The sequence below is a fragment of the Cavia porcellus genome, unplaced genomic scaffold (genome assembly GCF_034190915.1).
Source record: "Cavia porcellus strain 051 isolate PalLab524CR breed Dunkin Hartley unplaced genomic scaffold, mCavPor4.1 scaffold_42, whole genome shotgun sequence".
NCBI classification, from domain to species: Eukaryota; Metazoa; Chordata; class Mammalia; order Rodentia; family Caviidae; genus Cavia; species Cavia porcellus.
Genome location: NW_026947525.1, coordinates 3,126,568 through 3,198,656, shown reverse-complemented (window position 1 = coordinate 3,198,656; position 72,089 = coordinate 3,126,568). Strand labels below are relative to the sequence as shown.

Here is a 72,089-nt window from a genome sequence, read left to right as displayed (position 1 = left end):
AAATGGGAGATGGCGACCTCCACTCATCCTGGGCCTGGTGTAGAAGTTCCTGTCTTGTCATGGAGGAGAATTGCTAGATATATCCCTGTGAGAGGTTCAGGTAAATTTAGTAAGCAGATTCAAAGAGGCAAATAGTCAGAAGAGAGTGCAGGTGCTCAGAGAGTGAAGCACCTTATCATCTAGGTTTAGGGTGCTTCTGTGTTCTGGGGATGGACATCTGTAGAATTTGTGAATCTATAGAAAGCAGGGGCTCAACTTACAGGTGACAGGTGATGGCCCATTTTCTAGGTAAATGGCAAGAGAAGGCCAAGTTTAAAGGTTTATTTTATCTTTAAGACACTGGATTTTTTTTTTTGAGTGAGTTTCTGAGAAAGTAAAAAAAGACATTGTAACTTTGGATACATTTGTATCCTGAAGCTGAAGTTCTTTCCTATAAATGAAAATTTTAAATTATGATTTTTGGAGGGGTCTCCTTTTAACCTATGTTTCTTTCTTTTTTAAATTTTTTTTTATCAGTACTGGGGATCAAACTCACAACCGCCTGCTTGCAAGGCAGGTGCTTAGGCCACTGAGCTAAATCCCTAGTCCCTCTTTTTTTTAATTTTAAAGAGGAAAAAGCAAAATAAAATTTCAAGACATGATAAATACATGGTAAGAATGGTTAATATGTTACATACTGTCATCTTTAAATGAGTTACTCAAGGTACAATATGTCTGCATTTAATTGTCTGAGCAATGTTAGCACAAACATTTCTCCTCAGTGAACTCAAAGAACTCAGTAACATGACTATTACCTATCATATATATACATACATATACAAATATACATATATATATATTTCTATCTCTATATAAATAATTTCTTTCAGCTTCTCAAACTAGGGAGACATTTGGATGTTTACATATGCAAGTCTGGTTTATTTCCTTTGTGATTATGGTCTCTAGGTGCATCCATTTACTTATAAAGTTCTCAAGTTAATCCTCCTTTGTGGCTGATTACTACTCTATTATATAAAAATACCACATCTTTTTAATTCATTCTTTACTTCATGGGCATTCATGTTGTTTCCAAGACCTGGCTGTTACATATTGTGTTCTATGAACATGGGCACACATATAGTACTGTGGTACAAAGTTTTTAATTCTTCTGGGAAACACTCAGAAGAATAAGAGCTGGAATTGGATTGTATGAGGAGACAAGTCCCCAAACAAGGTGTGGTGATGAAAAGAAAACAAGAGACCAACTTATGGGATGAGGGAGGGGCAGCAGCCTCTAGGACTGAGCCCAAAGTACAGTTTTCTCTGGCTTTTTATCAGTCTTTTCTTTAAGAAGAACAGCTGCAAATGTCAGAAGGATAAAGGTCAGATAAGTGGTAACTAATTGTTTGACTTTCCAGGGACAATCTCTGGCTCTACCTGGCCTTCACATTTACCAGTACTTTGGACACATCTTAGCAAAGCTTGTTGTCCTGTCCCAGCAGGATTCCACTGAGACTCAAGGTTCTGCATTCAGTACCTTAAACACTATGCATCCATAATACTTCCTCTAGTACAAACAGTGATAAGGCTTAGCATAGCATGAGGGCCCTGTGATGACCAGAAGTTAAACTAGTTTAAGTTAATTTGTTATCCACAGCTGGGTCAAATGGGACCTGCAATTCTAGTTTTTGAGAAATCTCCACAGTGATTTTCACAGTGGCTGCACCAATCTACAGCCCCACCAGCAGTGGAGAAGGTTCCTTTTCCACACAGCCCCTCCAGCATTTGTTATTGGTTGATCTCTTGACATGGTCATTGTTTCTGTGGTGAGGTGGAATCTCAGTGTTGTTTTAATTTTTCAACCTATATTTATTTCATCTTCTTCATGCAGAGTTCTTTTTTGGCTTCTGTGTTCATATCTGCATTGTCCAGTTTTATCAAGTGTTCTGCTAAGGCAGTTGGCTGAAGCCTCCATCCCTGATGTCTGATCACCCTTTGTATCCAACTGGCTCATCCTCTACCATCCCACAGCTCACCCCTGTCCAGCCTGGCCTGCCCTCTGCAACCATCCTATTAGGCTGCATTAGGAAGCAGCTGCCTTCCATCTGCTGCTGACTCTTAGTGTTGTCAGCTCCCTGACTTGGCCCTGCTCTGCAGCTGAGCATCCATAAGTTTCCTAGGTGCCTGTGGAGTTCTCTGTCCTCCACTGTTCAACCACTGCAGTGGCACCTGCCTCTCTCAGGATGGTCCCCATATTGTTAGAAACTTCTTGACAACAGAAACAGGATGCAAATGGAGGCAAAGAGGACTGTGGGAACTTCTTGACTGAACTAATGCATGAAAAGCCCTGGGAGCAGCTGGCTACTGCTTTGGTGGGTGAATGTTCTGTCCCCATCCAAGGACAGTTTTTGTTGAGATCAGGATAATCTCAGGTATATTTAAGATTGCATACATTTAGTGCATACAAAAATAACAGGTACTCTCTGTCACACAGTGTACATCAAAAGGTTAAAGAGCGGTAAAATATTTTTACATCTCTTTAAAGTTGGTCCTGGTACTTAAAGCTTGATCTACATGTACTGGAATTTGTTAAATAAGCATTTTGTTATTGCATAAATAAGATACAATTGTATTGGTTAATGAGTCTCTCTCTCTCTCTCACTCTCTCACTGTCTCTCTCTCTCTTTCTCTCTCTCTCTCTATATATATGTATATATACATTAAAACTGTACTCTATACTTATTATATTTCTAGACATGTCTGTTAAAAAATCAAAATTTTTCCTTAACTGTCAAATCTAAGTAAATACATGCAAAGTTTTTAAATGGTGTTGAAATTAATGATTGCTAATCTCAGGTATATTAAATACATTTCTTTTCATAAGGTTGTAAGGTTTTTTTAAAATGTAGGATGTGAGGAAGACATCTTATCACATTGATGGCTCTAAACTAGGGTTTTAGGTGGGATTTAGGGTGCCTCAGAGAGATGGTGACAAGAGGGAGGTGACTAGGTTGTTGACTTTGTCCCACTCTATTTGAGGCCACATGCGGGTTTTGGGTCTGAGAGATGCTGTGTGCCTGAACAAAAGGCCCATAAAGTGGTTTTTGCACACTGAAAAGGCTTGGCTTGTTGGCTGGCTTTGTTTCTTCCAAAAGTATTAACGAGCATCCATCCCTCTCACTCAGCCCAGCTACATCAGGAGCTCTCTAGTCCAGCATTGTAGTTCACAGATGGGCAGGAGGTGTAGAGGGAGGAGTGAGTCAATTTTGGGAAGTTTGTAGAAAGGGCAACAAGGAAAGTGAAGCTTTAGTAACAAGGAATAATAAAGAAAAATGTTGAATTCAATGAATTTTCATAAATGAAATGAACACCCACCTCTTATGCTTTTTGGCTTCTTCCTCTCTCATCCCCTCAGATAAATCTTATCCAGAGTTTAATTTGTTCTGTTTCATCAGTTACACATATGCATGTGCATTAATATCCGTGTATGTGTTCTTACAGTTTGTGTTTTTTGAGGGTCTGACTTTTTCACTTACCTTTGTATTTGTGAGTTTTACACATCGATTCATTCACAAAGCCATTACATTATGACCTGTTTCATGTAGTTGTGGATGTCTTTCTTCTCATGGCTCTGTGTTTCTCACCTTGATTTGTTCCTTCTCTTGACTGGTCTCTTCTACCCACTGGTTGATGGGTTTTAGGGTAATTGCTAGTTTGGGTCAACTATAAGTTCTGTGGGGATGAACTCCTACATGTCTTTTTAGTGGAGATATATATATATATATATATATATATATATATATATATGGTGTTGAAATTAATGATTGCTAATCTCAGGTATATTAAATACATTTCTTTATATATATATATATAAACCTCATTTCTTTATATATATATAAACCTCTTTTATATATATATACCTCAGTGGCATTCAGGTTATACATATTTCTTCTATATTATCTGATATTGCCTGTGTATTTCCCACACCATAGAATATATTCATGACCTCAGAATGATCTCTTGTGCTTATTTGAGATTTATTGTTTTTTGAGAGGCAAGCTTTAATCATAAGCTTGAGTTATATTCCTGCCTCAGCTTTCTGAGCAGCTGGGTCTCCAGGCATGCAGTAGAATGGCAAGTTAGATTTGCCCTTAACCTCTTTTTTCAGTAGTCTTTAGGCACTTGTGTCAGGCACCTTGCTAAGTAATACAAGTGATGTTAAAAATCCCTGACAGTGCTGGGCACATTGCTTAGTGGCAGAGCTCTTGCCTAGCATGTGCAGGGCGCTCAGCTTAGTAAGCCATGACATCTGGTCCTCACAACTTAGAGGGAAAGTAGATGTGTGGGTGTGTACCTGACCACTGTGATCCTAATTCAGCACAGGCACTGAGCACCATGCCCTGTGTGGTGACACAAAAGATCTCAGGTTTTCCAAATTTTTAACTGTAAGTGGGGTAGAGGGATGTCAAAGCACAAAACCTGACAGGGAGATGAGCAGAGGGCTGAGCTATGATGCCTGACCATGCACTCCCTGGGAAAAGAGCTTTGTCTTCACACCAAGGATGGATGGGGACAGGTCTGCCTCCCCCAATGAAGGGTCTTGGCTACTTTCTACTGTTGTGTGCAGTACTTGATACAGTGCCTAACACCCCATGAATTGTTATAGTAGCTTTCCAGAGATAGCTTAAAGAACCACAAACCAAATGGTTTAAAACAGCAGAAATGTGTTCTTTAAAGGTCTGGGAACTCAAAATCAGAATCAAGGTGTTAAGATGGTTATTCTCCCTTTGAAGTCACAAAAGGAGACTTGTTCAGCTCTTTTGGTGACTGCTGGTCTACTGGGCAGCTCTTGACTTGTACCTGTCCAACTTCTTTCTTTGCCTGTTGTCAAGGGGCACTTTAAGTTTGGTCTGTGACTTCACTCACACTGAGTGTGAGTTTCAGTACATCTGTTTTTACTAATGCAAGATTTTAGCTTTGAGTCTTCTTATGAAAAGTTGAAACTTAGTATCTAAAATTTAGTGAAGGGAGGTTCTAATTAAGGGACTGAGACTCCTTTCATGTTGTGCTGTCCCCCTGGCATAATAAATTCAGCATCATAATTAGTACTTTGAGAAGAATTTAAGAAAACAAAGTCAAAGATATACATTTGTGTATATATATTCTTGGGTATAAATATATTTGCTTGTCCTCTCTGTGATGTTAGCCAAAGCTCCATAAGGTAGAAAATGCACTCAGAGCAAGCCAAAAGATGGTGGTCAGAAAAAATTGCTTCCTTGTGCTGATGGCCAGAAAATTTCAGAGAAAGCCCAGCTGAAAATCACTGCCATAGATTATTCATTCAGGCAACACCCAATTATTTAGTGTTAACTAATAGTGTTAGCTATTTTTGGTGTTGGGGTAAGTTTTTATTTGAGTCTTCATTTAAAAAAAAATTTTATGTGTTTGTAGACACCAAGCCTTATAAAGGAAAAAATGTGTACAAGGGGAAAAAAAAACTGATAATGGATAGTGGAAGTTCACCCCAGGATGGCCTAAAGAGAGTCCCTGGAGTGACTGCACACAGTGGGACAGAACTGTGCACTCTGTGTGGTAAAAGTGCTGGGTGCTGTACATCAAGTGTCAGATGGCACTTTGACACCAGCCAGAAAAGTATTGCTAAACTTGGTGAAACTGAAAGGTGAGAATTTCTTGAAGGAAAACTGTGAAAATATTCCTGGTATCTTAGTTCTCATAATTATCATTCTAAAACAAATAATCTGACAGCTGCCTGATTTTAGATTTCACTGTGCACAGCAAAATATGGTCCAGTGTAATGATTTACTTAGGTATAATGGTGCCCCAGGACTGAGCAGAGGATGAGTCTGGGAAGATTTGCAGCTGCGTAGATGAAGAAAGCCTGTTTATGAATGAAAAAGGACAGAAATATCGACAGGTCAGTGATGTGGTCTGGCATAACAATCTCAGGATTGTCATAGATTTTTATGCTACACTTTAGATTTTCCAAAGAGATCTTGAAAGTAGTCAGCTGAATTATTTTCCAAATCTAAACATGCATTTAGAAAATTCTACAACACTTGCTGACAATCCTACAAACCTTCAGGAAACCTATAAAGAATTTGCTATCATTGTAGTAGTCCCAAAGGAGAATTTTAGTAACAGACTTTCACAGTTGTGTGAGATGGAGACAGCAAGTGGGTTTGTTTGTTTATTTTCATTTTTTGACACTGTGTCTTCCTGTGTCACTCAGGCTGGCCTTGAGATCACTTGTAGCCCAGGCTGGCATTGAATTTGCAAGGATCCTTTTGCCTCACCTCCTCAGTGCAGGGAATATAGACATGAGCCACTACACCCAGCTAACACTGTGTTTTTTTCTTCTCCAGATAAATCCAAATTTGAAGAACTTGATTGTTCATGGTAACATGGGTTAGATTTTTGAAATATGGAAATGGAGTTATTGGAATTTCAAGAAAACCTTTCTGGAAAAGTAAACTCTATGACATATGAGAAACACTTGAAAAGACAGAGTCTGAAATGATGATAAAGGACAGCACATTTGGTAGTTCTGAAAATGAAATTCTGAGAGAAAACTCAGTGACTCCATAGAATGGGCCATGCTGTTACAGGGAGGAACCAACCAAGAAGCCAGCCAACCAGGCTTTCTGGTAAGTTGTGCAAGCCATGCAGGGACCAGGAAGAGAAAATTCAGCTCCTCCTGTGAGCCCACAGGCATGTGGGCTGAGAATCATCACCTCCCTCTACCATAAGCAAGCGGCTGGTTGGGAGGACAGGCTGAGTGGATAGCAACTGAGGTCCAAAAAGCACCTGAATGCTTGTATTGTTTGGTTGACTTTGCATTTCTGGGACCACAGTTCTGAGCAACTACTGTGAGGTTAAGAGTATGCAATCTAGCAAATAAGGGTGATTTTCTTCTATCTTGCCTTTGAAATCCAATATTGTTCTCATAGTTTTGCTTTGTTCTGATTAATTGTTTTGCTTTGTTCAATTTCTGATTTGATACTTTTTATTCTGTTTTTTTAATTTTGCTATATCTTATGAAACGGACAACTATTGTGAAGATAATGAGATGTACTATGTTAGCCATTGTTGTTTTCCTAGTTTCCTGCTTTGGAGTTCTGTACTAACTTCACTACTTTGCTTTGATTGAGTTTATTCTGTTAGTTTTGTTTTGTTGGATTTCATTATCTTTAAAATGAAAATGAAATCCTTGAAGTGTGGAATTTTCTGCAAAATAATTGAAATCAGCCATGGTGGTCACACAGACCTGTAATCCCAGCACTTGGGAAGATGAAGCAGGATGATTGGTGCAAATCTGAGACCAGCCTGGGTTGCAAAGTGAGCTCAATGCCAGCTTGAACTGTACCATGAGACCCTGCCTCAAAAAGACAAAAAAATTAATTCAGTGAAAACACTGAGGATTGTTTGTGTTACTTTGGATCATTTTTGCTGTGGGCAGCTGTTTTCAGCTTTGAAATATATTAAATCTGATACATGAAACAGACTAACAGATGATTTGAGTATTGCATGTGTTGCTCTGAAACTAATGCAGTATGAGCCAACCTTTGACAAATTATCAGTATGCATACACCAGCAAAGATAACATTGTGTGAAAGCATACCAAATGCACTTTCACTTTTCAATATAAGGTTGTTTGTATCATTGAAAGCTTTGTGATTATGTTTTTCTCTCAAGACAAAATATGTCAATGGATGAGTTGTTTTTTCTAAACTAAAACCTAAGTTCAGTATTTAGATTTAACTGCAGGGTTATCACTGCAATAATTAAGTTGGTTTTGGGCCCTTGGTCTCTAAAAGGCTTCCCATCACTAATTGAGGAGACTAGAGGGGCAAGAATTCCATTCCCAGCTCTCCCATCAGGCCTCTAGACATCTGGTCTCAGGCATGGACAGGGCATTCAAACAGGGTCTGGTTCCTCCAGCTCACGCAAGGCAGACCCCAGGCTGCAACATCAGTTCCCTGGGAACTGTGAGAGTCAGGAACTAAGTTCAGGACTCAGACATTCAATGCTCTGCTGACTGAGTAGGAGCAACAGCTGATTCATATAACTCTTTCCTAAAAAAAACACAGAAAGTGGAGCATCCATACACTCAACCTGCAAAGGCAAGCTTGAGGGGTATCTGGGCTTCACTGGGGAGTGGGGAGCTGCAAGGTATGGTTCACAAAACTACTGGTTACTGTAGTGTAGAAGGGGACAGTCCCTCAAGAGTTCACATCACTGCAGAACCCACCCTAACTTGGGTGCAGCTTGGGTCCAGTCCCTCTCTGTTCCTACTGACCCATGTGCCACACGAATCAGTCAGTTGAAGTGTAATCTGAGGCTCCCCAGGCCTATGATCAGTGCCAGCAACTTCATTAGATTCTCTCCACACTTTGGTCTAGAGGATTAAAGTGAGAAACCCAAAGATCATGTCCTATTGGTGGAGTTGTAAAATGGTCTGGTTTCTGTAGGGAACAACATAGCTGTCTTCTCCAAATTCTATAGAATTATCCTGTGATTCAACAATTCTACACCTGCTTATAGAGCTTAAAAGAAATCAGGAGCTCAAGCAGACACTTGCATTCCCATGTTCACGACAGGATTATTCCCATGAATCAAAACATGGAAACAGGACTTCTGGGAGAACATTGCGGACAAATAACAGTAACCACGGAGGCTCTCTGAGTTTTCCAGTTTAGAATCCAGGAGCGGTGCCATGTGTGGAGTCCTACGGGAGGGGAGATGTATCCTGCCAAGCCAGGAATGAACTAAGCTGAGAGAAACCAACTGGAAATGCAATCCTGATGCTATAACAGAACAGATAAAATCTCAGTGAGGAAGCTGGATTCCGTGCCATTGGAAGCCGTGATTTGAATTTCCTGCTGCCGCTACTGCACCCCAATCCACACAGCAGGGAGAGAGATGCACGAAAGCTCTGAGAGCTGGAAACCAAATGGCATTGAGAGTGAGACTGGCAGGGAACCCTGCATTGACCTGTGGTGAGTGAGAAAAATGGGGACCCTTTAACAGACTAGGAGGCTCCAACAGAGGATATTCTGGAAACAAGCAGAATAGCCAGAACAGGGCCCTACAGTGACTTTAGCAGCATATTCCCCTCTCAAGTGGGAGTGGTGGAGAGCGCTTGGCCTGGTGACGCTGTGGACTAAGATCAAGTAGGCTAGCCCAAATCAGGTCCCTGTTCCTGGTGGTGCACCCTAGCAGTGAAGCATTCAGTAGGTTGACCTGGAGGGGTGGGTGCAGCAGAGGCTGCCCAGGTCTGTGTCTCCTTTATACATTGCAGGGGGTGGGAACACCTAGCTATCAGATTCAAACAAACTGTAACAGACAAAGAGAAAAAAAACTGGGCCTCCTACATTCGCTTGTATGGAAGCAACAAAAAGTATGCGAAAAGGGAGCAACAAGAAAGGGTCCACAATCTCCAATCCTGAAAACACTGATCCAGGAAAGGTAAATGAAAAAGAGAATGAAGACAGAAAACATGCAATATCCAACATGACACCTATAGACATAAAGTGGTATCTCCGGAGCCTCACAGACGAGTTCAAAAATGAAGTATTTAATGAAATAAAGCAAAAAATAAGTAGTATAGTTAGAGAAATGCTAAGCACCACCCAAGAAAAAACAGATAGTGGAATGGAAGAACAGAAAAAAAGGGGAGAATTGTTTGATGGAGAAAATAGAGAAAACATAGAATATGTGAAGCAGGTTCAAAGACATTACCAGGAAACTAAAAACTCTATTGAAAGCTGGCATAACAGCTTGAAAGAAACTAAGGATAGATTTTCAGAACTGGAGGAAAGATTTGTAAGGTAGGAGCATGAAATGAAAAACTTCTTAAAAATAACAAGGAAGCAAACTTCAATAATACAAAGGCTAGAAGATGATAAGAGGATCTGTAACTTAAGAATTAAGAACATAAAAGAAGAAGTAGGGACTCAAACACATGAACTACAAAAGCTATTCACAGAAATAATCCCAGAGAATTTTCCTAATTTATCAAAAAGTAAAGATACTCAGATGTGTGAGGCATACAGGACCTCAGCCACCTACAACCCAAACAGAGCTACACCCAGGCATATAATAATCAAAATTCCAAAAATCCAATATAAGAACAGAATGTTAAAGGCTGTCAGAGACAAGAAACAGATCACTTACAAGGGAACAACCAACAGAATTACAGCAGACTTTTCAGTACAAACCATCAAATCACGAAGAGCGTGGGGGGAAATAATTGAAGCTTTGAAAGATAATAACCTCCAGCCAAGATTGATATATCCTGCACAACTGTCCCTAGAAATTGATGGAAAAACAAGGTGCTTCCAGCATAAAGAGGAACTAGGGCAATTTGCAACCACCAATTCAACTCTACAGAGATTACTGCAGAATATTCTAAAAATGAAAAATACCAAGATTCCAAAATTAGTGGCAGAGTGGCCACAATGAATGGAGCAGAAAGTGAAATGAAGAGGACAAACTGACAACTAATGAGAGAAAAAGGGCTCAAAAGAAATGAGGCAGAGAAGGTTGGATGGTAGGAACAGCCATTTTGGAGAAAACAAGACATCATAATACGTAGTGCTGATTTAATATCCTCTTGCTTTGAAGTGTCATCAAGCTTTTTTTCTTCTGTCTCCATCGGTTTTAACATGTTGTATCTTATTGGATTTTATTATATGTGATAATATAAACAAAAACTTTTATAGACAAGGAGATTATATAGAAACCATTGTTCATTTTGTTAGTTGATTCTAAATACTCTGTAATACTGTCATTCTATTGAACGGTTTTACATTGTCTTGATATGCTTGATGCTACAGTATAAGAAGTTATACCCAAATATTTTAAGGGAAGAGTCACTATGGTAACTACTATTATGTTGAGATTATCTTGTGGTGAAACACTATTTTGCTTAAACGGCTATGTTTTGACCTGCACTGTTTTGTTGTTATGCCCTCTTTTTTAACTCAATCTCCTTTTTATTATCTACTTTTTCATTTTTATCCTTTTGATTAAGGGAAAACTAAATAAAAAATAGCAGGATATATTATAGTAACCCACTTTGATTTCCTATTAACTTGATTTGAAACTCTGTATTGCTCTCACCATCTTGTTTTGACTGATTTTCCTCTCTTCTGTTATGCTTGATAGTACCAAGTTTGAAAGTATAGGCAGCAACTATGAAGACAATAAGAATCATTGTGACGCCCATTCTGGTTGACTATTATCTTCTTTGAAGTCCTCTAATGTCTCCAATGTTTTGTTTTTATTGGTCTTATACTTTACTGTTTTGTTCAATTTTATTATAACTCATGATATAGGCAATTCTTTTTAAGATAACAAGAAGCATTATGGTAACCATTGTTGATCACTTTGTATTTTGTTTTTACATTATGCATTATGTCCATCCTTTTGACTTGACTGACTCTGTCCTGGTATGTCACATTTGGTTTTACTTTCTTCAAAAAAAGTAGTAAGAACTGTGGGAGGAATAAAACCCAAAATGTGTAATTGTCCCTGTACAAAAGAAAGGAAAAGAAAGTTCTCTAAAAGATATAACTGCATATATATTTAAGTGTATAAGATAGATAACCATATTACTGGGTTTTGTTGGATCCTTGAACAAGGCTGTTTGCAGTCTCACTGTTTGAAAGTCTCCTCTATATGCTTTAATTTTTAACGTCAACAACTATTTTTATGATGACAATATGTAATTAACTAGTGATTTCCCACTGTTTATTTTTTCTGAAAGTCTGTATAACTTGTACCCTTTTTCATTTTTTTCTCCTTAAGTAAAATTTTAAAAAAACCATGGAAACAACTCCCAAAAGGTGGATGAACAAAAAGTGGTAGCTCTATGTCCTACAATATTATGTTAAGTGAAAGGAAACAGAGAGAAAAGGAAAATATTATATCATTCCATGTACAGGATGACCCAGAAAAGTCCAACTCATAGAGACAGACAGTAGAATGGTGTTTCCAGGAGTTGAAGGAAGGGAAACAAACTTATTAATGGGAGAGTTCACAGTTTCAGTTCGGAAACAGAGTTTTGGAGCAGGATGCTGCTGATAATTGTACAAGGTAAATGTTATTAATGACACATAACTGCTCACTGACTAAAGCAGTGGATTTTGTTTTGTGCATATTTTAACGTATTTTAGACAGTAGATAGGAGATGATAAAGTGGACAGAAGAGATGAGTGGATTCAGTGACAATTCTTTGACACTCTGTACACTTTTGATGAGTAATAGTCTCCTGGGTCCTGATCATAACACACATCCCATATATTACTCAAAGGACAGAATTTAAAGTTGAAACTTCCAGTCTACTGACCATGCACATCTGATTCTTCACCTATACTCAGTAACACATCTCTGATTGCTTCATTCTGAGCAGAGGATGGAGTAGGAAAAGCATTTGGGAAAGGTCTCCATGACCAGTGCTGTCCTCAGTGTGGTCCCAATCTACAGGCCTGTGGTGGGGGGTCATGAGACTGCTCATCTGTGGTTCTTTCTTTATTAAGGCAATTTTCTACCTAAAATTCAGCATCTGTCCTGTGCACACAGCCCAGTGGCATTTCACACACTCAGGGATGTGAGACCCTCATCATGCCTGTTAAAGAACACCTTCACCATGCCCACTGGTAATCTAGGTTCATTAAACTGTCATTCTCTATTGCCCATGCTCAGCCATGGACAACTATTGTGCTTTCTAAGGATTTGCCTGTTCTGGATATTAATATAAATGAAAGCATAAAAATAAATATTTACATTTTATAATACTTTAATTTTATTAGTCACAAAAGTTCTAACTCATAAAAGAATACATTTAACAGTATGTTTGTACACATCTTATTTAAAAGGATAAAAGAAAAATGAAAACAATTCCCACATCAGACCTGAAAGTAAGGGTGACATTATGGTAAATTCTATAAAAGCTGTGTAGGTTGAAGCACATATGTAAAAATAAATACAATTGTCTTGGTCAAGCTTGCCCATTAGTAGGACACAGAATCCAAGACCTACAATTGGGAAGAGGAGAAGTTTAATTTGGCTTATGCTTTCAGGGGATTCAGTGCTGCCTGGTTCCAAGCCAGAGACACCACGGCAGGAGGGTGTGATGGAGCAAAGCTGCTCAGTTCATGGTGGCCAGGAAGCAGAGCAGAGGGCAGTGCCAGGGAGGAAGGGGCTACAGACTACATGGAGTACCTAGGGTCACTTCTCCATGACCTGTACAGGTGAGCCCAGAAGTACATTTGTTTATTTATACATTTATTTACTAATCCCTTGGACAGCTCTCAAGCCTGTCAAGTTGACAATGAAGATTAATCATCACATAGCAGAAGTTTTGTGATGCTAAAATTATAAGTGATTTACATATGTGCATATATATAGTATTTTGGGGTTTTTCCATCTTTAAAATTCTATCTAAAGGCAAAAAATGCTGAATTTTATGTAATAGAAACAACCTTTCCTTAGGTAAATTTTATAAAATCAACTCAAAAAAACTGAAAATTATAAGAACAGGGTTCAAAAACACAGGAAAAGCCAGAATTTTTTTTTTTTGTCTTTTTCTTTTTTATCGGTACCGGTGATTGAACTCATGACTGCCTGCTTGCAAGGCAGGTGCTTATGCCGCTGAGCTAAATCCCTAGCCCCCAGAAATCTTAACTCTGCTTTGAACAACTACTTTGAAAGACAGCTAAAAAGTTTCTGAACTAAACATGCAAGACCTGAAATATTCAACTTCACACTAAGTATCTTCCCCTGGGAAATCAGTGCTACAGCTATACAAACACAAGAATGACTGCAGCAACGTTATTTTTAAGGTTAAAACTGGAAACACAACACAGGGCCTCAACTGAAGGACACATGAGGATCTGCGGTTCATCCACACAGTGGGATGTGATGGCTCAGCCACTGACAAGGAGCAGCACACAGGAAATCTAACATGGTTATGGGATTGAATAAACCCTACCAGCTCTGCCAAAAAACCTTTCATCCTGGGTGGTTACAGACCTGTCACCTCTAGAAAATACAAAGTGTTTCCCAGAGACAAAAAGCAAATGCATTGCTTAGGATAGAAGAAAGCAATTGTAAGGAGCCATAAGGAAAATGTGAAGGTGATGTATGTATCACCACTGGGGTGATGATTTTCAAGGGCCTCATGTATGTCAAGATTTCTAGCCAATTTTTTGTTTGTTTTTTAGCTTTCATTTTGTTTTGCTTTTGGACCAAATTTAGGACACTGTGCTTGCCAGGGAGCACTTTGCCACTGAGCTATATCTCTAGCCCATGTCAAGATTCATCCAATTTTGTAGTTTAAACCTGTAGGTTCATTATATGTCAGTTATAATGAAATAAAATTGCTTTTAAAACACTTCTCATCTGAGCTAACCACCATAGCTTTGTTTACTTATAGATTTATTTACAAGCAATTTTGTTTATTTATAGTTTTATTTCTAAGCTGTTTATTTATTTATAGATTTATTTATCAGAAGTTTTGTTTATTTATACATTTATTTATTTCTTGCTGTGCTGGAGATTGAAACTTTTGCCTTGTTCCTTTTAACATAATTTATTTCCATACAGGGCCTTGTTAAGTTGCTAAGTTGTTTACATTGGGCTTATATTTTATCACATTTATTTTTGTATTTTATCACATATATTTTTGTATACTGAAGTATAACAAGGATAACTAAATTGAGTAGTCTCAAGTAAATCAAAAAACGCAACTTAACAAGCAATAGCTGGGTGTGATTACATGCATTAATCCTGGCACTTATGAGGCTGAGGCAGGAGGAATGTTGCAAGTTCTAGGTCAGCCTACTTTACACAGTGAATTGAAGGTCAGCCTGAACTGCACAGTGAGACCTTGTCTCAAAAAATAAATTAATAAAATAAAATAAATAAGATAAAAACCTGGATTAAGGCAAGTTATTATCTTCTAGTCCAGAACAAGGGCATCCTTAGTGCATTTACTTTAGAAAGTGTTATGATTTTTATCTGGGTGTCCCCCCCAAAGCCTCATGAAGTCATAGAGGCAGCTAAACCTAGTATCTGTGATTGGTTCATTGTTTAGTGCTCTGATTGGTGATGAAAGTGCTTCACCTGACATCGATTTGAATTACTGGAGTAAAAGAGGTCTCACCAGTGCATTTGGTGACAGGGGTGAGAAAGTCTTGTAATTCAAAAGGAAATCACCACTTGTGGTCAACAGGTGCAGAAAACAGCCCCCCAAAGCTGATTCATGTAGGCACAAATCACTGAGATGTGCTGTGTCCCTATCCAGTGGCACATTTTAAGGCAGGAGCTGAACAGCAGTGGAGCGAAATTGGGGGACAGAGCAGAGTCCTATAATGCAGGTACCATCGCAGCTATGTACAGGGCCATCCTTAGACCTGACAGGACTAAGAAGAGAGGTTTGTCCAACACAGAATGCTGCAAAAATTTTAAAGAATTCTTTGCAGGAGTTTGATTCACAGTACTGTTTGAATCAGGAAGGAACTGGGACCCTCCCTAGCCTCCATGTAGAGCATGCACAGGAGAGCTGTTTGGAGGATGTCGTGCATGACTGTTGGAGGGAACTCTACCCTGGGCCATAAAGGTACAGATCTAGGGGTGAAAAACTCATGGCACAGCAAGGTTTTCCAAGGGCCAGCCAGTGTCCTGGGAGTCTACACTGTAAACCAGTGCTTCCTGGCAACAGGGACAACATTGAGCAAGGGCATTTGGATGCCAGAGTGGCCAGTCAGGTGAGGGGCAGACCTGACTGACACAGCTGAGCAGAGTATCCCTCTGGAGATGAACTCCCAGCAGGTCCACCTCACTTCCTTTTCAGGTCTGTCAGCAAGGACATCACACAGAAGCACGGCAACACAATTGAATTTTGCTCAGACTAAATCATTTAGCTTCCTTTGAAGAAATGATTGAAAATGCACAAGTCTGAGAAACACAAGGCTGAAAACAGCACTCTGCATGTTGTGTAAATAAACTGACCCTTTACAAGTCATGGAAGTAATGCCTGTGTGTGAGTCTGCAATGGCAGATGTGTCAAACCTCTTTCCTGCAGGTTTCACAATTGCAAAAGGAAAACTCTAATTAAATGCTTCATGTACATGATTTTCCTTTGGCACTGCACTTCAGGAAGGAAAATCCCAGCACCAACCTAGATTTGCTGAGCCACCTCAGGAAACCCAGTGCAAAACCAGATGATTCTATCACCCAAATGTGAGGGTTCAGCAGCTCTGCTCCCTGCTTGATGGTGCTGCTGCTGGTTGACAATTTTGAGGTGTTTCTATCTGCACAAGCCATCTCTGACCCTCACAGCTCATGGCTGCCAGCGTGTGGAGCAGACTATGTGTTTACATAAAATATCATCATGATTTCAGGATGGGTGGCAGCCTCTTGTTAACTGGAAATTATTTTTGAAATTTGGGCATAAGAATCCTTAGAGAACGTGTTTAGCCAGTTGAGGGAAAATGAGATCGTTTGAAATAAATGAAGGAAATTCATTTGTCAGTGGCATATTCAGTTGGTACTGAAGCCCATATTTTGGGGGTAAACAGGGTTTGCTGTACAAAATGCTGGAAGGCACAGCAGTATCCCCAAGTTCAGTTTCTACTTTGGTTCCCTCATTCTACCAAGCTGGAGAGTGGATTCTCAGCATTCAAGCACATCAGATTTGAACTACAATAGAAATCTGTAAACACTTCTGTCAACCAGGGAGTGAAAAGACAAGGAAATCTTTTTTGGCAAAATGCAGTTCTAAATATATGCTTAAATAAACAACAAAATCAGAAAAAAAGAAGAAAAAGAAATGTAATGAAAATATGTTTTGTTCCTATGCCACTACCTCGGTCTCAAAGATAGGAGCAAAATTTGCAGAGTAGAAGGGTCACTGAAGACAGTGGTCTTCATGGTCTTCATCCCCAGAGGTGCAGATTGGGTGCCCTGCCCACTAAGCCAGATGAATTCAGGATAGCACCTGAATCCTGGTGGAGTCTGAGACCAGGACCCAGGAACTGAGGCCCCTGGGGCTGAGGAATCAGAGTTTTTGCTGCATCCTGGCTGCTCTGCCTTCCCTTGCCTGCAGGACTGCAGCATGGATAAGGTGGGGGAAAAGGGTGTAAGGCAGGCAGTGCTAGGCTTCTGTGCAAGCTGCACACTCCCTGTGCTGCCTGAAAGCAGGAAGATTCAGGACTTCCTTGCTGGAAAAATAGACACTGAAGAAAAACTGTTGCTGTCCTCTGGCAATAGCAGGCACAGATCACAAGTGGCTTCTAGTGTGGGGAGGGCAGAGACAGCCCCCACAGCAGGATCCTCATGGCTTTATGTGTTGGAGTTTTTAAAAGTTAGTCTTGAACAATGTGTTGGTTTACTGAATACCAAGCCTCGTTATTTTATATACTCAGTGATATTTGAAGTGTCTGTATTGTGCATAATTTTCATTAAATATGAAACTAAATCATCCATTTTCCCATACCTGTTCAAGAAATTAGCCACTCTTAAATAACAACTGAATTGAATAAAAGGAACATTGAATATAACACTATAAATATTGCAATGGAATGGAAAAATGGAAAAAAAACACAAAGTCTTCCCTCCCAGGATCACTGCTCTGCCCTCCAGGAGCTCCTCTCTTCTATCCTCACATGCTATTTGGGCCTGTGTCTCTTCATTGCTGGGTGGAGGCAGGTCCAGGCCATGAGCTCGTCCATCATCTCAGATAGGATCCAAGACATGGCCTGGGACATGGCCTTCTTTCAGAATTTTTCTGTGACTGTAATTTTATAATTGACTCAGCAGCTCTGCTGTGGTACACTCACAGTTTCTAACTATCCACACACTTAACTGAATAAGAAGAGATCATGGGTGTCTCTCAATCTCATTTTGTATAATGAGACCAGAGAAGTGGAATTTCCAGGTTAAATGTATATAAATTGAATGTCCTGATTATAAAATTCACACTAAACCTCAGCATTAAGTTGGTGCCTGGAAGGGGAAGCCCGAGGCTGCTCAGATCTCTGTGGAGATCTGAAGTCAGGGAAGATGGACCATGCAGATGTGGAGGACACCAAGGCACCTAATAGTGTTTTATGGGCAAGAAAGGCTCAGGTCCAGGACTCCTGATCCATCAGTCAGCTTCTCGGGAAACAGCATACACTGCATGCTGGATAAGAGTGGGTTCTTGCAGCCCTGCTGCCAAAGCTCCTCCTTGCAGGCCTGAGGTCCACTGTCTCACTCAGGGGAACTCTGTACAAGAAGATCAGCATGTTACAGAGCCTACCTTGACTGAATGTCTTCCATCCAGGTGAGATCTCAAAAGCCACATGTGGATTCACCACAGCTGTGGAGCAGGACAGGTGTTTACAGGCAGCAGGTCATGAGGTGGGAACACTGCAGGCAGGTAAGTGTACAAAGCCTGAAATAAGAGGCCTGGCCCTAGCCTGCCCCAGTGTCCTCCAGGAGTAACTGCACCCTGCAACAATGTGCTTTCAAAGACTAAATAACTTTCCAGATTACTCACAAAAATATATACTGTAGGGATAGTTTGAAGATACAAAAGTAAATTGCTACATCCCTAAGTAAAATGTGACATGACCCTTAATCAGTACATGATCTCTTTTGGTGTCCCTAACCCACACCCTCAGGAGAAAACACACCATTTGACATAGCATTAACAAACACAGGCAATGTGTCAACAATCATAACTGCTTAATAACAACAACAAATGCCAAGATATGATAAATGCCCTGCTGATTTGTATGAATTGTATAGTAAAGAATAAATACTGGAACTGGCCATGGTGGGACTTAGGCAGCTGAACAAGAAAACAATTCTCCTGCCTTCCTGGCAAGCACCGCTGGTGCGAGCCAGGAGAACCAGTCAGCATCTCCCATGAGCCTACTGGTTCATGGACTGAGAACCATACATCCCACTTGCCCACCTCCTGATTAGCAATGAGTGGCAAAGTTCTGAGCATCTCTTGGGAAGATGACTGTGTGCAATACAGAAAATATGGGGGATTTCCTTCTACCTTGTGTTTGAAAACAAATGTTGTCTTTAATCTTTTGCTTTGTTTTGATTAATTGTTTTGCTCTATTCAATATCATCTGTCGAGAGGTTTTTAAATGTTCTGTGGTTGATTGGATTTGACTATAACTAATTGAAAGGAAATCTATTGTGAAGATAATGAGTTAGACTATGGTACCTATTACTGTTATCATGGAACTCTGCTGTGAAGTTCTATACCAATTTCACTGCATTGTCTCGAATTGCTTTGTTCTGTTTGCTCTTTTGTATTTTACTACCTTCAAAATAAAATTTTGAAAAAGAATAAATACTAATCATTTTTCAACATCTTTCAAGTGAAGGGAATCACCACCAATTCCTTTTAGATGATGAATTCACCCTGATGACAAAGCCAGACCATAATGTATTAAAAAAAATGGTAATACTCTAATGGCCAATATCTTTAGTGAACATACACAAAAATATTCACCTAAATACTTATCAGCTAAATTCACCAGCACTTGCAAAAGTTAAACACCACAATGAACACTGGGTTCTTTCTCAGTCGTATTAAAACAGTTCCACTTGTACAAATCACTCAGTGTCTCTTGCCATATTGACAGTAAGAGGCACAAGAGAGATTTGGAAAAATCACTTTGAGAAATTCAGAAGTTCACCATCCTTTCATGATAAGAACCATTCACACACCATGTGTAGAAGGAACGAATCTCAGCACAGCAAAGAATACACATAACAAGCCCATCCCTGACATCATGCTCAGAGGGCGACAAGCTGCAAGCTTTGCTTCTTGGATCAGGAATGAGACCAGGCTTTGGACTTTTTCAACACACTACTTGAAGTCCTAGTCCTAGAATGTAGTCAACAATAAGAACTCAAAGGTTTACAAAATCAGAAAGGAAGAATTAAGAGTTGTCTCTGTTTCCTGAGGACACAACCATTCATGTAAGAAACGTAAAACTCAACCGAAAAATTTTATAACAAATTCACAAATAACTTCAGTTGCAAGGTACAAAATGCACATGTCATAATCAATTCATATCTGTGTGCTTCAAATAAACTGCAGCTCCAAATCCAAGTAACACAATTCATTTCATAATTCATCAAAAAGAATTAATGCTTATGTAAAATTTAAACCAAACTCACCTGTTCTTGGAAAACTGTAGAAATTGAAGCAATGAGTGAAGTGGCACTAAGAGAAGAAATACAGACTGTGATAGTGGATGGGAAGAATTCATGTTGTTATAATGTACATGCTGCCCAGAGCAACCAAGTGTTTAAATGCCATTCCTGTCAAAATATCAGTGCCATTTTCCTAGGAATAGAAAAAACAATACAAAAATTCACAGGAAAGGACAAAGAGTCATCCTATAGCCATAGAAAGAACATTAAAGATAGAGACAACAAAAATACATAGTTTTCTGGTATATAATAAAGTGACAGCAGTCAAAAGGGTCCTATACTGCAAGAACTGGACCACAGATTAAAAAGGCCAGCCCAGTAGAGACCAGCTCATACACTCACCAAGAATTTTGTTTTCTCCTATTTCCTTTCCTTTCCTTTCCTTTCCTTTCCTTTCCTTTCCTTTCCTTTCCTTTCCTTCCCTTCCCTTCCCTTTGCTTCCCTTCCCTCCCCTCTTCACCCTCCCCTTCCCTTCTCTGCCCCTCCCCTCCTGTCCCCTTCCCATTCTCCTCCTCTTTCCTTCACTTGCCTTTCATTTAGTTTTCTTTCTTTTTCTTTTTCCATTTTTGGTCAAGTTCTTCCTGTGTAGCTCTGGCCTAAGCTGAACTCAGAGTGTGTTGCAGGCTTGTCTGGAACTCCCAGGAATGCTGCTTCCTCAGCCTCCTGAGTGCAGGCATTGCAGGCACTTTCACCATTCCTTGCTCAGACAATGAAAGCAGGTCTGGTGGTGTGGCTTGTAATGCCAGCAGGCTGGAAGGCTGAGGCAGAAACATCATAAATTTAAGGACAGCCTCAGCAATATAGCCACTTTTCCAGAACCTGGACGAAAATTAAAAGAATTTTATATGTGGAAGGTCATGGAGCTAAGTACATACACCAGTATTCAATCCATAGAAACTGAATGTGAAACCAAAAACCTTGGAAATTTTGACGGTAAAAAAAATAACATTTGACACTGGCCTGGCCTTGTGGAGGGCAGTGTGCCCCAAGAAGCATTAAGTTTCATACTTTTCTTGCGGCTTGACTTCACACAATCATCAAAATTCATGAGGGATTAAAAAACAAACAAACAAACAAAAAAATAAACAGAATGTGCTTCAAGACACGAAACTTCAGTCCCAGTGCAGAAGGCATTTGCAGTGATATTCTGAAGTGCAAGATGAACACATTTACAAACAGAGAACCTACCAACAGTATTAATGGGATTTTCAATCCTACTTACTGTGAAAGAAACTGCCAGTTAGGAAATTGGTAGATAGATTAACTAGATACACTCTTTCTGCAAAGATCAAAGCCAAATATTTCATTCTATGAATTCACAAAATTACTAAAGATTACCAGCTCAAGATAATGTACACCTGCAATCTTAGCACTCTGGAAAGAGGAGGCAGATTGAATAAGGAAAGGTTTAAGCCTGGCCTGGGAAACACAATCTTAGTGAGATCATGCTTAAAATTTGTAAAAACATTAACAAATTTTACAAATATATGAAAATATAGATCATTAAGAAATCCAAGAAATCATTGTGCACAGTACATTAGACATTGTTATTCTCTCATTATTCTTCTGTATTTTATCCTTTTATAGACTTAACAATAGCTTCTATTATGTGGTCTTTATTAGTATGTACTTGAGTTACGTTAAAAGAAGAGAAGAAAGTCTTTAAAAAACACTAATCCTTTGCTCAAATCCTACTTCCATATATAAAATTAGTACAAAAATAAACAAACCCATCAAATTCTCTTCTTACTAAGCTCTCCAAATCCTGAGAGTGTATATTCAGTAGCATATCTACATTCATCTCAGTTAAAAGGTCAAAAAAGTTGAAACAGTCCGACTTCTTGGCAGTATATCAATGTCTACCTGATGGTAAACCTAATGCTCAGTGTGCTGGCTAAACTACATATGTAAGAAAAATTCACCAAGATTGGATTTGTCTATTTATGGATGATTTTTGTCACTTTTTAAACCTTTTTAAATGTAATTTTTATTTTGATTTATTTATTTTTGAGACAGGGTTTTGCTATGAAGTTTAGGCTTTCATTGAACTCACATTGTAGCCCAGGCTGACCTCAATTCACAGCAATCTTGCTGCCTCGGCCTTGTAACTTCGGGCATTACAGATGTTTACTACCAAACCTGGCTCTCGTTTCCTTTTTAAATTTCTTCCAAAATTAAATTACCCAGGATTATGTGATATGTCATAGTTTATCAGGTGAGTCATACAAAATGAAATAAGAAAGCACTGAAAATGCACTGAAGGAGACTCAAAATCCTCACCAACACTAAACATAGTGTAACATAACATAACATAACATAACATAACATAGCATATAAAACAAAAAAAAAAAAGCAAAGCAAAATGAAATAAGAAAACAGGGATGGGGGTTTAATTCAGCAGTATAAGTGCCCACTTGGCAAACTAGAGGTCATAAGTTCAATCGCCAGTACCAAAAAGAAAACAAAAACATAACTCTGATTTTAAAATTGCTCCCAAGGGTACCTTAACAGTTTGTAAATTAACCATACACAAGACATATAATCTGGCAATTTCACATCTAAGTACATTTTTTTAAATAAAACTCTATGTCCAATCAAGACCGTGTAAAAGAATGGCTGTGGCAGCTGTCTTTGCAGGGCCAACCCAGAAACAAAACAAATGGGATCAGAAGATGGGTGACAGATGCATGAACAAGTTATAGTTGGTGGGTTCAGCCCCATGAGAGTGTCTGGTGGCTCCACCACCAATAAGAAGCAGTATGTGGAGAGCCCAGCACAGAGACACTGCTTGAAGGAGACCAACCAAAAGCATCAACAGTGAACAGGCTCAGCACCATCACCTCTGGGAAACGCAAACTACCCAGCAGGGACACAAAGCACATGGTCTGTTTGGGATGGGAGGACAGGAATTGATAGCAGTGGCTATGAGACAAGTTCCACAGGATGGATGCCCATGTGTCTTTCATCAGCATAGGTGATAATGTCCACGGCCTTGCAAAACCTCCCCTTGCCCTCATCACATGCTGTCCCTCCTCACAGGAGGTCAGAGTACAGAGCACTACAGTGTGAGGCTGAGGTAAACATCTAAGGATGAATAAGTGATCATTCATAGGCATGTGAGAGTAAAACTTGCAATGAATTCTCCTCCCCTGGACACATGGGTGTTATAACATGAAACATTTCATATCCTTCAAGGAAAATTATTATGGGCATTTTGGGAACATCTCGATACTCCTTAATGAAATCAACATGAAACTAACATAAGCCCAGAAAAGACAGGCAAAACAAAATTTGAGAAATCTCTATGTGAAGACCCTGTACACCTCTTCCTCAAGGGAAAGGATCTTTTGGATGGAAAAATGTGTATGGCACCCTGCCTGCCATATCTGAAGCATCTGCATGTTTGTTGCATTAAAATCTTCGAATTTCAGCAAAGTCTAAATACACACACACATTTTTCTAGTTTTTGAACTTGCTGTTTCTAAGGAGACAGATTAGCTCACAATAAAAATGGAGGCATCAGAGGGGGAGGCTCAACTGTAGACCCCAGCACATGACCTCACTCCACTGACGACAAGTTCAAATGGAGCTCTGAAGGCTCTGGTCGCCAGGCACCATGGTCTGGTGACAGCTGGCCCCCATAGATGGCTGGCTTGAGAGAGTGAACAGGGAACACTGTGCTGCTTTCCCAGGGCTCGTGGCCCCAGCATCAGGACCACATGTCAGGGAACCGCGTGGGAACATACGAATGGATGGTTCACTTTGCCCAGATGCTTCAGGAAGCTCACCTGGAAACACCCAACTATCACAGGGAGCTCAGGCCAGGACTCATTGGTCCAAGGCCAGAGCTGCCCAGTGACAAGAGGAACCCAGAACAGGTATTCCTAGGCTCAACCACCAGCCACTCAAGACACTGATCCAGGAAAAGTTCAGATACTGGGAAGGAAAGTTCTTACCTGAGCAGCCCTGTGGGACCTGGCCACCTATGTATTCAAGTCCTGGCCATGTGCAAGCACCTCAGCCTTGGTTTACAACACTGAACTGTAGGGTGCTGAGTGGATCCAGCATGCACGGTCACTGAGAATGAAATGGGGGCTCCATGGAAAGGGATTAGCTATGGCCTTGGCCCCATGAAGTCCTGCTACAGAGACTGTGCTGATTCCCAGGAATGACCTTCCACCCCTCCTCACTGACCTACACTTGGGGAAAACTGTTCTGTTCATTGGAAAGAAGATTGGAGAGTTATTCTATGGGGCTTGGGGTGTGCCCAGGGCAGGAATTCTTGGGTATGGCAAAGTGTCTATGGCACACAGGTATAATTGGAATGTGTTTGGGTGTCATCAAGCCACAAATACAAATGAAGACACCGTGTGTGAAGACACTTTTCTGAGTATTGTCCATGATCCTGTAAGCAGAACAGGTGCAACCACTGCCCTTTTGAGTTTTGATGTTCTTTGGAGGCCACAGGGTCAGACCTGGCAGCAGAACAGATATTGTTCACCTCAAGAAAATTTTTCTGTGTCCCAGGCCTACCTAGATGTGGGGGCAGACCATGCAGGAGGAGTTCTACAGAGGCAAAGAGAACTGGGCAACATATCTTTGCCTGTCCTAGACAATGCAGAAAGGCATGATAGACACCAATGACCCCTCACTCTCAGATATTCATGAAGCACCAGCTCTGAGCCCTCGAGTGCAAAGACATGGCATATATCAGTCTGTGTCTTTGTTAAGCTGACCTGCAGTGGGGAAGGGCAGGGAGACACTGTGTCAGGCCTCCCTGAAGAAGGGAGTGGTGCCATACCAGTAAGCAAGGACTGCTTCCCACACAGCATTCTGTCAGCCTCTCGGGGATCCCAAGGTCCACACTGCCATACTGTACTTGGGAAAGGGTATTAGCAGACACTGCACTTGCTGGACTAGAGACCCTTGTGCCCCTCTCTAAGGTAATCTATGTAGGTAGTGTGAGAAGAGAGGCCAGACCTCTCACTCTCCTGCCTCCCTGTCTGCCCCAGGTCCACATCTCCTGTACTTGACTCCTCAGTGGGGCTGAATTCCAAGGTGGATCACCAGCTCAAGCTTCTCATGGACCATTTGCAGTTTCCTAAGGCTGTGGAGCCGAAGACACAGGTTAAGGAGCCCTGGGATGTGGGTTGTGGCCTTGAGGGGAGAGAATGTGCTAGAGAACTCAGCAATGTGCTCAGTTGATGGGAGGCCCAGAAATATGAACCCCTCAACAGTTAGTGTGGGGATGCAGTCTGGGAGGCTTTATTGGAGGTTTGTTCATGCACACAGCTGACTCTGACAGGTAGTGGGAAGATTTGGCCCTGAGAAGTCCCTGGAAATTCAGTGATGTTTTCTCCTCCTGCAACTGCAGAGGCAATTCCAGTGCATGCTGAAGTTGCACCTGCAGAAGTCACCAGTTCTGGCCCCACAGCAAGAGCAGGCACATGTTTTCTATTCTCCACCTGCTGCAGAGCTGAACCTCCTGGGGAATCACCCACACTTGCAGGAATCACCTCTTGATTTTCCTGAGTGTAGCTCTTGACCCACACCTGCCATTCCTCTCTCTTCTAGATTTACTTATTCTATTTACTGCTACTCTTATTTTTCCAGAGATATGCCAGTAATAGAATCATTATAAATAAAATTTAAGGCTTTAGTCTTGTTTCAGGTGACAAGTTTGGTACAATTAAGTGCATTCTCCATATTGTGAAACCTTCACCAGTGTCCTCTTCCAGAACATTTTCATCAACTCGCTATGCAAATTTATTTTCTTTTCTTTTCCTTCCTACTAGATCCTGGCCACCACTCATCCTATGTCTTTGTAATTTATCTGTCCTGCTTTTTCCATATCACTGCAATTATGTTTCTTCTCTACCATAGTGTGTTGGAAGTAACTGTTTAATCTCACCTTGTCTTAGAAAGGAAAATCCAGACAGATTGCATCAATTTCTCATTCATGTATTCATGGACTCTTGGCAGGGCATAGCAAAGGTATTAAGGAATTTTTTGCAGTTCTTAGGTTTCTTTATTTTCTTAATTATGTTCCTAGCTTTATTGACACATACACCTCAAAACTGCTATACATTTAATTATATATAGCTCATCTCATGTCTATTTCATATGAAGGACACTAACACACTTTCTTTGTTAGAGAGCAGCACCATGGGAGTGTCACACCCATGTTTATAATTTAGATATTTGTAATGATAAATTACTAATTTTAATTTAAGAGTTCTTAACAAGAAAACAATCACAAAAATAAAGTATTGTAGTTGTAATACAACCATTAAAATGTGAGGCACTCTGTCTTCCAAGTAAAGTCTATGGTCTGGAATAGAAAGTGCAGTGTTGCAGGCAGGGTGTTCATTGAATCCCCTGTTGTTTATTTCCATACAATGTCATGAATAGGGTTGCCTATGTCCTCTTCTCTGGACAGAGTAAATTTGCATAAAGTCTGCCTCAGCATGCCACCACCTATAAGTGACAGACTTCCCCAGTAGCTCAGTAAAAGAATGAGACATGTGAACACAGGCCAATTAAGAATAATGAGGCCTTGTGTACATAACTAAAGAAACATAATGGCCATGGAGGCAAATAAATGGGGGAAATGAGCACTGGAAAACAGCAGTGGCATCAGGTCCCAGGTAGTAAAAACCAGCCCAGAACTCGAATCTACCAGGCTCATGCCCAGGCTGGGAAAATGGCAGGGACCCAAGAGCTCTCCATGATTCCTCAGAGGCAGGGGGGAAGGTCTTCAATCACAGATCTGCTCTGCCTTGGGATAAAACCCCTGCAGCCTTCACAGAGGCCAGCTCGTCGGTTGCTCCACACTATAAATGCTCCAGGCTGAAGTTATTCCCCCAAGTCTTGTCTGTTCTGTTCTGCCACTAGGTGGCTGGGCAGCAGGAGAGTTTAGGTTGATCACTCATTGAGAGGCCACTGGGTTTCCCACAAAGAAATAGCTGAGGACTTGGGGTCCTCAGTGTGAGCTAAGGTGTAGCTCCTGAACTCGATGGATGTTATAAAAATTTTCCATTGTCTTTGAACCAAGTGGGCATATAAAGTGGCACAGGCTTGGGGCAAGGCATTGGTGACAGTGAGTGGTGAGTTCTAAGTCCACGCCTTGCCCTGCCCAATGGGCTGCAAGGTGACAATGGTGGTGTGAGGTAACTGGAAGATTACAGTCTTAGGAGGGTTGATATAAAATTAGAGGGTGGTGTGTATGGGGACAGTGCCCAGGTGAAGAGAACCCCATGTGACCCTCTAGTGCCTCACCCCCTAGCATGATAGAATCTCCACAGCAAAGGACTATGTGTGTTATTCCACTCCCAATGGACATTTGGACAAAGCACTGCAGAATGTAGTGGAAGAGAAGACCCAGCGCTATATCCCAATAAAGCAAGGACACACAGAGGCTGAGGTCACTGCATGGGGTGTCTGAACAGCCCCATTGAGCTGGAACTGATACCTGAAACTGAGACATGTCAGCCCTAGTGCTGCACAGAGCTGAGTCTGTGTGGCAGAAGACAGAGGACAAACAAGTTAGAGATTCAAAGTCAAAATTCTTTTTAATCCAGAAAGAGTTGAGAAGTAAGAACAGAAGTCCTGGGGAGAATAAGGAAGGTGAGGAGTGGAGGAGGGACATGGGTGGGGGCAGAACCTCACATCTGCTATAGTGCATCAGTGACCACTGATGATTGCATGGCTGCAAACTTAGGCACAACAGGTAAACTTCAGTTCTCTCAGGTTCTATGGGTTAGGAATTCAGGAGGTGCTGCTGGGGGATCCACCATAGTTTCTCCTGACCAGGCTGCAGGCTCAGTGGAAACACTGCTGTGGCAGAATCTGTTCTCAGGCTCTCTCTCTTGCTAACAGGAAGGAACACAGTTAGGATGGGGTCTGATATCTCCTCTCTCTGTTACCCTTCTGCAAAGAGTCAGCCTCTCCTCAGGGAAGATGCAGAGATAGTCAGAGATTTAGAGAGGAAGGAAAAACAAAACAGTGAGGAAGGAAGGAAGAACAGAGGAGGGAGTGATCAGGAGGTTGGTCACAGTCATTTTATGTGTGAACCTTGGTAGTCACATCCCATCACATCTGCCATGTTCTGTCATTAAGAACAAGTAAGGAATTGGGGAGAGAGCTCAGGATAGAGCACTTGCCTACCATGTGTGAGGACCTGGGCTCAATTTCAGCCAGGCTAATACAAACCAGAACAAAATTCACTATGTGTGACCCACATGGGCTACTCAGGATGTGGCCATCAGAAGGTGAGCTGTCAGCAGTTGAGCACCCTTGCCATGGGTATGGTGACTCACACAGGTGTGAATGTAGGCACAGTGCTGGTGGATTTAGGGGTGCATCTACATCCATAGTGCTTGCTTAGCCTGTGTGAGGTCCTGACTTGAGGCCACAGTACCAATACACAGAAGAAATTGAGATGCTTAGGGAACATAATGATGGCTGATCTGATTAACTTCTATCCCCTCATGCCACCAGGGAAACATGTCCAGGAGGTGAGTGTCATTTACACCACCACACAGCAGGATCTGGGCCTGTGTGCAATGTGTTCACCTCCCTCCCACCCCTTCTTGGATTTCACCTCTAATTCTGAACACTGTGTACACATGACACCACCCCACAAGCTTTAAAAGGGTCATCTCTCGCCACTGATGATGTCCCTAGGAAGCAGATGCCAATATGACCTCCATAGTTCAGGGGGACACACTGGAAATGACCTCAGAGGCATGGTGTCTTGTCTAAGTTGACAAGGGAAGTAGGAAGGAGAAGTTGGGTCTAAAACTAGGTCTTCTCAGACCGGGGACTCTGGCTTCATTTTGGGTTTTCCTTTCCCGTGGGGAAGCTTTGCCTCCTGCCAAGGATACATCACTTGGGTGGAGCTGTTGTCTTCCCTCTGAAGGATGCTGGGAAGTCATTCCATGTTTTTCCATGGTATGCAGAGCAAGACTCTCTGGGGAATGCCAGATGACCCAGTTCCAAACAGACATCATGGAGGGAGCTGGTGCATGCCTTAAATCATCAGTGTACCAGGCATTGAACATGATGCAATGACCAGAGCAGATGCAAACACTGGTCTCTTGTGCTTCCATGTTATGAAGTCCACACAGTCACCCTGGAGATCAGACAAGGTACTATTATGGTGAATGTGCCTAACTCTTGGCCTCTGTACACAGGGGCATAAATAGGGGAAAGGGAGACTCACAAAGGCTCACAGGATGGGGTGATGCATCAGTATATGAACTGAAGGTGGAGGAAAGGCAGGCAGGATGCACTCCCACTGTCCACTCACTTCTCAGATAGTTATAGAGCAGCACCCTGTGGAGCACCCATGATTAGAGTAACACTGCAGACTCCACTCTCATTCTCACAGAGGCAACAGGCCACAAGGGTGGAAAAGGGAGCTGCATTTCAGGCTTCCTGCAGAGAGGAGGACAGGTGGTCACAGTACTGTCTAGGGACCTCTGACAGCAAGTGAGGGCTGATTATGGTTAGACAGTTTGGGAGGGAGGACAGACCTATAGCGCTACTTACACCTGTCCTCTTTGGTATCAGAGTTTCCTTTCTTCGCTCCTGGCAGCAGCTGCTGAACAAGGTGGGACAACCAGGCCAACTTAATCTGACTGAGTTGGGCCAAGCCTAGCTCACTGAAAATGAGAACTACAGTGAGAAGGAATTGGCCTGTGTCTGTTGGTTTCTGAGGTGGACACGGGGCACTTTAGAGGGGGAGAGACTCTCAGACTTGGGGCCTCCTGCAACACAGAGGCATGCAGAAGTGAGTGGGGTCAGGGAGAATGGGAAGGTTTCCTGGGGTGCATTTGTGCACAGAGCTGTCCCTGACAGGCCCTGGGAGGATTTTGGGCCTGCAAGGAGCAAGGACAGTTGGGGATTTTTCTAAAGCAAGGCTGGCACGGGACTGAGCTCAAGGTCTACGTACATATCTTGTGCCAGCTCCACTTCCAATGACCTCAGCAGCTCCAGGAACAACCTGAAGACTAAGGGCAGATATATGGTTTGGTGGAATTCCAAGGCAGGTCTGTTGCTGGCTTCATGGCAGGTGTCCTGGGCTCCACTTAGGGCTCAAGTCCTGCAAAGCACCTGCTCTTCGCTTCCCTTTCCCTTTGCTTCTTCCATTTCTCTCAGTTTTCATTTCTACTCTTAAATCTATAGCACTTTGAAACATTAAATTCTAAGATAATTTAAGTTAAGATTTCATTAGTTTCCATATGTTCAGTTGAGTCACATGTAAGCACATCGTCAATTGGTAGAATCTTCACATGTGTTGAGTTCCAGCTTTCAGCTCAGTGTTGGACCCATCCATACCCTTGTTCTCTCCTGCTAGTCCCCACCCAGTGCTGACCTTTCTCTCACTGTGATTTACTACCCTGGGTCTTTCATATCAGTGCATCAGCTTCTGTTTGGCCAAACATTCCTGGAGGATACTGGCTGCTATTGCTCTTTGATAGAAGAGAAAATCCTAGAGAAACAAAGTCTACATGGAAAATGTAGAGACCATTGTGTATGTACTCATCTTTTCATGTCAGAAAAGGTTTTCCGTGATTTCAGTGATACAAAGGGAGCTACAAAAGGCTGATTCATTGCATTTGAAAAACAGCAATAATGCAAAAAACCACAACAGGAAACTTTTCTTTACAACCAATAGTCAGATAAATCGTTTTTATTACAAGTGAGAAAGAGGCCTCATGAGTCCATTTTGTGAGGGAAATGACAAATTTTTATAACTCAAAGAGAATCACCAGACAAGGCCAACAGGCACAGAAAACACTGAGCCTCCCAAACTTGATTCATGCAGACACACATCCCTGAGATGTGCTGTTTCCCCATCCACTGGCACCTTTTAAGGCAGGTGCTGAACAACAATGGGGAGAACATAGGGGGCAGAACATAGTCCTGTCCTGCAGCTCCCATCAGACCTCTACACAACCTTCCGTAGAACACCTAGGATGAAGAATAGAGTTTTCTGCCACACAGAATGCTGCAAAAATATTCAAGTGTTTGATTCACAGTCCTGTCTGAAGCAGGAAGTAACTGGGACCCTCCCTAGCCTCCATTTAAAGCATGCACAGGAGAGCTGTCTGGAGGATGCTGTTCATTGCAGCTGGGGGAAACCCTGCCCTGGCCCCAGACCCACAGAGGTGCAGGGCTAAGGATGACAAACTCATGGCAGAACAATTTTTCCCCAGGGCCAGCCAATGCTCTGGGTATCTCCAATCCAATCCGGTGCCTCCCAAAGCCAGGGACAGCACTGGGAAAGGGCATTTGGATGCCTGGGTGGCCAGTCATGTGAGGGGCAGCCCTGCCTGACACAGCTGTGCAAAGTGTGTCCCTTTGGAGCTAAATCTCCAGCAGATCCCACTCATTGCCTTCATCAGCTCTGGCAGCAAGGATGTCACACAGAAGCACAGCAACACACTTTAAGTTTACTCAAACTAAATCGTTTAGCTTCCCTTCAAGAAATGACTGAAAATGCACATGTCTGGAAAAGCAAGGCTGAGAACATTATTCTGCATTTTGTAGAAATAAACTGACCCTTTACAAGACATGGTGGTAATTCCCGTGGGTGGGTCTGCTATGGCAGTAATGTGGACTCTCATGAATACAGATTTCATAACTGCAATAGAAAAATTGCAAATAAATGATGCATGTGCATGACTTTCTGTATCTATTGCACTGAAGGAAGGGGGATCGAGGCAGCAACCTAGATTTACTGAGCTTCCTCAGTAAACCCAGGGCACAATCCACCACATGATTCCATCACCCAATTGTGAAAGCTCAGCAACTTGGTTCCTGCTTGCTGCTGCTGTTCATTGACAATTTTGAGGTGTTTCTATCTGCGCCAGCCATCTCTGCCTCTCTTAGCTTCTGTCCCCAGGGTGTAGATCAGACTATGTGTTTACAAGAATGTTCCATTGTGATTTCAGAGCCAGTGGCAGCCTCTCATGTACTGGAAATAATTCTTCAAGTTTGGCCATAAGAAACCTGATACAATGTGCTTGAGAGGAAATGAGATTGTCTGATATAAATGCAGGAAATTGATTTGTCTGTGGCAGACTCAGCTGCTACAGAAGCCCATAATTTTGAAGTAAGATATGAGTCAGGGTGTTGGAAGGCACAGTAATGTCCCCAAGTTCAGTTTGTGCTTTGCTTCACTCATTCTACTAAGCTGCAGAATGGATTCTGAGTGTTCAAACACATAGGGTGTGAACTGCAGCAGAAATCTGTAAAAACTTCAGTTAACTGGGGTGTGAAAAGACAAGGAAAGTTTTTGGAAAAATACACCTCTAGATGCACACTTAAAGCATCGAAGAAACCAAGAAGAAGACAAAGATGAAGACAAAGAGGAAGAGGAAGAAGAAGAACAAGAAGAAGAAGAAGAAGAAGAAGAAGAAGAAGAAGAAGAAGAAGAAGAAGAAGAAGAAGAAGCAGAGGAAGAGGAAGAGGAAGAGGAAGAGGAATAAGAAAAGGAAGAAGAAGAAGAAAGAAGAAGAAGAAGAAGAAGAAGAAGAAGAAGAAGAAGAAGAAGAAGAAGAAGAGGAAGAAGGAGAAGGAGGAGAAGGAGGAGAAGGAGAAGAAGAAAAAAGAAGAAGGAAAAGAAAGAAAAACAAAAAGTAATGCCAGTGTGTGGGGTTTTGTCTCCAATGCCTCAGCCTCATTTACAAAGGAAAGAATCAAAATTTGCAGAATGGAAGTGTCGCTGTGGAAAATGGACTTTGCCCAAAGGCACTGATGGTGTGTGTGGCCCACTATGAATGTCCAATCCATGGCAGAGCCTGGAGCCTGGTGGAGGCTGAGGCCAGGACCCAGGAGTTGAGGCCCCTGGGGCTGAGGTGGCAGAGTCTGTGCTGCACCCTCGTGGCTCTGCCTTATTGGACCTGCAGGGCTGCAGCATGGATGCAGTGGTGGAAAAGGGTGTAAGGCAGGAGGTGCTGGGCTCCTCTGCATGCTGCACACTCCCTGCGTGGCCTGAGCACAGGAAGATTCAAGTCCTCCTTGCTGGAAAAAGAGACTCTGAAGAAGATTCTGGGTGTCCTCTACCAGACACAGATGGGCACAGTGACTTCTCAGGTAGGGAGGGAAGGACACCCACCCCAGCGGAATCCACATGGCTTTATGTGTTGGGGGTTTAAAAGTTAGTCATGAATGATGTGTTGCCTTTCTGAATAAAAAGACTCCTTATTTTATATATCTATAAAGTGAAGCTTGAATGTTCTTCTATATGCTTATCCTACATTACAGATAAAAGAAAATTAAATCATCCATTTCCACTCACCTATTCAAGAAAATACCAACTATTTATTCTTAAGTGAATTGATCAGGAGAGAAGTAATATTGAGTGGAGCACTATAAATAATGCAGTGGAAAATAAAATGGAGAAACCCCAAAGGCTTCCCTCCCAGGATGAGAGGTCTGCCATTGACCAGCTCCTCTGTCCTGTTCTCACCTGCTGTGCAGGCCTGTGTCTCTTCACTGCTGGGTGGAGAGAGAGCCAGGACACAAGCTCTCTTCCATCTCAGGAAAGATCATGGACTTGGCCTAGGACATGGTCTTCTTTCAGCATTTTCAGTGGCTGTCATTTATAATTAACTCAGCAGCTGTGCTGTGGTACATTCATGGTTTCTAACTGTCCACACCTTAACTGATTAAGAAGAGAATATGGTGTTTATCAATCTCATTTTTTATAATGACCCTTAGAAGTGGAGTTTCCAGGTTAAATGTATATAAGATGAATTGGAGGGTCGCAGATATTTCACCTGAAGCCTCAGCATACAGTTAGAGCCTGGTAGAGGAAGACTGAGTCTGCTCAGATCTCTGTGGAGATCTGAAGTCAGAGAGATAGTTCAGCAGAGGAGCAGGACACCATGGCACCTAGCAGGAACCAGGGCCCCAAAAGGCCTAGTCCAGGCTGCCTCATCCATCAGTGAGTTCTAAGGAAAGTGTCACACACTGCACACTGGACAGGAGAGAGCTGGAATGGTTCCTGAGCTCCTCCTTACATCCCTGAGGCCCCCTGTCTCACTCAGAGGAGCTCTGTATGAGAAGGTCAGTCTGTTACAGAGCTCAAATTGACTGAATGTTTTCCACCCAGGTGCAGATCTGAACTGCAACATATGGACTCACCATATCTATGGAGGAGGACAGATGTTTACAGGGAGCAGGTCAGGAGATGGGGACACTGCAGGCAGGTCAGGGTACAAAGTCTTAAATAAGAGACCAGGCCCTCACCAGCCCCAGTTTCCTCCAGCAGTAAACAAACCCTGCAAGAGTGTGCATTAAAAACTGAGTAACTGAAAGAAGTTACTCACAAAATTATATATTATGGAGATAGTTTGAAGATACAAAAGTAAATGGTAGCATCCGTAAATAAAATGTGACATGAACCTTAAAGGATATGTGGTGAGCATTGATGTCCCCAAACCACATGCATCAGAAGGAAATAGTCTGATTAACAGAGCAATAAGGAGCACAGGCAATGGGTAAACATCACAGCTGCTTAATAACAACAACAAAGCTGGGATACAATAAGTGCACTGGTGAATTTTATGCAGTATACAATAAAGAATAAATACTGATTGTTTTTCAATTCTTCAATCAAGTTGAAGGAAAAACCACCATCAACTTCTTTTAAGTAACAAAATAATCCTGAGAATGAAGCCAGACAATAATGTGTTAAAAATAATATAAATGAAAACACTCTGTTGGCTAATATTCCTAAGGAACACACACAAAATTATTCAGGTAAATGTTTGACACATAATCTCACCAGCATGTTCAAAATTAAACAACATAATCAACACTGGGCTCGGGGCTGGGGATTTAGCTCAGCGGCATAAGCACCTGCCTTGCAAGCAGGCAGTCGTGAGTTCGATCCCTGGTACCGCTAAAAAGGAAAAAGACAAAAAAAAAAAAATCAACACTGGGCTCAATCTCAGTGGTGCAAGAATGTTCCCTATCACACAAACTATTAAGTGTCACTTACCACATTCACAGCATAAGGCACAGCTAACCCCTGAAGAGATTTGGAAAAACAGCTTTGAGAACCTCAAAAGGTCACCGTTTTTTCATGATAAAAATCATTCATAGACTGTAAGTAGGAGGAATGGACCTCAGCACAGCATGACAAACTCCACCCTTGTCATGGTGCTCAGGGGCTGACAAGCTGCAAGCTTAGCTTCTAGGGTCAGGAAGGAGACAAGGCTTGCAACTCTTTTCAACATACAGTACTCGAAGCCCTGGCCATAGAATTTAATCCAGAAAGAGAAAGCAAAGCCTTCCAAAGCAGAAAGGAAGAATTAATTGTTGTTGCAGCTCTCCTGAGGGTGCAGCATTGTATATAAGAAATTTAAACTCCGTTGACAACCTTATAGAACAAATTCACAAATCACTTAAATTGCAGGATACTTGAGCAACATGCCCTAATCAATTCATTACTACATACTACAAACAAATTGTAGCCTCAAATACAAAGAACACAATTCATTTCACAAATAATCAAAAATAACTAATGATTAGGGAAATTGAAGCAAACTCACATCTTCTTGGAATGCAATAAGTAGAAGAGCACTAACAGAAGAAAAGCCATACTGTGATGAGGGATGGGGAGAATTCATATTATAATGTACATGCTACCCAGAGCAACCAGGTGTTTCAGCGCCATTCCTGTCAAAGTATCAGTGACATTTTCCTAGAAACATTAAAAAAAATATGAAAATTCACAAGGAAGTACAAAGAGTCATCCTATAGCCATAGAAAGAACATTAAAAGTAGAGGCATCAAAATACTAGTTTCCAGGTACCATAAAGTAACAGTAGTCAAAAGGGTTTTACACTGGAAGAAAAGGACCACAGACTAAAACAGCTTGCCCAGATGAACACCAAGTGACAAAATCACTAGGAATTTTATTTTGTTTCTTCTTTCCTTTCTTTTCTTCCCTATTTTTTCATTTTCTTTTTATAGTCAGGGTCTCCCTGTGTCATTGTAGTCTGAGCTGAACTCAGAATATGTTGCAGGCTTGTCTGGAACTCCCAGGAACCCTGCTGCCTCAGCCACTTGAGTACAGGCATTACAGGCATTTTCACCATTCCTTGCTCAGCCAATAAGTTTTTTGTTTTTAAAGAGAAAAACAAAACTAAATGAAGCAAGACAGTAAAAGGCTAGAAGCAACACAGAATTTCAAAAGAGAAAACATACAGCAAGAATTCACCAGTTAATAGATCACACATTGTCAACTTACAAACAGCTGTCCAGATTACCAAATTAAACCATACAAAGTGGAGATTAATACAGTGAGATTGCAGTCAGTTCTGTTCAATCATCCAAGAAAGCTTCAGCAATATGGTTCTCTTTCCTACACATTTAAATAAACTTGCAGGTATATCCTTGAGATCACTTTCCTTCCTCTTTTTTACACTAACAATTGTGCATTTTAGTTTCCATTACTTCCACAGGTTTTTTTTAAATTTTTTTCTTTGAAGATGAAAAGAAAAAGTTTGAAAAAAAAGGCCAAAAAAACAAAAAACAATGCAAGACGGACCAAAGAAAAACCCAATGTGACAAAGCAAAACAGAGTCATTTAGATCAGGAGGATTGACATAGCATAAAATTAAAAAAAAATTAAAAATAAAAAAAAATAAAGGGGGGGTTTACTAGGTGATCAACAATGGTTATCATTATTCCTCTTGTTATCCTAAAAAGAGTAGCCTATATCAGCTAGTACAAAAGAATTGAACAAAACTGTACATAAGACCAATAAAACCACATTAGAGAGCTTACAGGATTCCAAAGAAGATAATAGTTAAATAATAACGGGCATCATAGAATATCTGGTTGCCTTCCAAATGGTTGCCTATACCCTCAAACTTGATACTATTAAGCAAAACAGAATATAATAAAATCAGTCAGAACTAGATATGGAGAACACTACAGGGGTTCAAATCAGGTTAATAGGGAAACAAACAATAAATTAGTATAATCTATCACACTATTTTTAATTTAATTTTCCCTTAGTTAAAAGATACTAAGAAATAAATTAATTAAAAAAAAAGGAAAGAAAAAGGGGGCAGACTGAGATTAAAAAAAAAAAAAAGAACATATCAATATAACAACACCGGTCAGAATCGAAAAATTTAACCATCATTGTGTTTCAAACCCAGATAGCTTGACATTAATAGTAACTCTTTCCTTGAAATATTTGAGTCTAACTTCGTATACTATAGCAGCAAATTTATCAAGACAGTGTGAGACCGTTCAAGAGAATGAAATTGTTGCAGGGAATTTAGAACCAGCTAGCAAAAACAAAACATCAATTTCTATATTATCTCTTTGTCTATAAAAAACTTGCTTATACTATCGCATACATTAAGATATAATAAGGTACCACATGTTAGAACCAATGGAAACAAATGAACAAAAACTTGATGGGGCTTCAAAACAGGATGATATTAAATCAGCGCTAGCTATTATGCTCTTATTCTCTTCAAAATAGTCATTTGTAGTATCACAGACAATAAAATAAAAACACCCAAATTAAAACCATTCCAAGTAATGAGTGAAAACTTTGTATGGCTTCAAACCAGTGTGACTGGGAATCATGATTACCACGTACTTTCATGTATTTTTATCGTTTCTTACACTAGGGAAACTATTCGGTATTTATACAGGTGAGTTTGATTTATCTCACTTATAAGTATTGTCTCAAGCTGCGTCCATTTATTTATAAATGTCTTAATGTGATCATTCTTTATAGCTGAGTAGTACTCCATTGTACAAAAATACCACAACTTTTTTATCCATTCCTCAGTTGATGGACACTTAGGTTGTTTCCAAGATCTTGCGATTATAAATTGTGCTGCTATAAACATGGGTGCACATATATCACTGTGGTATGATGCATTCAGTTCTTCTGGGAATATGCCTAGGAGTGGAATAGCTGGGTCAAATGGTGCTTCCAGTCCCAGCGTTCTGAGAAATCTCCAGACTGACCTCCACAATGGTTGCACCAGTCTACACTCCCACCAACAGTGCAGGAGTGTTCCTTTTTCCCCACAGCCTCTCCAGCATTTGTTATTGGTGGTTTTCTTATCTTGGCCATTCTTTCAGGAGTGAGATGGAATCTCAGTGTGGTTTAATTTGCATTTCTCTAATGACTAGTGATGCTGAACATTTTTTCATATATTTATTTGCCATTTGTATTTCTTCATCTGAAAATTGTTTATTCATCTCCGATGCCCATTTTTGGATGGGGTCTTTGAATTTTGGGGGTCTGATTTTTTTTAATTCTTTGTATGTTTTAGATAGAAGTCCTTAGAGTTAGGGTTAGGGTTAGGGTTAGGTTTTTTGTTTTTTTGTTTTTTTGGTTTTTTTTTTTTTTTTTTTTTGTAGTTCTGTATTACATGTACCCTTACACCGCTTTGTTTTGTGTTTTTCTCTTTTTCCTTTTAAATAAAATTTTTAAAAAAGAGACCATTAACATTAATGATTTTAAGTGTTATATATTGGTTTATTAGTGACATGTTATATTTGTGCTGTTGCATCTTTATCCTTCTGTTCTATTTAATTGTCTACTTTGTTAAGTGTTTTTTTCTTAAGTGTGTCTAGACTGTCTTTCAGTATTATTTGCAGGATTGACTTGGTGATCATGAATTTCTTCAGCTGTTGTTTGTCATGGAAGTATCTTATTTCTCCATCAATTTTGAAGGACAGTTTTGCAGGGTACATCAGTCTAGGTTGGAAATCATTTTCCTTTAGGGTCTGAAATACTTCATTCCATGCTCTTCTTGCCTTTATTGTTTGTGTTTAGAGGTCTGCTGTGATTCTGATAGGTTTTCCTTTATAGGTGATCTGTCTTTTATCTCTGACAGCTTTTAATATTCTATTCTTTTATTCAATTTCTGGGATGGTGATTATTATATATCTGCGTGTAGTTTTATTTTGGTTATGGCTATTTGGAGTTCTATATGCCTCATTGATCCTGATATCAGTTTCCAATTTCATGTTTGGGAAGTTTTCAGCAATTAATTCTCTAAATATCCTCTTGACATCCTTTGTATTGTCTCTTTCTTTTTCATTTATCCCCATCAACCTGATGTTGTTTTTCTTTGCGTCATCTTGCAGGTGTTGTATTGTTATTTTTTGATTTCTTGTTATTTTTAAAAGATCTTTCCTTTCCTGTTCACTGGCTGCAATCTTGTATTCGAGGACTGAAATTCTATCTTCACATTCATTCAGGCGGTTTTTACAACTTTCAATGTTGCTTTTGATTTCCTGTATATCTCTTTGCATCTGTTTTATATATTCTGTTTTTTCTTATATTGTTTATCCAGAGATTCTATCCTTTTGTTTAGTTCATCCAATTTTTTAGCTGTGACTTCTTTAGATATGTTCAGCATCTCCTTCATTTCTTTTATTATTTCATCTTTTACCTGATATATTATTTCTAGTTTGAATTCTTTCAAGGCTTCCCAGAGCTGCTTCTTTATTTCTATTACTATTTTTTCAGGTATTTCAGGTATATGGCATGTATTTTCTTCTATGTACATGGCTCCTAGGCTTTCTTGGGGGGATGGGTTGGTGTTTGAGATTGCATTTTGGTCTTTCGTTTTGTGATTTCCCTACATTACTGTGTTTCAAGTGTTGTTTCAGAGTTTCCCCTGATTGTGTTGTAAATTGACTCTTATGTCCTGGGCTCTTGGGACTCCTCTTTGAGTAGCTCCCTCCTTGGCAGCAGATCCCCTGGATTAAAAGAGGCTTGCCACGCTCCTCTCAGGTAGACCTAAAGCTTCCTCAATTTGCACAGTTTCAGGGCCAGACCGGAGTCACCTCCGCTCAGCTGGATGCACACCTTCTGGTCCCCAGAGGTGGTAGTATGGGCTCTGGGCGGGAGTGGCGGCAGCAGGTCTGGCCTCCCCTCAGCTGGATGTGCTCCTTCCAGCCCCCAGCGGTGGTAGTATGGGCCCCAGGTGGGAGAGGTGGCAGCAGGGCCGGCCTCCCCTTGGCCGGACGCTCACTTTCTGGTCCCCAGCAGAGGTAGTTGGGCCCTGTGTGGGCGAGGCGGCAGCAGGGCCCACCTCCGCTCCACTGGATGTGCACCTTCCAGTCCCCAGTGGTCATAGTATGGGCCCCGGGTGAGAAAGGCAGCAGCAGGGCAGCCAATAAGTTTTTAACAACACTATGATGAGACTGGGTCTGCTGGTGTGGCTTGTAATCCTAGCAGTCTGGAAGGCAGAGTCAGGAGCATCACAAATTCAAGGTGAGCCTCAGCAATTTATTTATTAAGGACCTGGCTCAAAACAAGAAAAGTGTTAAAAGGTGAAGACAAAGAAGCCAATGCAAAGCTCTGTATTTTAGAAATTGAACAACAATAACAACAACAACAAAAACAAAAAACTTTGCAACAGACACCAGGAGGGTAAATAAATTTTTACACTGGCCTGGCCTTCTGAAGGGGAGTGTGCCCCATGTAACTTTAACCTTCCCACCTTTCTTGTGATTTGACTTCAAACAATCATCAAATTCCATGAGGGATCAAAGAAAAAGAGAATGTGCTTCAAAGACACAAAGCCTCAATCTTAGTGCAGAAGGCATTTGGAGTGATCTTCTGAAGTGCCTGCTGACCACAATTAGAAAAGCAGAGAATTTACTAGGAGTGTTAATGGGATTTTCAGTCCTACTGACTGTGAAAGAAGCTGCAGGGTAGCAAGGTGGCTTAACTAGATTGATTATTTCTACAAAGTGTCTGAAGACCAAAGCCAAACATTTTCTTGCGTGAATACACAACATTGCTACCAATTGCCAACTCAGGATAATATACACCTGTAATCCCAGCACACTGGGAGGGGGAGGAATGATGAGGAAAGGTTTAAGCCTAGCCTGGGACATTTAGAAAATTAGTGAGACCATGTCTTAAAATTTGTACCAAACCAAAGCTTTTACAAATGTATGAAAATATTGATCTTTAAGAAATCTCAGAAGTCACTGAACAAGGTACATTAATCACTATTAATCTATACTTATTTTATCTTTTTATAGACTTAAAAAGTGTATCTTTATATGATTCTTATTATGATTTCAAAATAAAAATAGTAATCCCTTGCTCAAATTCTGATACTAAATATAAAGTTAGGACAGAAACAAAAACCAGAATGATCAAAATCTCTTCATACTGAACTACCCAAATCCTAAGAGGATATATTCAGCAGCATATCTGCAGTCATCTAAATAAAAAGCCTTAAAAAATTGAAAGAGTACAAACACCAGGAAGCACATCAATGTCTCCATGATGGTAAACCTTATTCTAGGTGTGCTGACTAAAGTACACATTAAAGAGAACCTCACAAATATTTCTCACTAGAAAGTCTATTTTTGACTTTTCATTTTTATCATTTTTTTGCTCTCTTTCTTCTTTCTTTTTTTCTTCAGACAGGATTTTGCTATGCAGTTCAGTCTGGCCTTGATCTTTCCTTGAGGCCCAGGATGACTTAAAACTCACCACAAACTTTCTGCCTCAGCCTTCGGAGTCCTGGAATGACAGGTGTGCAACAACATCCTTGATTGTGTTTTCCTCTTTAAATTTTCTCTAAAACAGAACTCGTCAAAGTTTTTGATTTTCTCAAAGTTCATTAAGTTGGTTATACAAAACCAAATCAGAAAGTACTGAAAACACCCTGCAGGGTTTCAAAATCCTCATCAACATATAACATAATATAACATAACAGAGCATAATATAGTATAGCATAATAACACAAAACAAAATAAAAAAGGAACCACATAACTCTGCTTTAAACATCTGCTTCCAAAGATACAGCAAGAATTTCTAAGTTATCCTTACACCAGCAATATGATGCATTTTCTTTGAAATAAATATCAGTATCCATTTAAATGCTTGTATAAGAATGAGTGTGGCAGCTTCCTTTTGAAGTCCGACCCAAAAACATAAAAAATGGCCATCACAAGATGGGTGACAGGTGCATGTGCTTGGTTCAGCCACATACCAGTGGGTGGTGGCAACACAGAGAGAGCCCAGCATGGAAACACTGCTTCAAGGAGACCAACCAAACAGTATTACAACTGGAAAGGCTCAGCACCATCACCTCTAGGAAAGGGAAACTACCCATCAGGGACACAAAGCCTATTGTCTGATTGGGATGGGAGGAAAGGAAGTGACAGCAGCAGCTAGGAGACAAGTTCCCCAGGTGTGAGGCACATGTGTCCTTCATCAGTATGGGGTGATGATGTCACCTACCCTTGTACTCACCACCTGCTGTCCCCCCTCCCTGGAGGTCAGAGTTTGGAGCACTACAGTGTATAGCTGAGTTGAACATCTAAGGATGAATAAATAATCATTCCTAAGCATGTGAGAGTAAAACTGGCTATGAATCCTCCTGCCCTGGATATATGGGGTTTATAACATGAGACCTTCACATTGTTTGGTAAAATTATTATGGGTATTCTGCTTCCTAATGGAACTGAAATGAAACTAACATAAGCCAAGAAAGGAAGTCATCCTAACATTTGACAAATCTTTAACAGAAGACAATGCGTCTTTCATCCTCCGAGACAATGGACCCTTTGGATGGACATTTGTATTTGGCACCCAGCCTGACACATCTGAAGCATCTACATGTTTGCTGCATTAAAATCTTCGAAGTGCAACAAAGTCTAAAAGTATACTCAGTTTTCTAGCATTTTAACTTGTTGTTTCTAAGGAGGACATAGATTTGTTCCACAACAAAAAGGTGATATCACAGAGGAAGGCCAAACTGTGGAGCCCAGTGCATGACCTCACTTCCTTGGCGATAGGTCCAAACAGACCTCTGAAGGCTCATGTCACCAGGCACCTTGGTCTGGTGACAATCGGTCTTTACAGACAGTTGGCTCAAGACAGTGAACAGGGAGCAGGTTATGCTGCTTTCCCAGGACACGGGACCCCAGCCTCAGGATACCACATAGGTAGACAATGTGGGAATGGCTGAAAAAATGGTTCACTCATCCCAGAGCCTTCAGGATGATTGCGGGCAAATGCCAAATGACAAGGGCATTAAAGGACAGGGCTCCCTGTCCCTAGCCTCCTGGCACCCAGAGGCAGGAGAGAGACCAGTACAGGTGTTACTAGACTCAGCCACAAGCCACTCGGAGTCACTCAGTCCAGCAGAGTAACATTAAGGCCTAACCACCACTGTGAATCCCCCTAACACAATTCCTGCCCTAAGTCAAGTGTGACTAGGTCTAACATGCCCTGAGGGCACATTCTCATGGGCAGGTGCAGGTCCAGGGGGGATGCAAGCCTGGGCCACTGTCAGGTTCCCACCCAAGATGGGCTGGCAGAGCAGAAGGGCAGCACCCCTGTTGAATCGACAGTCTCCAAATTCCTGTTCTGTCTTCCTGGCTAGAAATATGGGACAGAGCTGTCGGTCTTACAGAAATATAAGATTATCTGTATTCACAAAGAAAAACCTGTGTTGTCTCAGAGCCTCAGAGCCTCTGGCCTCCTGCCAGAAGCTGTTCTCTGCCTCAGCAGACTGGCATTTAGGACACCAGTCTAGAGGCAGTCACAAAGCTATGTGTTCCATGGCTTTGCAGCAGACTCTGGGACCCACAGCAGGTGCTGGCTCAGGCACAAAGTGTATGTACAGAAAGGACTATAAAGACTCTCAGATGACAGAGAGTATCTTCAGGTCAGTGCTACATGGTAATTAACTTTGAGAATTTGCATGAAACTCTAGCCAGGGTTATTGACCCTGTGATTATCCGTGGAAATTTTAAAAATCTTTTCTAAGGAAAGTAGAAAAAGAAACAGTTATGTACAGCTATGTTTCACTGCAGTACACTGACAGCTCTGAACCCAGCAGACAATGTCATGAGGCTGGTGATATGCACATCACCACCTCAATAAGCCCGAAGTTTCTATAAATGCTGGAGGTAAAATATGGAAATACTTTAACAACAAAAACAGTTGAAATAAAATATCCTGAATATGCACTAAATATACCAAATATAAACTAGGTGTGGTGGCTCTTGTGTGGAGTGCAGCACTTGAGACACTAAGGAAGGAGACTTGTTTGAGACCACTCTAGGTTATAATGTGACTCAAAGCCAGCCTAAACTTCATAGCAACATGCATCCTCAAAAAGATAAATACATCAAATCTAATGAACATAATAGTGTACTAGTGATGGCCTTGTGACATTAGCATCACTGTCATATTTATACTACCTGTAGTCTACTGGAAAAACTAAGTCACAGCTGAGACTAGACTAATATCACTCTGAACAGTGAATAATAGTATTGCTCAATTTTATATCATAATGCTACAGAATTAGCATTGGGTTTCTTAGTGTCACTTCTTCTTCAGAGTATCTGTTCATTACACTATGCATTATATTATTTGTTCCAATAAATAGGTTAGAAATTCTTCCGATGTGTGAATCTCTATGTGTATATCTATCCTTTCTGTGTTATGGGGGAAAACAGATCAAAATAAGACAACAAAACAAATTCCTAGAAAATCATGATATGAAAGAGATATATAAGAACACAATATTAGGTGATATACAGTACTTACTATGCTTTCTCTTGTTATTTTCAATAGAATTGTCCACATCATCAGGGACTTTATAATTAAGCATAACATTATATAGCTATTTTTATAAAAACACAACTTTGAAGACTTTGTAGGGTGTGAAAGCAGTTAATAATCAAACCTGATGTAGAACCCGTGGTTTCCTGCCAGGACCAGCGAGTCAGGCCAAGGCACGGAATCCCATCCCAGTCTGGAGGAACTCCCTTCATCACCTGGGGACCAGGTGGTTGCCCACTGGGACCAGTGAATTAGGACCAGCGAGTCAGAACCAGGGAGTCGGGCCAAGGCACAGAATCCTTTCCCAGTCTGGGGTAACTCTCTTCCTCACCTGGGGCCAAGCCTGCAGATTCCTGCCAGGACCAGCAAGTGGGGCCGAGGAACAGATTCCAATTCCAGTCTGGGGGAACTCCCTACCTTGCCAGCAAGTTCAGCCAAGTCATGGAATCCCATCCCAACCTGGGTGAACTCGCTTCCTCACTTGGAACAACACTTGAAACTTGAAAATACAGCAAAATGACAAAATGAAAGTCCAAAATGCAATTTCAAACATCCATCCCATCCCCAAAAAGCCTAGGAGCCATGTGCATAGAAGAAAACACATTCCACATAACTGAAATACCTGAAATAATAATAACTGAAATAAAGAAGCAACTTTGGGAAGCATTAAAGAAATTCAATCTAGAAATAATCTGGTAGGTAAAAAAATAAATGTTAAAAGAAATGAAGGATATTCTGAACATATCTAAAGAAGACACAGTTAAAAAATTGGAGGAACTAAACAAAAAGATAGACTCCCTGGATGAACTCTATAAGAAACAAACAGAATACATAAAGCAGATGCAAAGTGAGATACAGGAAATCAAAAACCCCATTGAAAGTTGTAAAAACTGCCTCAATGAATATGAAGATAGAATCTCAGACCTAGAAGACAAGATTGCAGCCAGTGAACAGGAAAGGAAAGATCATTTAAAAATAACAAGAAATCTGGAAATAACTATTCAACACCTGCAAGATAACGTAAAGCAGAACAACATAAGGTTTATAGGGATAAATGAAAAAGAAGGGGACAACATAAAGGGTGTCAAGAGGACATTTAGAGAATAGCTGAAAATTTCCCAAACACAAGACTGGAAACTGATATCAAGATCAATGAAGCATATAGAACTCCAAATAGCCATAACCAAAATAAAACTACACCCAGACATATAATAATGACCATCCCAGAAATTGAGCAAATGAATAGAATATTAAAAGCTGTCAGAGAGAAGAGACAGATCACCTATAAAGGAAAACCTATCAGAATCACAGCAGACTTCTCAGCACAAACAATAAAGTGAAGAAGAGCATGCAGCGAAGTATTTCAGATCCTAAAGGAAAATGATTTCCAACCTAGACTGATGTACCCTGCAAAACTGTCCTTCAAAATTGATGGAGAAATAAGATACTTATATGACAAAGAAAAGCTGAAAAACTTCATGATCACCAAGCCAACCCTGCAAAGAATACTGAAAGACAGCCTAGATACATTTAGGAAAAAACCACTAACCAAAACAGACAGTTAAAAAGAGCAGAAAGATAAAGATGCAACAGCAGAAAGATCACATGTCAACAATAAACCAATATATAACAGTTCTAACCATTAATGTAAATGGTTTCAATGGACCAATTAGAAGAAACCGACTGGCAGAATGGATTAAGAAACAAAATCCAGCCATATGCTGTCTACAAGAAACCCATCTAAACCCAAAAGGATATTCACAGATTGAAAGTCAAAGGATGGAAAACAATACTTCATGCAACAGGAACCAAAAAAAAAAAAAAAAAAAAAAAACAAAGAAAAACCCAGGGGGGTAGGTATTCTGTTTGCAGACAATGTGAACTTCAAGCCAATAATAATCAGAAGGGATAAAGAAGGTCACTACCTACAGATTAGGGGAAAACTCAAAGAGGAAGAGAAAACTATCTTAAATTTATATGCACCAAACTCCAGAGCACCCAGTTATATAAAAAAAGAACTAACAAAAATGAAAAATCAAATTAGCATTAACATGATTCTAACGGGACATTGACACCAATGGACAGATCAACCAGGCAGAAAATGACAAAGAAATAAAAGAACTGAATCGCACCTGTGAACAAATGGACTTAATACACATATACAGAGTATTCCACCCAACAACAACAGCATACACATTCTTCTCAGTATTACATGGGTCATTCTCTAAAATAGACCATATATTAATTCACAGAGCATATTTAAATAAATGCAAAAGGGTTGAAATCATCCCTTGCATGCTATCAGACCATACCACTATGAAATTAGAAATTAATGATAAAGATACTGCAAAAAATCCCACAAACACATGGAAACTGAATAACACTCTTGAGTAATCAGTGAGTCACAGAGGAAATTAAAGAAGAAATTACACAATACCTAAAAACAAATGGAAACACAAATACAATGTACCAGAACCTGTGTGATGCAATGAAAGCTGTCCTCTGAGGAAAATTTATTGCACGAGTTCCCACATTAGGAAAACAGAAGGAATACAAATAAATAAGCTGATGTTATACCTCAAACATCTAGAAAAAGAAGAGCAAGTCAAGCCCAAAGCCAAAAGAAGAGAAGAAATTATAAAAATCAGAGCAGAAATCAATGCAATAGAGACTAAAAAAATCAATGAATCAAAGACCTGGTTCTTTGAAAGAATAAATAAAATGGAAAAGCCCCTAGCCAACCTTATTTAAAAAATGGAAGAAAATGTTCAAGTCCATGCAACAAGGAATAAAAGATGTGAAATTACTACAGACCCTATTGAAATACAGAAGATCATCAACACCTATTTCAAAAACGTCTACTCTCAAAGGTTTTATAACACAGAAGAAATAGACAGCGATTCCTAAAGCATATGAAGTACCAAAGCTAGGTGACAAAGATGTAAAACTACTGAATAACCCAAATTCTATTAATGAAATTTGAAAACGTAAAAAAAATCGTTCCTACAAAGAAGAGCCCAGGCCCAGACGGATTCACTGAAGAATTCTACAAAAAATACAAAGACGACCTAATGCCAACACTCCTCAAACTCTTCATTGAAATGGAAAGGGAAGCAATCCTTCATAAATTGTTCCTAGAAGCAAATATTACTCTAGTACAAAAACCAGAGGAGGATCCAACTGAAAAAGAGAACTACAGACCAATCTCCCTAATGAACAAAGATGCAAAAATCCTCAATAAAATATTGGCAAATAGGATGCAGCAAATCAACAAGAAGACCATATACCATGACCAAGTGGGATTCATCCCAGGCATGCAGAGATTGTTTAATATATGTAAATCAATAAATGTAATACACCATATCAATAGAGCCAAAAGTTATGATCACATGATCATTACTATAAATACAGAAAAAGGTTTTGATACGGTCCAGCATTCATTTATGATAAGAACCTTGCAGAAAATTGGAATAGATGGTCCTTACCTCAATATAATTAAGGCTGGCAATGACAAAACAACAGCCAGTACCATCCTAAATGGTCAAAAACTGAAGGCCTTTATTTTAAAAACAGGCACAAGACAAAGATGTCCCTTATCACAGCTCCTATTTAATATACTACTGGAAATACTGGGCAGAGCAATTAGAAAACAGAGAGAAATAAAATGCGTAAAGACAGGAAAAGAAGAAGTTAAATTACCATTATTTGCAGATGACATGATACTTTATATAGAAGATCCCCAAAGCTCCATTGAAAGACTCCTAGATATAATAAACAAATTCAGTAATGTAGCTGGATACAGAATAAATACTCAAAAATCAATAGCATTCCTATACCCTAACCCTAAACCTAACCCTAACCCTAACCCTAAACTTTTATACAGATGCAATGCAATTCCGATAAAAATAGCATCAACATACCTCATAGAACTTGAGAAATCACCCCTAAAATTCATCTGCAGTGAGAAGAAACCTAGAATAGCAAAGACAGTTAGAGGCAGCAAAAGCAAGGCAGGAGGTACCACAATCCCTGACTTGAAGTTATAATACAAAGGAACTGTAGTAAAATCAACATGGTACTGGAACCAAAACAGAGCTGAAGATCAGTGGAATAGATGAGAAGATACAACCACCACTACAAACACACCCAACTACCTTATCTTTGATAAAGGGGCCAAACATGTTCACTGGAAGAATGACATTCTCATTAATAAATGGTGGTGAGAAACTGGCTGTCCATATGCCTAAAACTAAAATTAGACTCATGCCTATCACCATGTACTAAAATAAAATCTAAATGGATCAAAGATCTAAATATTAAAACAGAAACACTAAATCTATTGGAAGACAAATTGGGTAAAAACCTTGAAGACATAGGAGTAGGTAGAGAATTGATGAATAGGACTGAAACCCCATGGGAAATGCTTTCCAGAATCAATAATTGGGATCACCTCTTATTAAAAAGTTTCTGCACATCGAAATAAATCTCCAGTATAGTAAAAAGAAAACCAACAAACTGGGAAAAAATCTTAGTGAACTGCCCCTCAGACAGAGGACTTCTGTCTAAAACATATAAAGAATTTTTAAAAATGAGACTACCAAAATTCAAAGATACAATCCAAAAATGAGCATCTGAGATGAATAAACAATTTTGAGATGAAGAAATACCAATGAAAAATAAATACATGAAAAAATGTTCACCATCAATGGTCATTAGAGAAATACAAATTAAAACCACACTGAGATTTTGTCTCACTCCTGAAAGAATGACCAAGATCAAGAAAACCACCACCAACAAATGTTGGAGATGCTGTTGGGACAAAGGAACTCTCCTGCACTGCTGGTGGGAGTGTAGACTGGTACAACCATTGTGGAGTTCAGTCTGGAGATCTCTCAGAAAGCTGGGACTGGAAGCACATTTTGACCCAGCTATTCTATTTCTAGGCATATTCACAGAACTGAAACCATCATTCCACAGTGATATATTTGCACCCATATTTATAGCAGCACAGTTTGTAATAGCCAGATCTTGGAAACAACCTAAGTGTCCATCAACTGAGGAATGGATAAAAAATTTATGGTGTTTTTATACAATGGAGTACTACTCAGCTATAAAGAATGGTCACATTGACATATAAATAAATGGTCGCAGACTGAGACCATACTCATAAGTGAAATAAATCAAACTCATATGTAAAAATACCAAATATATTCCCTAGTATAAGAAATGATAATACATAGAAGTATGTGGTAATTGTGATACCCAATCATATTGGTTTGAATCCATATAATGTTTTCACTCATTAAGTGCAATGGTTTTACCCTGGGTTTTTCAATTTTAGTATCGGTGATAGTACAAATAGCTATTCTGAAGAAAATAACACATCATAAAAGCTAGTGCTGATTTAATATCATCTTCTTTGGAACTCCCATCAAGTTGTACATGTTTCCACTCGTTTTAACATGTTGTATCTTAATATATTTTACTGTGATAGTATAAATAAAATTTTTACAGGCAAAGAGATAATACAGAAATCATTGTTCATTTTCTGTTAACTGATTCTAAATACCCTGTAATTCTTTCATTCTCTTGAATGGCTTCACACTGTCTTGATGTGATTGATTCTATAGTATATGAAGTTATACTCAAATCAAGGAAAGAGGCACTATGGTGACTACTATTATGTTAGATTACCTGGTGGTGAAACAAAATGATGCTTTAATTGTTCAGTTCTGACCTGTGTTGTTCTATCACAATGTCTCTTTTATCTCAATCTCCACACTTTTTAAAAATAATTATTCTATTTTTTTTCAATTAAACGAAAACTAAATTAAAAAATAGTGGGATATATTATAGTAACTTTTTTTGTTTTCCTATTAACCTGATTTTAACCCCACTATTGCTCTCCCCATCTTATTCTGCCTGATTTTACTATATTCTATTTTGTTTTAATAGTATCAAGTTTGAGGGTATAGGCAACCACTTTGTAGGCAATAAGATTTACTATGTTGCCCATTATGGTTTGACTGTTATCTTCTTTTGAAATTCTGTAACGTCTCCAGTGTAGATTTTATTGGTCTTGTTCTGTACTGTTTTGATCAATTCTATTATACCTGATGATATAGGGAACTCTTTTTAAAAATAGCTGGAGGCACAGTGGTAACCATTGTTGATCACCTGATATTCTATTTTTGCATCAAGTACTATGCCCATCCTTATGTTCTAACCAACTCTGTTTTGTAAACTCACTTGAGGTTTTATTCCCTTCAAAAAAAGTAATAAGAACTATGGGAGTAAAAAAAACCCAAAAGTGTAATTGTTATTGTGAAGAGGAGAGGAAAGGAAAGTGGTCTAAGGGATATAAGTGCCTGTTTGAGTGTGTAGGAAGGAAAACCATATTACTGAGCTTTTGTTGGATCATTGAACAGAACTGTCTGCAGTCTCACTGGAGGAATGTTCACTTTATATGCTTTAATTTTATAATTTGGACAACTATTTCTAAGAAGACAATATGTAACCTGTTAACGAGTGATTTCTTACTGTATTTTTTTCTTTACATTCTGTATTATTTGTACCTTTTTACTGCTTTGTGTTTTTATGTGATTTTTTTTCTCCTTAAATAAAAAAAATAAACCTGGAATTTATATCTTTTATTTATTTATTTTGTGGAACTGGGGATCAAACTGATGACCTCACACTTGCCAGGCAGGGGCTTAAGCCACGGAGCTAAATCCCCAGCCCCCCAATATATATCTTTCACATCTTATCATCTTCAGAGTAGTTGCCTCTTCTCTTGGACTTGATACCAGCAAGCATACCAAATGTGAATAAAATCAGTCAAGGCCAAATAACATTCAAACAAACCAGCTTCAAATAAGATCAGTCATAGTAAGACAATGTAAGTAATACAGGGTTTCATTTTTAGTTAATAGGAAATTAAGGACAGTTACCATCATGGTATAACCTGCCATGATGTTATCTCTCTGTGCCCTCTATACCCTCAAATCTAATATGAGTAGACAGACCAGAAGAAAGTATAATCAAACTAAACAGAGCAACAGAACTACTGTAGCTTTTAAATCCTGATACACTTTTAACAATGTCCTCTGCCTTCTTTTTTAGGCAATTCCTCGCCTTTCTCCTTCTCAGGATACTATTATTCACTGTTCAGAGTGATATTAGTTTAGTCTCTTATGTTCAATTTCAGCATACATAAAAATAAAGACGTCTACTACGAAGAGAATGAGACACATTATGGTAATCATTATCAACTTCCCCAAAATCAGTCTTGAAGATCAAAAATGTCTGCATCATCCTGTAATTATTTGATTAGTTTTATAATGTTCAGTATATATTCAATGCATGTGAAGATGGGAACAACTATTTTGAAGAAAACTAGAGACAGTAAGATAGAAAATGAACATCTCAGTGGACTTGTTTTGAAACCTGTGTTTCCTTAACTTGTTTCCTTATGAACTGTTCTGTTTTGTCATGTTTAATCTTACTGTCTTTAAGATTAAAAAACAAGTTTGTAGAACAGATAAGCATATTAATAATTTTTTTGGATCACTGAGTGGAACTGTTTGCAGTGTAATTATTTGTATGCTTTAATTTTGTACCTTGAACAATTACTTCTAAGATGACAATATGTAACTAATCAACTAGTGATTTCTTAGTGTTTGTTTTTCAGAACTTCTGTATTATTTCTACACTTTTTGGTTTTTTTCTTTAAATAAAAATAATTCACCAAAAATATAAAAATTAAGGTTTAAAGACAAAATATTAAGTACATAGACACTGTCCATACTTGAAAGTGAAAAGCCCATTTCAGTTTACCATGTTTAATTACAAGATTCCATGTTGAAGCACAAAGACACTTTAAAAAATCTAAAGAGGTATAAGTGATTAACTGAAAACCATACAAAATATGTACTTGAGTAGAGCTCCACCTCAGATTTGTCATTTCTGGAAAATTTGTGAAGAAATATTGACATCAAACTTCTGTATTGATTATTTCTTCAGGTCTACTTGGAATTTTTAAAGTAAACTTAGATCTAAACTGTCTGAAGTGTGCTGCTTTTTCTATGTATTTAACAACAAACATGGATTGCTGTATTTCTCACACTGTTAATACACATAGGATCCAGTGAGCTCTTTCAGATATGTAACAATGATCATGTGAGCTGAGAGTATTCCCATAACACATAGGATTTATCTCTTGTGTGAGTTTCTTCACATATTTCACTTATAATCTGGCTGCTGAAAGTGTCTCCAGTTGCTTACGTAGCCAGTGGTTCTTCCCAGTGTGAATCCTTTCACGTGTTTTGCAATGACTGTATGTGGCAAAAGCTTTGCCACATTGATATATACATAGGGTTTCTCACCACAGTGGAGTCATTGATGTATTTTACAAAATCCATGTGTGGTGAAAGCTTTCCCACATTCTTCACATAAACAGGGTTTCTCAACACTGTAAATTTTTTCATGTATTGCACAATGAGTATTTCTGCTGAAACGTTTCCCACATTTCTTACATATATAAGTTTTCTGCCCAGGGTGAAGTTTTTCATGCATTATGCAATATGGACTTGTGCTCAAAAAATTCTCATGATGCTTATATGCACTGGTTCTATCTTGAGTGTGAACTTTCATGTTGCTTACAATGTCTTTGTTGGGTAAAAGCTTTCCCACATTGCTTACATATATAGGGTTTCTCTCCAGTGTGAATTCTTTCATGTTGCTTACAATTTTCATGTCGGGTAAAAGCTTTCCCACATTGCTTACATACATAGGGTTTCTGTCCAGTGTGAATTCTTTCATGTTTCTTAAAATCTCCCCATGCGTTAAAAGCTTTCCCACATTGCTTACATACATAGGGTTTCTCTCCAGTGTGAATTCTTTCATGTATTTTACAATTTGCCCGTGTGTTAAAAGCTTTCCCACATTGCTTACATACATATGGTTTCATTCCAGTGTGAATTCTTTCATGAACCTTACAATATGCCCGTGTGTTAAAAGCTTTCCCACATTGCTCACATACATATGGTTTCTCTCCAGTGTGAATTCTTTCATGTTGCTTACAATTTCCTTGTTGGGTAAAAGCTTTCCCACATTGCTTACATATATAGGGTTTCTCTCCAGTGTGAATTCTTTCATGTTTCTTAAAAACTCCCCGTGTGTTAAAAGCTTTCCCACATTGCTTACATACATATGGTTTCTCTCCAGTGTGAAGCCTTTCATGTTTTTTACAACCGGCCCGTGTGTTAAAAGCTTTCCCACATTGCTTACATACATATGGTTTCTCTCCAGTGTGAAATCTTTCATGTTGCTTACAATGTCCAGATTTGGTGAAACCTTTTCCACATTGCTGACATACATAGGATTTCTCTCCACTGCAATAGTTTTCATGGATCTGAACATTGTGGTGTGTTTCTGTTTCTTTCACATTCACATTACCTTCTGCATTACAAGGGGATACTTCTTTACACTGATTCCAAGATGTATGTCCATAAGATTTCCCTAGCTTGTCATTTCTGTAAAAAAAAATCAGATATAGGATTGATAACCATATTACTAAGTATTTATGGCAGAGTTGAACAAAACTCTTTGCAGTCTCACTGTTTATCCTCACTTCATAAGTTTCACTTTTGTATTTCATTAAGTATTTCTATGAGCAGCATATGTAATCCCTGTCTTTAGATTTCTTACTGTTTATTTTCACTTTGAAAGTGGTATTATTTCTACTTATTTTGTTTTTTTTTAGTCTTTCCTTACATTAAATAAAAAAAGAAAAATTCACAGTGAAATGGGTCTGAGTTTAATGACTGCATTAATGTCAAATTCTGTTTTTAATGCCTGCTAAGAAATTCTGAACATGAAGTAACAGAATGCCCTTGTAAGACATGTTGAAAACAACCATTCCCAAAAGAATGGTACACATTTGGAAATCTTAAAATTTGGTACCTTTTGAAATGCAGAATCTTTAGCTTCACTTTGGGCATGGGTACATATGTGTATCACATACAGATCATTCTGATATGTTTCCCCATCACAATCTCCTGTCTGTCCTTAACCTGTAGTTCCCTTTTCCATACGGTCAGTCTTACTTTTCTCTATTAACTCTCTTTCATTTCATTCCACAATTTATATTTTGGTTTCTCATGTAAAAGAAACCCTGTGACCCTTTAGGTTTTATAGCTGAGCTATTTCACTGAATTGATGGGAGAAAGATCCACCTATTTCTTATGGCAAATGACATTATATTATTTATTTTTTTCACATTATGTAACTCATTTTTTTTCTTTTCAATGCTGGGAATGAACAACAGGTATTAGCATAAAATCTATAGCTTTTTAAATCTGTTTTAAGACATTTTCGCTGATCATTAAGCTGTGAAGTTTGAACTTGAATTTGCCATTCTGCAAAATCTGATTCCTAGTGTGCTGGATTAACAAGAATGCACAATCACAGAGAGTCTATTAACATTTTCCTTCTCCACAAATCCAGTCATAAATAGTTAAGCTTCTTCAAGGCCTGATCTATTATTATTTTATCTGCTTTGTATATGAGCAAGCATGTATCAGTATTTTATGCAGATTTTGAATTTTTAAAAATATATCCAGGACAAGTATGAGGGGATCAATTTCTAGAGACAACTGCACACTGATATTCAGAATGAGTGCCCTTAACATTCCACCAGCCTTCTAAGAATTTTAGTCAGAATTGTTGATTCTTAGAGCATGGCTTGGAAACACAAGAACTCCATTTTATTTCAAATACTATTGCAATCTTAGCAATTTTTAGATAATGAATGTGTCATATTCATATGTATATATCAGTAGAAAAACTGAAGGGCGAATGTCATAACTCAAAGTGTATGCCTTTGGTACACATCTACATGCAATGTCATACATTTTCATGATTTAATTCACTCATTATACATACCCTAACTTATATGTCTTCGGAGAGTATTACTGACAATAAATTGAATGGTGCCTCATTTGTTTGGTGGTCATTTTTCTGCTGACGCACTAATTACTCAGGAACATTACTTCTCCTTATGAGTGCAAATTACCTTAAGTATCTCCAGTAAATTTGGCATTCTTTTTCAGCTTCCTGGATATCCCCAAGTCCTCCTGAATTGTAGACATAGAAATACCAACGCTCATTAGAATAATACATACAAATTAATAGATTTTGTTTAGAGTTATGATATAATGTGTCCAGGTCTGAGCTATTTTAAAAAATATTTTCACGTTGTTTTTAATGAAACAGCACTGATGAGTGACATACAACATTCTGACAGCATGAGTGACAAAAGTATTTTGTCCTTACCTATTGCAGTCATGTTCCTAAAGGTTTCTCCCATCACATCTCTGTAGAGGTTCTTTTGGGATGGACTCAGCAAAGTCCACTCCTCAATGCTGAAGTTCACAACCACATCCTCAAACGTCACCACCTCCTAAAGGATCATACATATATTTCTCACATGAAGTTTGAGACACCAGGTTTGGGATATCTTAAATTCTCTCCTACAAATCTGAATCAAAAGCAAAGTGTGGTGGTATATATCTATAATGCCAGCACTCAAAATGCTGAGGCAGGATGGTTTCAGTGAGTTCAGGGCAATTCTAGGCTCCATAGGATGTTCAAATCCAGCTGATATACATACAGAAAGCTTGTCTCAATAAAACAAAACAAAACTAAACAGTACAACCAAACAAAACAGCTGAAAGACTGATTTCATCAAATTTAAATCCAGGTCTTGGTCATTAATTTTGTGAATATACACATTTTTGAAGACAGCAAATTTGATGATAGATTGCAACTCACTGCTAATGTAACGTTGAAATAGGAGCACTGATTTTTTTAACGAAATAATTTTTTAATGAATAAGGCAGAGATTGAGATAAACAGGACATAACAATATAACAATACAGGTCAAAGCATGACTGTTTCAGCAACCTAGTGGTTCACCACCAAATAACCCGACTTAATAGTAGTTACCACAGTGTCTGTCTTTTTCCTTGAAATATTTGAATAAAACTTCATATACTATAGCTTCAAGTATTTCCATATCAAGAAGCCCAGAATAAAGCCTTTCCAATTAATAAGTGAAAACTTTATAAGGCTTCAAGGCCACATAATGGGGAATCATGATTACCACATATTTTTATATATTTGAATCATTATTTACATTAGGGAAACTATTCGGTATTCACACATGTGAGATTGATTTATTTCACTTATGAGTATGGTCTCAAGCTGTGCCCATTTATTGATAAATATCTCAATGTGATCCTTCTTTATAGCTGAATAATACTCCATTGCATAGAAATACCACCACTTTTTTATCCATTCTTCAGTTGATGGATACTTGGGTTGTTTCCAAGATCTGGAGATTACAAATTGTGCTGCTATAAACATAGGTGCACATATATCACTGTGGTATGATGCGTTCAGTTCTTCTAGAAATATGCCTAGAAGTGGAATAGCTGGAATAAATGGGACTTCCAATCCCAGCTTTTTGAGAAATCTCCAGACTGACCTCCACAAAGGCTGCACCAATCTACACTCCCACCAACTGTGTAGGAGAGTTCCTTTTCCCCACAGCCTCTCCAGCACTTGTTGTTGTTGGTTTTCTTGATCCTGGCCATTCTTTCAGGAGTGAGATGGTATCTCAGTGTGGTTTTAATTTGCATTTCTCTAATGACTAATGATGATGAACAATTTTTCATGTATTTACTTGCCATTTGCATTTCTTCATCTGAGAATTGCGTATTCATCTCAGATGCCCATTTTTGGATTGGATCTTTGAATTTTGGGGGTCTGAGTTTTTTTAATTCTTTATATGTTTTAGACAAGAATCCCTTGTCTGAGAGAGAGTTCACCATCTGAGAGAGAGATTCCCAGTTTGTGGGTTTTCATTTTACCATGCTGGAGATTTCTTTTGACATGCAGAAACTTTTTAATAAGAAGTGGTCCCAGCTATTGATTCTGGGAAGTACTTCCCATGTGGTTTGATTCCTGTTCATGAATTCTCTACCTACTTTTATGTCTTCAAGGTTTCTACCCAATTTGTCTTCCAATAGATTTAGTGTTTCTGTTTTAATATTCAGATCTTTGACCCATTTAGATTTTAATTTAGTACATGGTGATAGACATGGGTCTAGCTTTAGTTTTTGGCAAATGGAGAGCCAGTTTTTCTAGCACCATTTATTAAAGAGACTGTCGTTATTCCAGTGAACCTGATTTGCTCCTTTATCAAAGATAAGGTGGTTGAGTGTGTTTGTAGTTGTGGTTGTATCTTCTAATCTATTCCATTGATCTTCAGCTCTGTTTTGATTCCAATACCATGTTGATTTTACTACTGTTGCTTTGTAGTATAACTTCAAATCAGGAATTGTGATGCCTCCTGCTCTTTGCTGATTAGAATTGCCTTTGCTATTCTAGGTCTCTTCTGATTCCAAAAGAAATTTAGGAGTGATTTCTCTAGATCTATAAGGTATGTTGATGGTATTTTTATTGGGATTGCATTGAATCTGTATAACAGTTTTGGGAGGATGGCCATTTTCACAATGTTTGTTCTTCCTATCCATGAGCAAGGGATACCTTTCCATTTTCTGAGATCATCTTCAATTTCTTTTTTCAGTGTATTATAATTTTCACTGTATAAATCTTTCACTTCTTTTGTAAGAGTAATTCCTAAATATTCCATTTTTTTGCTTCCTAATATGAAGAGTGTAGTTTCTCTTATTTCCCTCTCTGTGATTTTGTTGTTCATGTATAGGAATGCTATTGATTTCTGAGCATTGATTTTGTATCCAGCCACATTACTGAATTTATTTATTGTATCTAAGAGTCTTTCAATGGAGTTTAGGGGGTCTTCTATGTAGAGTATCATGTCATCTGCTTGTGCTCAGTCACTGCAATGTTCCCTGTGTACTGTCTCTAAAGCAGAGCTCACAGTGAAAAGCCTATTGGACCAGCATCCACAAAGCACATAAGCAGATAAATATCCTATCAATCAAATGGGAAGCCAAACAAGCACCTCCCTTCCCTGGTAAGTGGTGATGATGTGGCAGACTGTGGCCTTCCCAGGGGGCAAACCAGCAGCAGCTCCTGAGATCCATGCCATGCTGGAATTTAGGACACTTGGAAGGCAAGCAAGCACCACTTCTCCATGATAAGCGGTGACGGTCTGGCAGAATGCGGCACTTCCAGGGGGAGAACCAGCAGCAGCTCCTGAGGTCCGCGCCATGTGGGAACTTAGGACGCTGTGAAACCAAACAACCAGCCTGTCTCCCTAATAAGCAATAGTGAACCTACCGATGCAAGGCCTAGAATCAAACATTCCACTTCCCAATTTAGCAAATGGGAACCAGAAATCTGAGTGTCTCCTGGGAAGCAGACCATAACAAATACAGGGGACTTCCTTCTACTATCTCTTTGAAGGCAAATATGTTTATTACTGTTTTGCTCTATTTTGATTAATTGTATTGCTCTATTCAATTTTCTGTTTTGATAAGTACTACTCTGTATTTCATCTCATTTTGATATACATGTTTGAAAGATCAACTATTATAGAGATAATAAAATATACTGTAATACCTATTACTGTTATCCCAGTAATCTGTTGTGAAATTGTGTACCAATTTCACTATATGATCTTAGTTGGCCTTATTCTGCCTTGTTCTGTTGTATTTTATCACTTTCAAAATTTAAAAAAAGAAAAACAAATCTCATCAAGCACTTTGAAAGGCTACAGATAATGTCTCTTCAAATCTCATTTAGGCTAGTAAGTACTTTGTTCTTAATATACTTCAGCAGCATTTTGAAACATGAATTTCGTTTCATAGAACAAAACATAAATAACATTCAATATGGTACACAAATAATACCTCAAATGTTAGTGGAAAATGCTGTTTTTAAAAAATAAGTATATAAAATGGAACCAGGCCCAAGCTGTAATTTATAGCTCACTGTCACCAAGCAATCACTTTCAATTCAGATATAAGGAATATATCTTGGGAGGCCGGTGAAGGATTTCTTCCTTGAATTGGGGGTTATCCTAAGTTACAGAGCTGTCTAAAATAGAGAAACCCTGACTGAGACACCCCACAGACAAAGTGAAACTTGAAGAGAGAATGCATAAGACAACTTTGGTTTGTTTTTTAAAAATTATAGCCATACAATATGGAAAAATTCCAACAATATCCAACACTTTCTGAGATACAATGTGGATCTCTTCCATACAACAAAGAAAACACTTTCATAGTTGGGTATTTAGCTCAGTGGCATGAACGCCTGCCTGGAAAGCATAGGTCATGAGTTTGATCCTTGGTACAAAAAGAATCCAAATTTTACCTGCATAACACTGGGGCATAATTAGAGATAATCCATATTAGATCTTAAGTATGGAACACAAAATTCATGGGTTAACAGGGATGTGAAATACTGATTGTTGCCAGAGCTAGTTTTGATCACCTCAATGAAGCAATCAGAACCCAACTTTAACTTCACGCTTACTCTAAGAACTACCTGAATTTCACTGAAGACCTTCTCTATTGTATGTCCTGCTATAGGCTTCCTGAATCCTGTCAGTCACTTGCACATCCTTTCCACACTCCTCTGTTCCATCCTCAGTAGAAAACCCTTCATGCCTAACTATTGATATCACTGCAAAATTTCTGTTTAGAGCTTCTCCTTTACACCACTTAGTAAATTCCATTGCAGAGCATTTCCATATTTAAGCAGTCTATGAACAACCAAGTCACTAAATCAGCTCTTAATTCAGGGATGACACACCTATTCCTTTCCATTCAGAAGGATATCACGTGTATATATCCATGCAAATGCCTAAATTTCAGCATTTTTCGATGAGAATTTAACAGGTAGCCCTTTCTGGAATTTGTCCTTCACAAATTTTTACCCCATCCTTGATAACACTTTCATATTTGCTTCATTTTTCTCATACTTCAAAACTCTATGGCTGTTCTCACAAACCTAGTCTGTAAGCAAGGGTGCCACCTAAATAATTAAGTATGTTCAGAAATTATTTTGCACTGATCTTTATAATACACAGGAGTTCACGAGTTGTTTGGGAAGCCTTTTTTCACTGAGGCACACTACTATACATCTCTGAATTCTCAGGACCTTTGCCACTACCTGTCATGAGGATGGAAACATGAGAATATACTATAAATTGTGGAGATCACTATAAGTACAAAAAAGCCCAAGTTTAAGTTGAGCCATTGTGGCTATGAGGCCCTGCATTACAGACATTAATAAACTTTGGACATTCCAGATCTGCTGCTCTGAGGAAAGAGAGCAGAGACCTAGCTCATTACTGCTCTACAAGCTACAAAAAGCATCATAGTCAGGGTCTTCTCAAGCTCCTTCCAATGCCTAAGATGGTACAGTTACCAGGCCAGCAGTGAATTTCAAAGATGATACTTGAGTCAGTTGCTGTCATAGTGAAGCCACGGTTCTGGGGACCCCAACCCACCCTTTCCAACAGCAAGAGGCAAAAGGGACAAGGAATGACCCATGGCCAATGCTGGAGGACCTCAGGAGATGAAGCTAACTAAATACCTGAGGCTCCAGACACCACAACAATCCTTAAATACTTGTAATTGGTTTCACCCAACCCACCCTATCTCTGGGCTCCCATCCACAACCTCACCATTCCATGGCTCCGGGATCTCTCAAGTTCTTTGCTAATCAGGCCACAGGACATCAAAAGTTCTAAGTGAGATGCAGCAAGCGTTTTGCTACCAGTATCATACTCAGAAAAGTTAAATCATGCTGAGACACCAGAAGAGACAAAAGTCACAGCCAGCAATGGCCTGAAAATTGGACAGTTCATATAGCCTGCCCCTTCATCACTGATTGACTCCTGCTCTACTTCCCTCCTTCTGAGTCAAGAATTAACAGGGAACGAAAGCCCTCCCTGCAAGAGAGGATCTCAAATGATAGACTGTAGTTCAGAGACTTCAGGAGCTGCTGTTCTTCTACTGTGGTGATCTCAGATTGACCAGAGTAGTGTTTGTACTGAAGAGCTTTCCCTCAGGCTTGTAATTTTCAAATCCATTTTATTTCAGTGAAAAAAGAACACATCAACTAAAATTAAATTTCAAAACATGTCAATCAGAGGGCAACGCTGGTATATACATTGCAAACTGTAATGCCCAGATCATTCACCCAGAGCACAAGACATCTGTAAACAATTATCCAAACAGTACTGTTACAGGCACCGGAATTATTTAAATAGTATTGGCATAAGGCAGCGCTAGGTCCTCCAAGGAATCCATGCAGGAGATGAGATACGGTGCAACTAGGGGGAGGCTGACACCTCATGCTATGGGCCAAGTCTCAAGACAAATGATAAGCAAAATCATCCATATCCTAAAGACTGATATTCTAAATAGTCCCATGGCACTCTGAGGAGGTCAGGAGTCACCATTCAAAGAAAAGTATGCTTATCCTAAGGACTGACATTTTAAATATTTCCTATCATCCTGATAAACTCAGGAGTCTTCCTCCCAAAACCCTAAGGGAAAAGTCACTGCTGCCTAAGAATGCCTGCTTTCTATGTGACTCCCTTCCCCCTTTGTTCCCAATTTAATCAACTTTACACGAACCTATAATCTTATTGGCTACCATAGCTCTGTCCCCTCTTATGACCATCTGCCTTGTGAGTTCCAATTTTTCCCCACCTTAAACTCATCTCACCACATAACTTTACTCTATAATTTGGCATCCCGCTCAGGACCCATTCTCTCTCAGGTAGTTTTCTTTCTCTCAATAAGTATACTGTGCTCTTAATTTCTGTTGTTCCTAAAATTCATTCTTTGACTTTAGAGAGCACAAACTCGTACCAGACATAGTAGACTGGGAGATTCATTGCTCTATAGCAATATCATTATGAATTGTTCTCGTTCTTGAAGTCAGATAAATCAGTAGTAGTTTGTATTCTACAATGTTGATCTCACCTTTCCAGGGATGCTTGCACTGCACTGAAGAGCTTTATCCCTGACTTTAAGTGCTACTTTTGTTTTCTGAAAGTGAAATGATCTGTAATTTTGGTTATGGTATCTACAACGCATTAAGGAAATGACTAACAGTATTTCTTATGAATAGTTAACTACCAGCCAGAGAGGAAGACAGGTGGCAAAAATTCGTTGTTTTGATTTCTTCCTTGAAACTGAAGGATGTACTTGAAAGAGTTTTGCCATAGAAACAATTACAGAACCTCATGGTGGTAGTTCAATGTGGAAGAAGGCAAGATCAGGGATACTTATCGTATGGCCACTTCCTCTTTTTTCCTTGATTACAACTTCCTCTTTCTTTCCCAGGGCCCTAAAGAAAATTCCCATCAGCTCCTTGCATGATATCAATGTCCCCTCCAAGCACCACATCCACTCAAAAGTCACATATACCTCTGCTATACTCTAGAAAAATAGCTTCGTTATTTTTGTATCATAGCAATACTTGTAACTTGGCCTTACTGTATATGTGCTTTTCCCTTCCCCCTCTGGATGACCTATTTAATATGTTAATCAATGCTCTCCTGTGTAAAGAATTCTAAAATCTTATCTAATTGATATGTTAACCATTGTTACCCTCTACAAATAACACATGTGATGCTAAGATAAGCTAACAGAAGTTGTTAATCACTGCTAGACTTCTAGTCTCTGCTGAGGAAAACAGGATTTCTTCTTATCTAAACTTGCTTGTTTACAGGAAAACTTGCTTGTTCCTTGAGTCTTGCTCTTCCCATGAAATGTAATGCACCATGTTTCTGTTTTGTAGTGCGCAACACCCCATCCCCCTACTTGCATTGTGTGACCAGCAGCTGTTTGTGGATGTACAAGATAAAAGCCCTGACTATTTTCTGTCAGGTGCCCAGTCTCCAAATTGGCTCCCGGAGACTCTTTGCCAGGTCTGGCCTAAAATAAAACCTTTGCTCCCTAAATTTTAATTTCTTGCTTCCTTGGATTTTATTCAGGGGTCTGAGTTATCACAACCACAAAACCCCATAGTTAGTCCAGGGGAAGGGGAGCCAAATTCTTGGTGGCTGTGGGCTTCTCTCCACATTATTTAAATAAAAGGCCACTTTTACATTTCTTATATTCTGCTTCTCTATTGTGCTAATTTACCTCCTCAGTAACCTCAGTAATCTAACCGACTTTAAACCTAATTCACTGTTGTAACCTAGTTCTAACTGATGTGCCCCCTTCCTGTTCTATATGCGCCATTTCAATAGAGATTAAAATTCCATCTCCAGTAAAGGCTTAAGTTTCAGCTCCTTGTAAATTCCCCTCCCCTCCCCATTCTTAGGTTAAGTCTCCATTTCCCATAAAAGCTGTTAAGTTTGTTTCTTGTAATTCCCCCTACCCACCCACACTTCAGCCTATCTGCAATACAATGTACTGTCCCTAAGAAATGTTTAACTACAAGAAAGTTATCAAACTGGGTCAAAGTTCACAACATTCCTGTGGTTTTCAGCTTTAAAACCCAACCTTTTTAGCTGTAAGGCACACAATCTCCAAATTGGCTCCCTGAGATTGCATCACCTGGCCTGGCCTATAATAAAGTCTTTGCTCCCCAAATTTTAATTTCTTGCTTCCTTGGGTTTTATGTGAGGGTCTGAGCTATCACACTCACCACATGATTTTATTCTATAAAATCAGAGTCCTTTACTATCGGCTCAGAATGCCTCCTGTTTCTCTCAGACAGACACTTTCTGATAGGATGTTTGGTGTAGTAAAAAAGAGAATATAAAGTCAAAATGGCCTTTATTCTAAGACCATGGAGAGAACCCCATGACCACTTGGGGTCTGGCTTTTTTTTTTCTGAAAATGTGTGGGTGGCATACATATAGTTTTTGACTTGGGCGCTGCTTAAAGTTGGCATTGCTGATATGCAAGTACCTGATTGAGATTCTTTTCTGGGACAGGTAGGTTGAGTAGGGGAGAGGAAAGTGACTTCAAGGTAAAAATCCTCTGGTTCCACCTCCCACTTTCAAAATATCCTATTTAGAGCAAAATACTTTCACTTTCTTTCTCTCAATAAATATATTCTGCCTTTAAACTCTGTTGTTCCTAAAATTCATTCTTGCATTTTAGACAACACAAACTCATACCAGACATAGAAGTTCAGGAATTTCATTCCACTACATCATGGTATGGTTGCCTCTATTTCTACCTAACTCAGCTGCCTGTAAATATAAGAATTGTTTATCAATTTTACTTGGAGTAACTGTAGCAAATAAAATGTTCTTAATGAATAAAGGGAAATATATCATTAAATTGAAAAAAATGATTATCACAGTTTTTCTACCTAGCACCAGCCAACATTTTCAACTTTCAACTATGTGGGAAAACAAAAAAATAAAAACAACTCAGAAAATTGCAATCCTATAAGGGACAGTATATCATTCACTTTAATTGCCATGTTATCTGTAGGTATTTCATAGACCACAAAAGAAACGTTGAGCCTATTAACTACCAATTATCCATTTCAATAAATGTGCTCATAGCACTGCATCGTTGACAACTGTGATTTTTTTTCTGTGTGAGGGATTGAACTCATGACATTGTGCTCTCCAGGCAGCTCCTTGTATCCCTGAGCTCAATACCCAGACCCAACAACTTTAGATAGTAAATGTGACTATTAACACTGTTTAATTTGCCATTGACATATTTAGTTATAAATTTTGTAAACCTACATTTTCACAAATGAAATTATTTCCTTTCCTTGCAGTTTAAATTACTTTTTTTTTTTAGGTACCAGGGATCAAAGCTACAACCTAGCACTTTCCAGGCAGGTGTTTCTGCCTCCTGAGCTAAATCCCTGGCCTGTATTAATGAATACTTCACTTTATTCATTCAAATAAAACTGTCATTTTAGAAAAGAATGTCAAGGTAGACAGAAATTGATATACCATCAGAGAGGAACTGGAACCTCAAACAGTCAATGCAAAAAACTAAATACAACAATTACTGCTACAGGCACAGCTGAAGAAAGCCAGACCTGAAGGTGAAGATGCAGTGACTAGGTATACATGCTCCTGAAGAGAAAAACAACAGCTGGAAATGTACTACAGTTACCAACATCACCTCCAGGAAGTCCTGATAGGCATCAATTACCATACTCAAAGACCAGAACAACTGGACTATTGTTCCCACAAAATGCCTTGGCTCTTTCCACATAACTTTTCTGGCTGACTTGTTACCCTGATAAATAATATTGGTAAGCAGCTATAGGCATATAGGTTGATTATAGTTTGAGACCCAAGCTGTACCCACATTGTGACTATCCTGTATAAATGACCCCTGACAATAGGTCTATGGCCAAAACACGGAAGACCACTCCTGATAGTTCAGGGCTATTCTTCTCTTTTTTCTAAGAAAATTTTTGAAACTCTTTTGGTTTATGACTTCATTTCTCAATGTTGTGAGTCATTAAACTTGATGGATTTGATATCAAACAAGGCAGGATTATATTTCAATTATCTCAATTTAAATATGAAATGTCTGCTAAAGGCATTGTTCCAAAGCCAGAATTTCAAGCTGCTTGTTTGCCCTGAGTTTAAAATTTCAATGAGCTTTTAGAAGTCCTCAGTCTAATGAACTGCAAATGTATTGGAGGAAGGAGGTCACTGTTGTCCTGTAGCACAATAGATGCCATTTCTAAGTCTGTGTTTGTCACTGCCTCCTGGATGCCCCTACATGGCCTTCTTTCCTCTGCAGCATCATTCAATAATTCCCATTTTACATCAGTCAAATTTCACTCAGCTCTGTTATTGTTTGTTTTCAATAGTCTTTCTGTCTACTTGGTTTTTTTTTTTTTTTTAGTTTTTAGATTTAAAGACACAGTCTCACTTTGGAGTTCTGGGTAGCCTTGCACTCACTATGTAGGTTTGGCTGTCTTTGATTACATGGCCATTCTCCTGTTTCAGCTTCTTCATTGCTGGGGAAAAGAGGTGGGCATTATAGCACATGGTGTTTGTCTTTTTTCTCTTCTCCTTTTCACTACTATTCTTTCATTTCAGTGGCACTGTCATTTAATCCTGAGGTTTGTTTGTGTCAGTAAGGTTTCTGCAGCTTGAGGTGAGTTTGTGAACAACAATATAGGAAGCCAAGCAACCCAATTGAGAAATGTGGAATTTCATTAGCTGGTCTCAGGACCACTTTTATACAGAACCCCCACCCCCATTTCAGGATCTAAACAAGAGGCTCTGAACTGGAAAGTTAGAGATGTTTTAAAAGATAGAATCACAAAAAGATCCTGTTGGAAATCATTTAGCTAGAATCTTATAATAATTTTTGGATGACAACTGTATTCTGTTTCTTTTGTTGAGCAGGTTTATTTTTTTCTTTGGGTACAGCTCATTTTGCTTTTCTCCTGGGACTTCTACCCTGAGTGATTTTCCATTTTTCTGAGTGAAATACAGGGCACTAGTTAAATGCAAAGCTCAAGATGGCATCTGTTAAGCCAACCTACAACACAGCTAAGTTAGAAGTCTCAATATTTTCTAGGGTAAAAACACACATATCTATAATCCCACACTCAAGACACTGAGATAGGAGTGCTGCTTTGAGGTTAGGGCAATTCTGTGCTCCATAAAGTGTTCAAATCTAGCTGATATACATAGAGAAAACTTGTCTCAATAAAACAAAACAAAACTAAACAAATAAAACCAAAAAAAAAAAGACAGCTGAATGGAGACTGATTTCTTCAAATCTTAATTCCACATCTTGGGGATTAATTTTTGTATATACACATGTTTTGAGACAGCAAATTCAATGCTATATTGCAACTCACAGCTAATGTAATAGCCAAATAGGAGCACTGATTCTTATGCTGAGTCACTGCAAGAGTCCCTGTGCGCTGTCTCTAAAGCAGAGCTCATATAGTTAGAGCCTGCAGGACCAGCATCCCTAAAGCACAGAGGCGGACAAATATCTCATGAATCACTATGATGTACTACCAATGATATCTCTTCAAATCTCATTTAGGCCACTGAGTCCTTTGTTCTTAATATACTTAAGCAGCATTTTGATATTTAAATTTGGTTTCATAGAACAAAACATAAATAACATCAAATATGATACATAAATAATAACTCAAATGTTCATGGAAAACTGCTGTATGTAAAAAATGTATAAACAATGAAACCAGGTACAAGTTTCAAATTATAGCTCAGTCTCACCAAGTGATCACCAAGTGATCACTCTCCATTCAGATATAAGAAATATATCTTGGGAGGCTAATGCAGGATAACTTCCTTGAGTTTGGGGCTAGCCTAAGTTACAGAGCTGTCTGAAATATAGAAACCCTGACTGAGACACCCCGCAGACAATTTGAAACTTGAAAAGTGACTGCATATGACACCTTTGGTTTGCTTTAAAAATTATATCCATACAATATAGAAAAATTCCACAATATTCAACATTTTCTGAGGAACAATGTTGATATCATACATAGTATACAGAAAACACTTTCAAAGCTGGGTATTTAGCTCAGCAGCATGAACCTAGCAAGCTTGACATCATGAGTTCGATCCCTGTTACAAAAAAAAATTCAAATTTCACCTTCATGACACTGGGTCATAATTAGAGATAATCAGAATTAGATCTCAAGTGAAGAACACAGAATTCATGGGTTGACAAGGATGTGGAATACTGATTCTTACCAGAGCTGGAGTTATTCACCTCAAGGAAGAAATCATAAGCCAACTTTAACTTCATGCTTACCCTAAGAACTACCTGACTTTCAGGGAACACCCTCCCTGTTGTATGTCCTGCTGTTGGCACACTGCGTCCTGCCAATCACTTCCACATCCTTTCCATGCTCATCTGATCCACCCTAAGCAGAAAACCCTTCACGGCTAAACTATTGATATCTCTGCACAATTTCAATTTATGGCATCTCCTTTACACCACTTAGTAAAGTCCACTGCAGAGCATTTCCATATTTCAACAATGTATGTGATCAACCAAGCTATTAAATCACTTCTTAATTAAGATATGACACCCATTTTCCTTTCCATTCAGAAGGATATCATATATATATATATATATATATATATATATATATATATTCATGCAAATGACTAAATTTAGGCATTTTTTCAATGGGAATTTAACAGGCAGCCCTTTCTGGAATTTGTCTTTAGCAAACACACTTTACCCTGCCCTTGGTAACACATTTATATCTGCTTTATTTTTCTCAAAATTTAAACCTCTATTGATGTTCTCCCAAACATCATCTATGAGCACATATGTCACATCAAGTATGTTCCGAAATTCTTTGCATTGTTCTGTATAATACACAGCAGTTCATACGGTGTTTCGGAAGCCTTTCTCCACTGAGGCACATGACTACACATCTTTTAATTCTCAGAACCTTTGCCTCCACCTTTCATGAGCATGGAAATATGAGAACATAGTATAAATTTAGGAAATCACAAAATACATAAATGCATAAGTTTAAGGAAAGCAGTTGTGGCTATGAGGTCCTGCATCACAGACATTTATAAACTTCTGGCTTCCAGATCTGTTGCTGACAGGAATGAGAGCAGAGACCTAGCTTATTACAGCTGCACCCAGCTAGAAACCACATCGGAATCAGGGTCTCCTCATGCACCTTCCTGGTCCCAGGCGGTTGGAGGAGCAAGGGCAGCCGGTGATTTCAAAAATGGCATTGTGTCCTGGTTGTATCACCGTAGTGACAGCATTCTAGGGATCCAGAACTGTCCTGGCCCCAGCGAGAGGTAAAAGGGATAGAGGATGCCTCACTGCTAGCACTAGAGGACCTCAGGGTCTGAGGCTAAGCACACAGGCTCTAGACAACACAGCTGCTTCTCACCACTTCTTTTTTTTTTTTTTTTTTTTTTTTTTGGTCTTTTTCCTTTTTATCGGTACCGGGGATCGAACTCATGACTGCCTGTTTTCAAGGCAGGCGCTTATGCTGCTGAGCTAAAAACCCCCAGCCCCTTCTCACCACTTCTAACTGGTCTCAACCGGATTCCACCCCATATCACTGCTCCCATCCCATAACATCACCATTGCGTAGTTTGGACGTCTCCCAGGTTCTATCTAAGCAGTCCACGGAGAACAGAAGCAAAAAACAGTGGTCTAGCAAACATCTAGTGCTCCACTGTTTGCCCTGTCTTTGCAATTGACGCCATGACACCGGAAGAGACCGCCTGCCTTGGCCCGCCTGATTGGACAATTCTTACAGCCAGCCTCTTCATCACTGATTGGCTCCTGCTCTCCTGCCTGCCTTCCCCACCAAGAATAATTACAGAAAAAAAACCCACCCTGTAACTGTGGATCCCCAGTGAAAGATGGTGGAGGCTTCTGGAGCTGGCTGTCTTCTGGAATGTTGATCTCAGCTCCTCTGATGGGTATTTGCACTGAAAGTCTTTATGTCAGTCCTTGTTTTTTCTCCCAAACGCATTTTATTTGAAAATTAAAAAGTAAAAAAAAGTGGTCCAGGGATTTAGCTTAAGAGCCTGCCTGGCAAGCTAGAGGTCATGCATTCCATCCAAGATCTGGCTACCACAAATTGTGTTGCTATAAACATGGGTGCACATATATCACTGTGGTATGATGATTTTTATTCTTTTGGGGAGATACCCAGAAGGAGAATAGCTGAGTTGAGTGGGACCTGTAGACCTACTTTGTGTGGAATCTCCACACTGATTTCCACAGTGGTTGCTTTACCACCAACAATGGAGAAGGGTTTCTTTTACCCCCACAAGCCCTCCAGCATTCGTTATTGCTTGATTTCTTGACAGTAGGCATTTTTTCTGGGGCAAGGTGACATATCAGTGTTATTTAATTTGCAATAGTTAAATGACAAGTGATGCAGAACATTTTATCACATTTATTTGCTGTTTCTATTTCTTCATCTGAGAACTGTGTATTTCACCTCACATGCACATTTTTGATTTGGGTCTTTAAATCTGTGAAGCCTGAAATTTTTTAGTTTTCCTTGCTCTCAATAGTAATACTTTGTCTGAGGAACAGTTGGCAAACATTTTCTCTCACGTTTTGGGTTGTCTCTTTACTCTTTAGTGATTTCTCTTGCTGTTAAAAAGTTTTTCAGTAGGGTGAGATTCTCACTTAATTCTCTTTGAGTTTTGCTGTTCAATCCATGTTTCCTTCATAAAGTCTTTGCTTACATCAATGTCTTCAAGAGTTTTACTTACTCCATCTTGCAGCTGATTTAATGTTTCTGTTTTAATATAAGATCTTTGATCTATTCTGATCTTAGCTTAAAACATGTTGAAAGATAATATTCAGAATGTATAGAACCACTTTTTCCAGCACCATTTATTAAAGAGGCTGCTTTTCTTCCCATGACTCTGTTTGGTACCTTTGTCAAAGATAAGATGGTTTAGTGGTTTGGGGTTATTTCTCCATCTTCTAAGTTGTTCCTTTAATCTTTGGGTCCGGTTTTGTTTGTTTTGTTTTTTGTCAGTACCACACCTTTTTTTTTTTAAATCACAATACCTTTACAGTATAATTTCAAGTCAGGGATTTTGATGAACCCTATCTTTTCTTTGTTGCCCAGGATCACATTTGCTACTCTAGGTATCTTCTGGTTGCAGATGAATTTTAGGATTTATTTTGTGTAATTCCTTGAGATATGCTACGGGGTTTTGATTCGGATTGCACTAATTCTGTATAATAGCTTTGGACGTATGTTCATTTTCAGTATATTAAACTTCCCTACCCAAGACTATGAGATAGTTCTTCATTTTAGAATATCTTCTTCAATCTCCTTGTTGAGAGTACTGTAGTTTACAGTGTAGAGGTCATTTACATCCTTTGTTAGTTTGATTCCTAAGTATTTCATTTTGTTGGACGCTATTGTAAAAGTTATTGTTTCCTTGATTTCTCTTTCCATGAGTTTTTTATTCTTGTTTATGAAGTCTATTGATTGTTGAGTGTTGCCTTTGTAACCAGCTATATTACTGAATTTGCTTCTTAAACTAGAAGTCTTTTGGTGGAATTTTTAGGGTCTTCTAAGTAGAGGATCATGTCTTCTGCAAATAATGATAGTTTAAGATTTTCCTTTCCTATATTTATTCCATTTATTTCTTTCTCTTGTCTAATTGCTCCAGCTAGTTTCCAGGACTATATTGAATAAGAGTGGAGACAGTAGATATCCTTGTTTTGTTCCTGATTTTAGAGTGAAAACTTTCAGTTTTTGTCCACTTAGTATGAGGTTG

At 39.3% G+C, this 72,089-nt stretch overlaps 1 protein-coding gene across 1 annotated transcript; it reads right to left on the bottom strand.

The window, feature by feature from the left end:
* Positions 1 to 33,847: 33,847 nt before the first annotated feature.
* LOC134474908 (zinc finger protein 124-like) lies at positions 33,848 to 70,038 on the bottom strand. Its single transcript, XM_063243950.1, has 5 exons — positions 69,913 to 70,038; positions 56,174 to 56,300; positions 55,914 to 55,974; positions 54,296 to 54,372; positions 33,848 to 35,146 (listed from the first exon to the last, which is right to left on the bottom strand). The coding sequence occupies exons 1-5, from the start codon at positions 69,913 to 69,915 to the stop codon at positions 35,088 to 35,090; spliced, it is 327 nt and encodes a 108-aa protein (XP_063100020.1). The 5' UTR covers positions 69,916 to 70,038; the 3' UTR covers positions 33,848 to 35,087.
* Positions 70,039 to 72,089: the final 2,051 nt, after the last annotated feature.

Coding starts and splice junctions, on each gene's coding strand:
- LOC134474908 (XM_063243950.1), bottom strand. Junction 55,975..56,173: donor TAGGAACATGACTGCAATAG/GTAAGGACAAAA, acceptor TCTACAATTCAG/GAGGACTTGGGGATATCCAG. Junction 35,147..54,295: donor ATCCCCTTGTAATGCAGAAG/GTAATGTGAATG, acceptor TTTCCTTTTTAG/CGGTACCAGGGATCGAACTC.